General features: G+C 33.4%; 10 protein-coding genes and 1 non-coding gene across 25 annotated transcripts in view; 7 read left to right on the top strand and 4 right to left on the bottom strand.

The window, feature by feature from the left end:
* The first annotated feature begins 4911 nt into the window (after positions 1 to 4911).
* On the top strand, positions 4912 to 10505 carry LOC11408458 (aspartate aminotransferase, mitochondrial). The gene is made up of 10 exons (XM_024782790.2): positions 4912 to 5188; positions 5431 to 5516; positions 7396 to 7602; positions 7744 to 7849; positions 8091 to 8195; positions 8288 to 8460; positions 8845 to 9004; positions 9529 to 9624; positions 9869 to 9963; positions 10079 to 10505. The coding sequence occupies exons 1-10, from the start codon at positions 5015 to 5017 to the stop codon at positions 10149 to 10151; spliced, it is 1275 nt and encodes a 424-aa protein (XP_024638558.1). The 5' UTR covers positions 4912 to 5014; the 3' UTR covers positions 10152 to 10505.
* A 2766-nt stretch (positions 10506 to 13271) lies between these two features.
* LOC11419383 (aspartate aminotransferase, mitochondrial) lies at positions 13272 to 17489 on the top strand. The gene is made up of 10 exons (XM_024781664.2): positions 13272 to 13801; positions 13894 to 13982; positions 14234 to 14440; positions 15368 to 15473; positions 15579 to 15683; positions 15779 to 15951; positions 16083 to 16242; positions 16649 to 16744; positions 16918 to 17012; positions 17134 to 17489. Exons 1-10 carry the CDS (start codon positions 13643 to 13645, stop codon positions 17204 to 17206), a joined length of 1263 nt encoding a protein of 420 aa, XP_024637432.1. The 5' UTR covers positions 13272 to 13642; the 3' UTR covers positions 17207 to 17489.
* Positions 17490 to 18221: 732 nt separating this feature from the next.
* LOC11408457 (50S ribosomal protein L1) lies at positions 18222 to 24566 on the bottom strand. Its single transcript, XM_003607555.4, has 10 exons — positions 23884 to 24566; positions 22554 to 22631; positions 21790 to 21831; positions 21614 to 21716; positions 21108 to 21175; positions 20979 to 21023; positions 20770 to 20877; positions 20589 to 20676; positions 19826 to 19872; positions 18222 to 18601 (listed from the first exon to the last, which is right to left on the bottom strand). The coding sequence occupies exons 1-10, from the start codon at positions 24448 to 24450 to the stop codon at positions 18524 to 18526; spliced, it is 1224 nt and encodes a 407-aa protein (XP_003607603.1). The 5' UTR covers positions 24451 to 24566; the 3' UTR covers positions 18222 to 18523.
* A 928-nt stretch (positions 24567 to 25494) lies between these two features.
* Positions 25495 to 30993, bottom strand: LOC11406911 (sec1 family domain-containing protein MIP3). Of its 3 annotated transcripts, none has more exons than XM_013601250.3 (7): positions 30747 to 30993; positions 30451 to 30594; positions 29703 to 29852; positions 28228 to 28731; positions 26188 to 27726; positions 25968 to 26065; positions 25495 to 25818 (listed from the first exon to the last, which is right to left on the bottom strand). In XM_013601250.3, exons 1-7 carry the CDS (start codon positions 30792 to 30794, stop codon positions 25770 to 25772), a joined length of 2532 nt encoding a protein of 843 aa, XP_013456704.1. In that variant the 5' UTR covers positions 30795 to 30993; the 3' UTR covers positions 25495 to 25769. The 3 variants fall into 3 exon arrangements, with proteins under 3 accessions (XP_013456704.1, XP_003607602.1, XP_024638176.1); XM_003607554.4 differs by having other exon boundaries at positions 25997 to 26065; XM_024782408.2 differs by lacking the exons at positions 30451 to 30594; positions 30747 to 30993 and having other exon boundaries at positions 25997 to 26065; positions 28228 to 28742; positions 29703 to 29842.
* A 4655-nt stretch (positions 30994 to 35648) lies between these two features.
* On the top strand, positions 35649 to 37539 carry LOC11409067 (phospholipase A1-IIdelta). The gene is made up of 2 exons (XM_003607553.4): positions 35649 to 36414; positions 36676 to 37539. Exons 1-2 carry the CDS (start codon positions 35817 to 35819, stop codon positions 37404 to 37406), a joined length of 1329 nt encoding a protein of 442 aa, XP_003607601.1. The 5' UTR covers positions 35649 to 35816; the 3' UTR covers positions 37407 to 37539.
* A 515-nt stretch (positions 37540 to 38054) lies between these two features.
* Positions 38055 to 41139, bottom strand: LOC11437314 (multiprotein-bridging factor 1b). The gene is made up of 4 exons (XM_003607551.4): positions 40891 to 41139; positions 40508 to 40591; positions 38697 to 38779; positions 38055 to 38613 (listed from the first exon to the last, which is right to left on the bottom strand). Exons 1-4 carry the CDS (start codon positions 41030 to 41032, stop codon positions 38494 to 38496), a joined length of 429 nt encoding a protein of 142 aa, XP_003607599.1. The 5' UTR covers positions 41033 to 41139; the 3' UTR covers positions 38055 to 38493.
* Positions 41140 to 43530: 2391 nt separating this feature from the next.
* LOC25492924 (plant cysteine oxidase 4) lies at positions 43531 to 47002 on the top strand. Of its 2 annotated transcripts, none has more exons than XM_039832986.1 (6): positions 43531 to 43671; positions 44574 to 44825; positions 45040 to 45185; positions 45304 to 45451; positions 46406 to 46609; positions 46732 to 47002. In XM_039832986.1, exons 2-6 carry the CDS (start codon positions 44723 to 44725, stop codon positions 46821 to 46823), a joined length of 693 nt encoding a protein of 230 aa, XP_039688920.1. In that variant the 5' UTR covers positions 43531 to 43671; positions 44574 to 44722; the 3' UTR covers positions 46824 to 47002. The 2 variants fall into 2 exon arrangements, with proteins under 2 accessions (XP_039688920.1, XP_013456701.1); XM_013601247.3 differs by having other exon boundaries at positions 46705 to 47002.
* A 2190-nt stretch (positions 47003 to 49192) lies between these two features.
* Positions 49193 to 49573, top strand: LOC25492923 (disease resistance protein RRS1B). Its single transcript, XM_013601246.2, has one exon. It carries the CDS (start codon positions 49193 to 49195, stop codon positions 49571 to 49573), a length of 381 nt encoding a protein of 126 aa, XP_013456700.1.
* Positions 49574 to 50419: 846 nt separating this feature from the next.
* TRNAV-UAC (transfer RNA valine (anticodon UAC)) lies at positions 50420 to 50492 on the bottom strand. The gene has a single exon. It is a non-coding gene; the product is annotated as a tRNA-Val (tRNA).
* A 1903-nt stretch (positions 50493 to 52395) lies between these two features.
* On the top strand, positions 52396 to 60044 carry LOC11411733 (disease resistance protein RUN1). Of its 11 annotated transcripts, none has more exons than XM_024783070.2 (8): positions 52396 to 53039; positions 53320 to 54418; positions 54533 to 54805; positions 55008 to 56515; positions 57275 to 57422; positions 57701 to 57877; positions 58375 to 58556; positions 58653 to 60044. In XM_024783070.2, the coding sequence occupies exons 1-4, from the start codon at positions 52534 to 52536 to the stop codon at positions 56292 to 56294; spliced, it is 3165 nt and encodes a 1054-aa protein (XP_024638838.1). In that variant the 5' UTR covers positions 52396 to 52533; the 3' UTR covers positions 56295 to 56515; positions 57275 to 57422; positions 57701 to 57877; positions 58375 to 58556; positions 58653 to 60044. The 11 variants fall into 11 exon arrangements, with proteins under 11 accessions (XP_024638838.1, XP_024638839.1, XP_024638832.1 ...); XM_024783071.2 differs by having other exon boundaries at positions 57275 to 57439; XM_024783064.2 differs by having other exon boundaries at positions 57334 to 57422; positions 58653 to 60043.
* Positions 60045 to 62328: 2284 nt separating this feature from the next.
* Positions 62329 to 63481, top strand: part of LOC11411732 (disease resistance protein RUN1) — a 4413-nt gene continuing 3260 nt past the window's right edge. Inside the window, exons 1-2 of one of the 2 annotated variants that reach the window (XM_039833811.1) lie at positions 62329 to 62920; positions 63201 to 63481. The exon at positions 63201 to 63481 is cut by the window's right edge and continues 797 nt beyond it. In XM_039833811.1, coding sequence (XP_039689745.1) covers positions 62415 to 62920; positions 63201 to 63481 — 787 coding nt within the window. In that variant the 5' untranslated portion in view covers positions 62329 to 62414. The remainder of the gene's footprint in view (positions 62921 to 63200) is intronic. The other variant, XM_003607548.4, reaches the window with a different exon arrangement.

The raw sequence follows: 63481 nt of genomic DNA, 5'->3' as shown, positions 1-63481 counted from the left end.
AACAATTAAAATCAAATTTTTGAATTAAAATAAATTAACTTATAATAAAATCAAAACTCCATCTGCATCTTTCTTATTTTGTTCTTAAAGCTTCATCTTCTTCATGACCAAGTTCTATCCCCTGGACAACCCATATGCCTACCGCACCCTCTACCTCAACAACCAGAAACACTCAAATCTCTTAATCCCAAATCTCTAAACCCAGACAAACTTCCTCCATAAGTAGATTGTTTGTTGTGTTAACATCATGGTCCCCGTTGTTCAACCGTCCCCCTTCTTTCCTCTACTTCTCTATGTACCTACAAAATTAATTAACACTAGTCCACAATACACATACACCGTCAATCCACGCAATACACAGCCGCCGAAGTTTAAAACAAGCAAAAATCCAATTTTACAGAAACCCATACAATGTTTTTCCAGAAAAATTAATGGAAATAAAAACCCAAACGCATATCCGTTTGATCCATTGGGTTGTGCGTGTATGAATATCCATTTGCAATTTTTGGGTTTCGAATTTCCCCCTCCTTCATTCGAATCTGAGTTTCGAATTGCTTTTGTCCATTTGTTTCTTAACACTTCAGATCTAAATTTTTAAGTTGGGGTTTCATTTGATTTGTGGTGTTAATTGATTTGAGAGTTTCAATTTGATTTAGGGTTTTGCATTGGAGAAGAAGAAGAAGAAAGAGAGTTTGGAATGGGTTGAGTTGAAACAAGAGAAAGAAATAAATGAAGAGGGTTTGTAACGAAAAAATAAGATGAAGAGGGGTTGTTGTTTTGTTTCTGTTTTTTATTTTTCTAATTTAATGATATTTTTAAGTTTTTTAAATAAGTATAAAATAATTATAAATCAAAGAAAAGCCACGTTGAAATAAATTTATTAAAAAAATAAAAGAATTATACGGTTAGCTAGACACGTAGGCAGATTCTGCTGACATGTTTCAATGAGGGGCCAAAAGTGGAAGAATCTCAAATGATAGGGACAGAATCTAAACTTTTTTTTTACAGGGACCAAACCTGGAATTCGCTCATATTATAGGGACGAAAAGGGGTATTTACCCTTTTTCTTTTTCGTTCTCAATATTTATATCTTGGTGCTGAACTGTTGATCGCCTTAATCTGGGTGCTTCAGAGCTTCGTTTTGTTTTCGACATTGTCTTCAATGGAGATGTCACACAAACAATAAAAGGGAGAATATAATAATGTCAATTGATAAATGTGCATAGAAGGATTATACTTTCATACAATGACCTTTCTAAACAAATAAGAGTTTTTGCTAACTTGTGCCTTAAGGCACATGTTAAGTTAAGGATCCCAAAAGAAGTAATTTTATATTGATATGAACATTATTTTGACTTTTAAAACAACGAGTTCATGACTTTTGAAACAACAAGTCTCTTAACATGCATCCTAAGGGTATAGACATGGAAAAAAAATCTAGCCTACTTAAGCAGTTATTCACAGTATTGTCACACATTTTAATGTAGGCTTAAATGCTCTTTTGGTCCCTTAAGTATATTTGGTATTGCTTCGGTCCCTTAACTAAAAAAAAGATTGTTTGAGTACTTTATCTTTATCCCCGTTACCGATTTTGGTCTCTTCTGTTAAATAAATTCAAAAAACCGTTAGGGTTTATATTATTCATCTTTTTCCTTCTCCTTCCATCATTTTCTTCATGATCTTCATCATCAACAACCTTTTTACTCAAAATAAAGTACTCAAACAATCTTTTTACCAAAACGATACCAAATAAATACGTCAAAAGAGCATTTAAGCCTTTGAAAGGGCGGTGATTGTATTACCAAAATAGGTAACGGAGATAAAGATAAAGTACTCAAACGATCTTTTTACCAAAACGATACCAAATATATACATAAAAAATCACTCTTTTTAGAAGAAAAAAAAGAAAAGAGGTGCACCTTATTAGTCTTGTAACTTCGTAAGTACAAAAATTAGATAAAACCGTAGGACATTTGATATATTAAAAGTTCGACAAGAATTTGAATTTTCTATTTCTAACTTCTCCACACATAACGTATAAGAGTTTCATCTCTAAACTCTTTCAAACAAAAAAATAATCAACTCATTCGAATTTTTGATAAATTTATTCTCATTCTTCATTGTTAATTAGCTTAATATAGTCTTTCATTAAATTTGTTTCAATAGCTTAATAATATTTCATTAAATTCAACTTATTTGATGTAATTCAATTGATATACATCCAAATAGGCTTGATTTGGCTTATTTCTGTTCACTGTTTTTAAAAGAAACAAACTTATTTCATTTCATTTAAAATAATGTTTGTAATAAAGGTTGACATAAAATCAAAAACTTGAAAATTAGCATAAATCTTTGACGCCTTAACAAGGGTATGAACAACAAGGTTTGCTTGTCTACCGATAAAACTAACCCTATAGTTTCCAATAATGTTAAAAAAAGTCTTACAATAATGTAAGTAACGTTTACAGATTTACAATTGCTTCCGTTTCTTTTGTAGATAAAAGATGTTGCTTTATACTGTTATACACGATATTTACAATGATAATTTCACCTTTTGTTTAGGAGTGGTAGCATGCATGACCTTATTGTAAACATATATTACTCTTAAGACTGTGGTTTATTTAGTATTTGCATAGTGTGATCATATATTACTCTTGGACTATGGTTTATTAGGCTTTGCTATTTTCTAACTTAGCTCCTAAGATAGATTTGGTGATGCACGTTGCAGAATATGTTCGGCCAGGACCTGCTGATGTGGTATGCAGAATTGGTAGGTTGTTAGAGTCTCCATTATGGAGCCCACTGCCTGTAACTGTATTGCTTATTATTTGGTCATAGTGCAAAGTAATGAAATGAAATAGTCCATCATCTTTATAGATTCCCTTCAAAAAAAAAAAAAGTCCATCATTGTCACAAAACTTATCTTCTTTTGTATGAAAATTCTCTCTCGTATTTATACGTTTGCTCTTAAATACCAAGCTCATTCCATCATTGAGTTTCATGTATTTGATTATGGAATTTCTCGATTAATCCTTAAAAATATATTTTCCTATTCTATTAAGCCAATATTTTTTAAGGCATCATTAAATACAGTCAAAGTAGGTTGACCTCATAATTAAAAGAGTTATTCTTTTATCCTTATCAAAGTTGGACTTACCAAAGATACTTGAAGTTGCGTGTCTCGGTTCGATTGACGGAACTTTCGAAGAAGTAGTTTCTTTTTGGATAAGGTCGAAACAACATATATTTTTTAAGACACATTCGAAATTCAAACTGAATGGATAAGTTCTGTTGGTTACTGCAGTTATAGTTTTTAAATTTAAGCTTAGGCAGTTATTTCTATTTGTATAAATAGTAGTTTCCTCCAAAGGAAAAAGGGGTCACAATTCAATCATACAAAAAACTTACACTCAAATTATCCGCATGGAAGAGAGAAACGAGTCACAAATTGCAATGTGTGAACATGTGTACCAATCTATATTCGATCAATGCAATTTAAGTTCATTTTTTTTAAATGTCTTTAGAGCTTTCTTGTTTCTTTTGAGCATTCATTTACTTTTGTTTATACCGGTTTCGATTGGATTTGACTGGGTTGAATTCGATTGCTTTTTCTTACTTCGTTTTACCAAGTTCTTCAAGAATAATATTAAATTTCCAGAAGATAATAGACACAATATGTCGTCCTTAAGGTTTACTGGTTGATCTTGCAAGTTAATATTTTTAAACCAACGATTGTTTATCAAATTTTAGTGTAAACAAATTGGCACACCCCGGTGGGACCTTTTGTGCTCTTATTTACAATCTTCTTGCTGAAATTTTATTATTAAAATTATCGGTTTGTGTTGTGCATGCGTTTGAGGAATAAGAAACAACTTCATGAAATGAGGAATTCCGCTATTGCGCCAGGAGTAGCAACGAATCCACCAGTACCGCCAGGGGTTACACAATCGAGTCAAACTAGCACTACGGCCACAATAATAGAGCCTGTAATAATCCCAGGATAATATTTTCCAAAAAAAATATAATTTTTTAAGAGGACTTGAATTTAATATGAATTTTTTAGCACGAAAAACCAAAAATTTCATATTTAATTTATGTTTTGTTAAAAATTCTATTTTTTTTTTAGAGATTGTCATAATATTCTTGTCATTTCTGTAAAATTTCATTAAAAAATATGAAAGTTAAACATGCGTTGACTAAAACGTATGGACTAATTTTATGGAAGGAAAAATTTGACGGACCAAAAGCCTAATGAATATTTTAGGGGGACTAAAATTAAAATTGGTATATTTATGAGATGATTTACTTATTTAGAAGCCCCTTTTGCAAAAAAAAAAAAAAAAAAAAACAGTTTGATATTAGAGCAATGCTATATATCAAGAAAGATTTTATCAAGAAAATTTCAAGAATGACATGGCAGAATAATCACCCTTAGATTTTATCAAGAAATAGTCCTGAAATTAATGTTAACCAATAAAATCTCAGCCTGGCCGGAAATCATGGGGTGATGGGTGTTATGTATCTTTTTTTTATGAAAGATTAATAAATGAGATTGAAATCTAAAGATGATTATTGTGCCATGTCATTCTTGAATTTTTTTTATAAAATCATTCTTGATATCTAGCATTTTCCTTGATATTATTCTTTTTAAAATCATGCTCAACTAGCTTTCCTTTTTACTGTAAAAAAACTTTCCTTTTTTCCTTCAAGTACGTAACTTTCTCTGTCTACATATACGTTAATTTTTATTTATTTTTGACAAAGTCTACATATACGTTCATGTAAATCTTAGAAAGAAAATAATAGTAGTAATTTATTTTCTGGATTTAATAGTAATTATGTAAGATAAATTTAACAATAAAATGAGTTTGACAAAGTAAGAATGATGGTCAAAATCTAATATAAATAAAACACGTAACTCGATGATAATAAATTACAGTTCCCAAACATAGATTTGGATCCTAGTGAACACATTCTGTTTTTTCTTCTTTCATTTCCTCTGTTCTCTGTTTCCATGGCGATTCGCAATCTTCTCAACGGACAATTTCTCAACCGGAGCTCCGTCACCGGAGCTAGATTCATGTCTTCATGGTTCAGGAACATCGAACCAGCTCCTAAGGATCCAATCCTCGGAGTTACCGAAGCTTTTCTTGCGGATCAGAGTCCAAACAAAGTTAATGTTGGAGTTGTAAGTTTTTTTCTTTGTCTTTCTCTATCTTTGGTCCATTTTTCTTCTTGTTTTCATCAAACTCAAATCTATTTGAGAAATGAAATGATCCAATGTAATACCATAACATAGCAACACTGTTCTATCGTTTTTTATCATCAGATTTATAATTCGTGCGATATTATTTTGTTTTTGTAAAATTATATTTGCATGCACACAATGATTTTATTAAATTTATTTGTTTGATTTGAAAATTATAACAGGGTGCATATCGGGATGACAATGGAAAGCCTGTGGTTTTGGAATGTGTTAGAGAAGCAGAGAGAAGGATCGCAGGAAACCAATTCATGTGAGTCAAATATTATTATTTTTTTGGTTAATGCTAACATTGATTTTTACATATTTTATTAAAGATTTGAAAATAACTCATAATAATAGTAGCAGTTTATAAAAAAAAAAAAAAAAAGTTGTAGTAATCCATTATTCCCGACTTCTCACTATTTAATTTAATTGAGAATCTATTAAATATTGTATTTTTGTGAAGTACTGGATTTTTTATTTGTAATTTATTTATTTAATTTAATTATAAGATTAATAGTATTGGATTTATTTATTTAATTTTAGATTGGTTCAAATGGTAAGATATTTGAATCTCTTAAACTTAAGCATGTGGTTATTGGATTGATTCTTTTCTCTTTGTTAGTTAGATCAGTCGTTGTTAAACATTGATGGAAGCTTCGTACAATAATTAAAAAATGGAAATTGTTGACAAGTTACTTATGCTACTAGTTAACAATACAAATATACTAGTAAAAATATCTTAAAATTTGTATAGTCAAACTCTTAACAATTTGTTTCTTTAAACCTGTATACGAGGGACACTATAATTGTTAGTATACCAAAAGAAAATACAACATTTAGGTAGCATTTTGTTTTTTCAACTTTATTTAATTTAATGGGACTATAATTGCTTTCATGTGCCATTTTTTGTGGTGATCACGTAACCCATTGCTTTTTTGGTACGTGCCTTGGATGGCATAATAATGTCTTTGGAAATACAACGCTACCTACTTGTTGATGCAGTGTTCTTTGACAGCTACAGATATTCACGATTCCTTGCTTTGTGTGGTGCAATTTGTTTCTTTCTTGAGATGTTTTGGGATGATGTAGGGAATCCTGTTTTACTGCTGCTGCTTTTTCTGGTTTCAAAGATAATATTTGTGGGGTCCGCATACCTTAAATTTTTATTGTTTTGCGTGCCAAACTAGCTAGAAAGGAGTAGAAAGAAGATGCTTAGTAGGTTAGGTATTGGATGACCGAATTTCATAGTAACGGAATAATTGGTTTTGTAGAATGTGGGACTTGTTGGAAATTTACAAAAAAAAAAATTTAGGAGTACTTTCAAAGTTTCAAATGCTAGTTTATGATTTTAACTTTGCCTTTCTGTTAGAAAAAAGTACGGCAGGTTACCAAAATATTTCTAAAAGTGAGAAGAAAACTGGTCTGTTTGGATAAACAACTTATTTACGGTTTATAGCACAAATAGGTGCTTATGTATAAGCTTGCATAAGCTATTTTTAGAGCAAAAGATAAAATAAGTTTAAACTGTTTTTGTATATGCTATAAATTGTTTTTATAAGCTATATTGAAGAAGACAAAACACTGACATATTACAAGTCATCTTTAATATCTACAAGAATGGTATGAGATTGGACGGTTAAGATCAATTACTGCGGCACATCTTTAATATTTCCAGTTTTGACTTCTGCTTGCCTGCCATTTAAACCACGTTTGTTGAATTAGTTTTTATCACCTCTGTTTTAAAATGATGGTATTCAGAAGAGTAGTGTTATTTAAACAACCAATTTGGTGACAACTTATTTGACAACCATAATTTACAAAGAAAAAGTAGTATTGACACGGAAACCATAGTAATAGAGAGATAAAGTAAAAAATGATGTGAGTATGAGAGAGAAAGTTGTCCCAGAAGTTGTTACCAAATGGATGTTCAAATATCATTTCTCTATTCAGAAAGAATGAAACAAATAAATAGTAAAACTTAATTTCCTACGGTGTATTGAACTAAATGAACCATCAGGTTCAGACCTACCTTGGACAACAAGGCTTCTAATACAAGACCTTAGTAACATTCTCCTGAAACAGTTTTTTTCTCTACTGTTTGATTTAGTTTATGCTATTGCTTTATACCGTTTCAAACGTTTGAGCAGGGAGTATCTTCCTATGGGTGGAAGCATACATATGGTTCAAGAATCACTGAAGCTGGCGTATGGAGACGATTCCGAGTTCATCAAGGATAAAAGAATAGCTGCAGTTCAGGCTTTATCTGGGACTGGTGCATGTCGACTTTTCGCCGTATTTCAACAGCGATTTCATCCCAACACCCAAATCTATATACCAGTTCCCACCTGGTCCAAGTCAGTATTCAATCCAAATCTTCCTTTAAATACTGCCATTGATTATGAGTCTACAGAATTTGATATTTTTTTTATATAAATTTTGATATTTGGTAGACATCTGGCCTAGAATTATTGATCTTGTAATGTAATAAATTACAGTCACCATAACATTTGGAGAGATGCTGGCGTGCCTATAAAGACATACCGTTACTATCACCCTGAGTCTAAAGGGTTGGATTTTTCTGGACTGATGGATGACATTAAGGTACATTGCTCTGATTCATAACATTTTTCCGACACACTTTATACATAACTCTTTGCTATGTTACTATCTACTTTTGGTCTATGAGGTGTTAGCTTATCAATAAGAGTTTGACATTGTAAACTCTAGGGATGAAGTTCAAATCCCGTCGAAGCAGTTGTAAAATGACCATTAGTCTCACTTTAATTATTTAAAACATACTATGTACTCTTCTTACCTTTCAAACTGGTTATTTCTTACACAGAATGCTCCAGATGGTTCTTTCTTTCTGCTTCATGCTTGTGCTCACAATCCTACTGGAGTAGATCCTTCAGAAGAACAATGGAGAGAGATCTCTTCCCAATTCAAGGTAAAAGGCAATGATATATTGAATCATTGATTTTGTTCTCGCTGTTTCAATTATTGACACTTTTTGTTGTTCATTTCTATGATTGTTTGCAGGCTAAAGGTCATTTCCCTTTGTTTGACATGGCATACCAAGGTTTTGCTAGTGGAAATCCAGAGAGAGATGTAAAAGCCATCAGGATTTTTGTTGATGATGGTCATTTATTAGGACTTGCTCAATCATATGCAAAAAATATGGGACTGTATGGCCAGAGAGTTGGATGCCTTAGGTAAGTAGCCTGTTATTATTGATTAGTATTAGGCCAAAGAGTTAGTTGGTACTAGGGGTGTTCATGGTTCTAAATTGCATTGGAACTGAACCACATTAATGGATACAATTCAGTTAACCACATTTTTGCACACCCCAACTTGATACTACTCACTAACAAGTACTAAAACATGTGTGTAACTTTACAAAAAAATTCTGTCCATAACTCTATCTTTTAACATGACTAAAAGAAGGGTGATTAGTTGAAAAGTGTACAATGATATGTATGCAAACATTGGAAATTCTTTAGTTTGAAGCCTTAAGTTGGTTTACAGAACTTTAGCTTGACTGTGAAATGTAAATTACTTTCCGCAACGTAACACTTATGACTTTGTGTTCCTTGCAGCTTGCTTTGCGAAGATCAGAAACAAGCCGTGGCTGTTAAAAGTCAATTGCAATTGATTTCCAGACCCATGTACAGTAATCCACCTCTTCATGGAGCACTTGTCGTTTCAACTGTCCTCAGTGATCCAGATTTGAAGAAGTTGTGGCTTAAAGAAGTTAAGGTAAAGTGTTACTATTTCTTAAAGATAAAGAATGTCCTCTATAAAAGTTTTACTCCCACCTCTCAGCCTTTGCTTTTTCCATAAAAAATTTGATGGTATAAATTCCATATATAATGCTGCAGTATGCTATTTTTCTAAGGTAGAATGGTTGAACATATCATATTCATATATCTGATTATCATTAGTGACTGAGGCTATGCTCAGTCACTGATATGCTGCATTGCTAGATGCTACACCATAATATGTGAAATTCATCCAATCCTAGGCTTACTTTTTGACCTCAGACTTTTTCCTATATATTGTAATTTGTAAATAACAATGCTCAATTAACATAATTGGTTGAACAACAACTTATGCTTAGTTTTGCAAATAACCATGTTATTCTATATTAATATATTCCAAATGATAATTTAAGAAGACACCATTTTTAAATTTAGTAAATCATCAAAACAAAATTATAAACAAGCATAAATAAGTTGTGGCAATGGATAGAAAATGAACTTACATAGATGGCGTCTTTACAGGTTATGGCAGACCGCATCATTGGAATGAGAACTACACTACGAGAGAATTTGGAAAATCTGGGGTCTCCGTTGCCATGGAATCACATAACCAATCAGGTTCAGTTGAATGCACAATTTCTCAACCACTTTTTCTTCTTTTCTTTGCTTATTGTAGTTGCTTGAGGAGTTTTCATCCCCTTCTCTCTTATTTTTATGGTTACTTGGAGATCAAGTATCTTGGTAGGGGAGAGGGATACATCTTTTATTGAAGGATAGAACTTCTAACATCATTGTCACATCAAAGTGTTAAAAACTTGGTTGGTTGAGTTTTCAAACAAGTATCTGTTACTATTTTGTGCAGATTGGCATGTTCTGCTACAGTGGGATGACACCAGAACAGGTTGATCGTTTGACAAGCGAGTTTCATATTTACATGACTCGTAATGGTCGTATAAGGTGACACACTTTATATTAATTTTCTTTTTTTTCTATTGCCATTTCTCTTATATTATGAGTTCTTGGAGACTGGAGCTTCGATTTTACTTACATTACATACATGTAATCACGACAGTATGGCTGGTCTTAATACGGGCAACGTTGGATATGTGGCTAATGCTATCAACGAGGTTACAAAATCAGCCTAAATTATTCATTTATGCAACATTCCAAATTTTTGTCCTTTGGAACGACAAATACCTCAGAAGTAGAATTATTGGAGGGAGCAGAATAAAAGTTGGGCACTAGTGACAATCTTATGCCTTTTCACCTTGTTTCATTTGCGATTCGACATATTGAATAATTTGAAAAGTAGATTGAATAAGAGGTTTCATTGATGATTATTCTTACAGTTTTACTATACTGTGATAAGGATTGTTCTTGGCTGTTAATCTTTACGATTTTGTTTTTGCTAGAATGGATATATAAAAGCTTAGATTGTTTGAGACTCCTTATAAGTTGATTGAGACTAATGACTAATGAGTGCGACTAATTTGATGCCATGCTAATATTTCAGCTTTTGTCGGAAATGGAAAAACAGCTTTGTTAAGGCAAATGGCCTTTTAATTGCCAGACAGACATATAGGTGTGTTTGGATTGACTTAGTTGGGTTTATCTATTGGCATAAGTTTTCGGGTCTTGTTAACGAGTGCCCCCGGGCCACTCTTTAAGGATCATAAATTTAGAAAATATTCTTTGAAAAAGTCAAATGTTACAAATTCCTATGCATTGATTACACAGTTTTTTATAAAAAAGTTAATATTAATGATTCTTAAAGAGTGCCCCGGAGGCACTCGTTAACATTTCCATTTTCAGGTAAAGATAACTTGTTGCTCAAGTAAGGTTAGCACAACTTTATCAAAATAGAGAGTTAAAAAACAAACGGCTGCGTGTTGGTAACAACGACTAAAGTACAGTTCAACAGTTGCATTTGCATGCAAGTGTACTCTTTGGATGATTTGTGTTTGAGTTTGTCTTCGATAACATTGTAGAAATCATTAAATTGTGCTCTTGGTGGTGGTTCACACTTCACAATCCATGTTAAAGACTTGAGTTTAAATTTCATCAATGATGAATTCATGTGATTTTGTGCTTGTGATCTTTGACCTGAGTGTTTTCTTTTTTTGTATTTTTTTGGGAGTTTATTTTGTCTTAGGTAGTTGTTTGTTTTTGTTGAGGATTGTCTTTGGTTTTATGCTTCGTGACTTGTATTTAATTTTTTTATTTTTTTATTTTTTTTATTTTTTATCTTTAAGACACCTTGTATTGGATTACATCCGTCTTTAATATAAGACTCTTTTGTCAAAATCATATTTGTATTAAATTGTTTGTAATCACTGTTACTTTTATAATTTTATCCTTTGAGAGATAATTAGTTTTTGTTTTCAGCATGTTATTTATTGTTGATTGAAGAAAAAGATGTATAATAAATAAGGATATGTATGTAAAAAAATAATTAATGTAGCTGAAAATAGCAATGGGGTCTTATGAAAATGGATAAAATATTTTTAAAATGGTCATATATCTAGAAACGAAGGTAATATATATTAATAAAAATTATCCAAATACAAGGTGTACTAAAGATAAAATAAAATAATCAAATACAATACAAGGTGTACTAAAGATAAAAAAAAATAAAATTAAATACAAGGCAGTAGTTTTCTGTCTTTACAAAAAAGTGTGTCCTTAGACCTTCAGTTGAATAACTTCACACTCATCTATAAAATAAATCGCAATTTCATTTTCCACCCTCTTTCTTTTCAAGTGGTGTGTACCAAATTCTTGGATCCGGATCCTCTCCAGTTTACTCTCATGCTATCTCTCCTCCGCTGTTTTCCATCGTTCGATCAATCCAATGGTTAAAAAGAGAACAATAAAAAACAATACAGAAACAGAACCGCCAATGATCAAGCACACAACTTTCATCACCGGTGAAAAGCAACGACGAGTTGGTCTTCAAATGAACACAACGTTTTCACGACGGCGGAGGGTTCGTTTACTCGGCGGCGGTGACTAGTTGTTCTTCGAATATGCACCATGTTAGCACAGCGGCCGAGGGTTAGTTTGCATAAAAACGCAACAAAAACAAGAGCAGTTTGTGATTCAGGAAAATAAAAACCCAACAAAATCGTTGAGACGACTGGTCGATTAAGCCATTTACTCTTTCAAGTTTCAATACACTCTCAACTACTCTTTCTTTGTTCACTCTTTCTGACTATAATAACAGCCGCTTTCGTTTTCCTTTTCCCTCTGTTCAATTCAATTTCACAATGTTTCTACCATTTTTTAGTTTTTTTTTTATTTAATTTTTAATTTTGTACATAATCAAATGAATGAACTAGATGTGTTTGCTACATGGATGATTGATGAGAACATTGAGAAGTTCTGGCAAATGGAAAGCAGCGTGTAGAAATAATGAAGTTCATTTCTCTCTCATTCTTTTGTATTTTATTTATTTACTTTATTTGGCAGCCATTGGATTAGGGGCATGATGATGGCAGAACAAATATGACGCAGGAGATGATCCGGATCCCAAATTCTCTCAGTATTCTTCGAATTATATAATTCAAAAACAAAAAAAAAACTTACCCTATTTTTTTGGAAGAAAAATAAGTTTTTCACCAATTCAAATATATAAAATTTGAACAAATAAGTACTTAGGATTTTATAATCCATACAAGCTCATATGCACAATACTTTGAAGCATGCATAAGGGACGTTCGAATTATAAAATCCGAATATCCACATGCACCCCCTTGTGTTAAGAATTTATTGAAAAAATATATCGGATTATATAATTTGAGTTGTATCACCATAAAGGCTGAGCTGGTTTGTGACAGAAATAATCCAATATTTTTGAGGTTGCCAATTTTGTCCTCCATACATTTTCAATATTACCACACTATATATGTGTCGGCAATTGGGTTGTCAGTTTATGTTAAAGTGTTTTCGCACCGTTTAGCAGTGCTCTATGTGTTTACATCTCGGTTTTTTCTAGATTACCTTTGAAGAATGGTGGGTAATTTATCCACCAACCAATGAAAATGAGCAATTTGCTGGTGGAGTCAAGATAGTTCATGATACCACTTAAAAATGTGCTCATGTGACTAATGTGTATTGGTTGAGGTAAATTACCCACCATTCTTCCATGGGTACCCTAGTTGTCACCTTATATCTCTCTAATTTTTTTCAAAAACACAACATTTACAAATTATGTGGGACCCGCCATCATTTGTTTGTGGGTCCTAGGCACATAGCACTGCCACACCCTTTCCTCATCCCGGAGACAATTGAATTTCTGCGCCTTAAAAGAGAGTTTGGTTAGTTATAGTGTTCCAACTCCGATGTAGGAACTGATCACCATAGGGAAAACTGAACGGTGAGATTCAACATTTTGCAAATCAAGTTTTGTATCAAATGTAGCATGTGGTTTATTATCATTACAAGGAAAAATGAGCTTGAAAACCGTGGTTTGGATCATTCAAATGAACACCAATACGATTTTCAAACAAGAACGTGACATGCATTAATTAACATATTAAAAGAACGTACGGTAGGATATAAAAACACATTAAAATACGCAAAATAAATTCAGTGGGAATTATTTTATCAAAAAAATACATATAAGTTCCCACGAGTTATGGCGATTCGTAATCTACTCAACCGGAGCTTCGTTGCCGGAGCTAGATTCATGTCTTCGTGGTTCAGGAATATCGAGCCAGCTCCTAAGGATCCAATCCTTGGAGTTGCGGAAGCTTTTCTCGCTGATCAGAGTCCATACAAAGTCAATGTTGGAGTTGTGAGTTCTTCAAGTACTTTTTGCTATATCTGTTTCGGATATTTTTTTTCTGCTTATTTTGAATTTTATTATGTTTTATTTGCAAAATATAGAAGTGTGCGTATCACAATGATAAAGGAAAGCCAGTGGTTTTGGAATGTGTTAGAGAAGCTGAGAGGAGAATTGCAGGAAACCAATTCATGTGAGTCAAACGTATGCTTTTAGTTTATTTTTCAGTCTCCTCTAAAAAAATATATTAGTTTTTAGACATAAATTTTTATTTACTTTTTTTGGCTAATGATAACATTGATTTTGAGATATCTGTTATAGATTTGAAAATACTAATTAATTTAATAGTAATACGGGAATATAAAAGTATGAGACCCTATTTTATGCTGTATTTTTGTTAAATAATACTGTTTAATTTAGTTTATGCCATTCCTATTTGAGCAGGGAGTATCTTCCTATTGGTGGGAGCATCCATATGATTGAAGAATCACTGAAGCTGGCATATGGAGATGATTCTGAGTTCATCAAGGATAAACGAATAGCTGCAGTTCAGGCTTTATCTGGGACTGGTGCATGTCGACTTTTTGCCGCATTTCAACAGCGTTTTCATCCCAAAACCCAAATCTATATGCCAGTTCTCACCTGGGCCAAGTGACTATTTTTTGAGTCTTCCAAGTTTGATATAAATTGGATTAATAGTGTTTTTCACCCTGTAATATAGGCTATTTCTGGTTTTCGCCCCTATAAAATTTTCGGTTTGAATTGCATCCTTGTAAAACTTTTTTTTTTTCTTCCGGAAAACACCCCTCCCCCATCCAACTCAACAAATTCGCTTACGTGGCGCTGATTTTGCATTTTTTTTAATTGGCCATGTGTAAAAAATATATCCACATCAGATTTTATTTTTAAAATATTTAAAAACAAATTTTAAAAAATAACAAAAATATTCAGTTTTTTTTTCAAAAATTTAAAAAATCGAAAAATAATTTTTAAAAAATTCAGAAAAAATATTAAGATTTTTTCCGAAATATAAAAAAAAACAGAAAAATAGTCTTTTTTTTTAGAAAAATCGAAAAAAAAATTAAAAACTATTAAGATTTTTTTCGATTAAAAAGATTTTAAAAAATTCTGAAATTAAATTTTCAAAATACAAAAAAATTAAATTTTCAAAATTAAAAAAAAGGTCAGATTTTTTAAAAACATTCTGAAAAAAAATATAATTTTTAAAAATCTGAATACAAATTTAGAGGGTTTTAAAAAAGTCGTGGAAATTTCATTTTTCCTAGAATTAAGCTTTTCCCTAGAGGAGGTAGAAATCATAAATCTTATATTTGTGGAATGAAATGATTTTTTTTCCAATATTTTATTAAAATTGCGGAATAAAATTTTCGAATAAAAAATCTGAATTTTTTCTATATTCGTTTACAAGGATGCAATTCAAACCGAAAATTTTATAGGAGCGAAAACCGGAAATGACCTATATTACAGGGGTGAAAAACACTATTAACCCATATAAATTTAGATATTTGTTCGATATCTTACCTATAATTATTAATCTTCTTAAGTAATAAATTACGGCCACCATAACATTTGGAGAGATGCAGGAGTGCCTATCAAGACATTCCGTTACTATCATCCTGAGTCTAAAGGATTGGATTTTCCTGGACTGATGGTTGACATTAAGGTAACATTATTTAGAGACGCTTTAGATGTCAATTTTTATAGCTGAATCTATGATATTACTCTCACTCTCCTTACCTCTTAAAATGGTTATTTCTTTCTCACTCAGAATGCTCCAGATGGTTCTTTCTTTCTGCTTCATGCTTGTGCTCACAATCCTACTGGAGTAGATCCTTCAGAAGAACAATGGAGAGAGATCTCTTCCCAATTCAAGGTAAAAGAGAGGAATGATATATTGAGTCATGGAATTTTGTTCTTGTTTCAGTTATAGACTCTGCTTTTTGTTGATTGTTATATGATTGTTTTCAGGCTAAAGGTCATTTCCCTTTGTTTGACATGGCATACCAAGGTTTTGCTAGTGGCGATCCAGAGAGAGATGCAAAAGCGATCAGGATTTTTCTTAATGATAGTCATTTAATAGGAGTTGCTCAATCATATGCAAAAAATATGGGACTGTATGGCCAGAGAGTTGGATGCCTTAGGTAATTTTATATTTATCTTTTGAATTCAGAGATATATCTTTTTGGCAAGTAAACTGTTAAAGTATTACTTAAGCATAAAATGTAAATTACATTATGCAAATATTACGCTTATAATTTTGAGTTCCTCGCAGCTTGCTTTGCGAAAATGAAAAACAAGCTGTGGCAGTAAAAAGTCAATTGCAGTTGATTGCCAGACCCATGTACAGTAATCCACCTCTTCATGGAGCACTTGTTATTTCAACTGTCCTTGGTGATCCAGAACTGAAGAAGCTATGGCTTAAAGAAGTTAAGGTAAAGTGTTATTATTTCTTAGCCTCCTTTACTCCACATCTCTCTCAGCCTTTTCTTTTTCCTCAAGAACTTTATGCTAAAAACACAGGTGATACACCATACGTAAAATTCGTCTAAATCTAGGCTTACTGTTTGACCTCAGACTTATTTCTATATATCAAAAATGACAATGCTCAACCAAGTGAGTTGTTAATTGTTGAGATGAGTTGTGAATTGTTATGTTAGTATTTTTTTTTCCCTTGTCAGAAATCGAACATTGGACTTTTTAACTTATTAACTTCTTTGATCCCTTAGCTTAACCAAGTGAGCTACTCATCCCCCGTTCATCAGTAGGAGATTACAGATATACATATATAGGTTGTGGCAATGGATAGAAAATGAACTTACAAAGATGACTTCTTTACAGGTAATGGCAGACCGCATCATTGGAATGAGGACTGCACTACGAGAGAACTTGGAAAACCTTGGATCTCCTTTGCCATGGAATCACATAACCAATCAGGTATTTTTCTTTGCTTATTTTAGTTGCTTGAGGAGTTTTCATCCCTTTCCCCTTATATTTATGGTTACTTGGAGACCAAGCATCTTGGTATGGGAGAGGGATATATGTTTGGATTGAACTTCTTTTCATCATTTTCACAACAAAGTGTTAAAAAAAGGATTGAACTTGTGCAGATTGGAATGTTCTGCTACAGCGGGATGACACCAGAACAAGTTGATCGTTTGACAAACGAGTTTCATATTTACATGACTCGTAGTGGTCGTATAAGGTTACACACCTAATCTTAAGTCTCTTTCTATTGGAATTATCTTTACATTATGACTTATGAGTTCCTTGAAGATTGACACATACTATGTTTACTTACATTACATATATGTGATTTTTGACAGTATGGCTGGTCTTAATACAAGCAACGTTGGATATGTGGCTAACGCTATCAACGAAGTTACAAAATCAGCCTAAATTATTCATTTATGCTACACACCAAATTTTGTCCTTGGAAATGACAAAAGCTCAGAAGTAGAATCAAGGGAGGGAGTACAATAAAATTTGGGCACATGTAGCCATCTTATATAATTTCATCTTGTTTCATTTGTGATTCAAGATTAAACAATTTGAGAAGTAGATTAAGAGGTTTCATTAATGAGTATTCTTACAGTTTTACTCTTCTGTGAAAAGGATTTTCTTGGCTGTGTATCTTTACGCTTTTGTTGATGCTAGAAAGGATATTTAAAAGCTTGGATTATTTTACAGTCCTTGTAAGTTGGATTGAGACTAGTGAGTGCGGCTAATTTGATGCCATGCCATCATTTCTGCCTATGTTGGAAATGGAAAAAACAACTTTGCGAAGGCAATGGCATTTAATTGTAAGAGGTTGAATGAAAATAAAAAAATACATAATTCTCTAATCTATACATATAGGAACAGTGACTTGAGGAGGTCAAAGTTCTTGATCATTCTTTGTGTTATTAAAAATTCAATTAGTATTTACATATGATAAGTTTAACAACTCAAAGTTCGTGATCATGAAAATATCAATTGTAGGCAAATATGAAAATGACAACTTTTCTTAAAAATTCTTGTAAAGATCAATTGCCTCTTAAAAACTCAATTGAGATGTCGTGATTTCCTCCTGATACCTGGCCTTTTCATGAAAATATGATCATTGAAGGGAAAAATGAAAAGCTGTCATTTTTTACACATGATGCCGAGAATTGGCATTTACAAATCAGGCGTGTCATCATTTTGCATATCAAACTTAGCACTAAATGTAACATGCGGTTTTCCTAAAAAAAAAAAAAATGTAACATGCGGTTTATTAACATTACAAGAAAACCCAAGCTTGAAAATCGTGGCTTGGGTCGTTCAAATTAGCGCCAAAAAAACATCGGATAAAATTTCAAATGATGTTGATAATTCCCTTCTAAGATTTAAAAAAACCATGGTTAAGAATAGAATAATTGTCATATGAAATATGTTTCCACCGCATCAGTAAAGCATGGTTTTTTCATTACTAAGAATCAAGGGGTTAGCTCAACATTACTAAGAATAAATTTAGTAAGCTATATATTCAGTGTTACAATGAGCAACATGAACCAAGAGAACACGACCAAAAAGTTCATCTAGCTACTACAAAAAATGTAATATTTGATTTACTTATTGCCACCTATATCACACAACAAACCTTACAAAATCAATGGTAATGAACAAAAAACTACAGCAACATATGATTCATCAAAATTCACTTTCACGTCGAAAGCCTGCCTGTATCCACGTGATTTATACCATATGCGCTTTCTTATAGTTATCTGCTGCTTTGGATAACGACTGTATTGATACAGGTATACCTGGGCCAATCTGCATCAATACGATTTTCAATGAATAACTTAAAAGAAAGAAAATGCATACAAGAATACGACAATGTTCCCCATCACTACAGATAATGACACTAGCAAATTATGCCTTTTCTTCGCTTCTTCCCTTATTTAATACCCTCTGTTTTCTCGTGCAATCACAAATTTTTATGAAACCCGTGTATTAAGAAATATAATTTTTCCGTGCAAATGGTTATCACCTCTCTCCTCCCTTTATGCTATCACAGTAAATTGCCAGGTCGCACATTTTTATGGATATCTATCATGTATGCGCTCTAGACAAAGGTAATATAAAGTTTCATATAAATCTGATTAGATTGCAAATCTACAGTGTGTGATCTCACTACAAATGAAAATCGGAAACCTTCCACTATATCATGTAACCCCACCCTTTATCCTATGTGCATTTTGATATATCCAATTGTAAATGATACCACAAAAAAGTGCATAATTTATATTCATCTGCAGACATACAAAAGGCCAAAACATACTGGAATATAGAATCCCAATTATTATCCTCCACAGAAAGACATTAACAATGGTATCTTCCTTTTTATCTTTCATAGTTGATTATATCGTTGGCTAAACCTCGTTTCCCACTCCACGAAACTCTCCCCGTGAATAAAAAAAATCCCAATTTCACATTAATTATTTCAGCAAAATGTTTAGTAGATGTTCCATCATTTCGAATTCAAATTCCGTTACTGTATTCCTTTTTCAGAAGGGAATAGGGATGGGAGAGGGGAATTTCACACACATTCAATGTCTAACTCAGCAACAACAGAATGACAGATCCCCTAAAAAAAACTCAGTAACAAACAACAGGTAATATGAAGAGCTAGAATGAAGTACTCCCTCCGTTTCATATTTTATGTCATTCTAGGAATTTCACATATATTAAGAAATGCAATTAATTTTGGATAGAAAAAAGCAATTATGAGTTATTTTACAAAAATATCCTTCACTAATGGTATGGAAAACATAAATTAAAAGAACTGGAAAAAAATAAAGCAATAAATAGTAAAGGGCATAATGGGAAAATAAGCATTACTTATTTATTGATATTGTAAAATGACATAATTTGGAACAATTTTTTTTTTTTTGCTAGAATGACATGTAATTTGGAACAGAGGGAGTAGTAACTTTTCAGCCTTAAATATGTAAAATAAGCATTAGAAAAAAACAGAATGGGGATGTAAGAGTTTACCGTGCTGCATATATGGACAGACAGCACGTACCCGGCATATTTAGAAGCTGGACAACAAAAAAGCAAGTGTAAGATAATAGAAATATCCTCAGCATACAAAACTTGTGATCATGTTACACCAGGATTAAAAAGGCATAAGATCAAAGATAATAGAAATATCCTCAGCATACCAAGTCATCATTTTGGTAGTAGTTATTTAACTTTGAGGAAGGTTTTATTATTCCATTACCTCAATAAATCAGTATTCTTATATTCACTGGTAATTTTAAGCTGTTACTTTATTCAACTTTTATTTTTCAAACATAGTGCAACGTTACCGATATTTGTATTTCATAGCAGTATAGTAGTATTGGTTTGTATATAAACCTGGGTTTATGATACCTAGGAGTTATGGGCCTTGTTTTTGTGTCTTGAAGATTTAGCAGCGTATGTTTTAGTTTTAACCCATATAGCATTAGGCTTCTATACCTAATCATAGTAGAAGTTAAAGGAATGCATTCTCTGAGAGATTATCCGACTTATGATGACAGCATATTCTGTTTTCTTGTGTGTGAGGTAATCAATCTTAGCAGACTCTTTTCCTTTTTTTTACTCTGCTAAAAGTTCTTTAATGTTGTAAAGTGAGAAAACCTAAGAAAATTATGGAAAGTGGAGAGAAAGAACAACCATAACATCAATTTTCACAGTTCTGATCTGACATTTCATCCTTTTCTCCAACGATTATTGGGGAGGGGGACAGCATAAGAGAGTGTATACTACTTACTCTTCTTTAAGCCAGCAGGCTTTGCTTGCAATACAGCATTCATAAATGCACCAATATTCTCCCGTAAATTCTCTTCTTTGTAGCTTACCTGTGGATATCACTGTAAGCACATGAAAATATCTTGTGCAACACACCTATTGTAGTGAAATCTAGAAGTAGTTAGAAGTAAATACAACAGTACCTTTCCAACTCCCACATGCAAAATTGATTTACTTTCCATTTTAAACTCAATGCGACCCTGTCTTAGCTCTTTCAACTGCCCAGCAATATCACTAGTCAGAGTACCTAGCTGCAAACCATATTAATACAGCCAAAACTAGAGTTAAATACAGTCCACATGCCCTACACTTTAAAAAAATATAAAATGTCAACCAACATTGAGAAACTAACTTTCTTGTCTGGCATCAGTCTCCGCTTTCTGAGATATTGTGCTATCTGCATACCAATTCATATAAGCTTTAGAAGAAGCCGTTAATTTAGATGATTGTAAAAGAACAAGACGATTCAGATTAAAGATACCTTTCCAAGATGTGGTGCCATTCCAGGAGTGGAGAAGCACTTGTCAACTTTGAGCTTATTATTACCACCTATAAGAGTATAAGTTCTATTAGATATGAATAACATACTTTATAGATTTTACATTCTCAGCCTAAAGAGAGAAAGTTCTAATTACCAAGGCAATTTAACATGCAAGTTAAACCTCGCTGCACTGTTGAGTAAAATTTAAAATGTCTCTAAACATGAACACGTGATGGAAAAAAATTAGTGTCACACATGTAACTAAAAGAGTGCATACTAAAATATTTTAGGCATAAGCACAAACAGAGAAAAACAGAAGAAAAAAATATATACACAGATAAGCTAGCATATATACACAGAGGGAGAAGAACATGCGACTAAGAAAAGCAAGCACAGAACCAACAAGAGACGATATGCATCTGCACATTCTCTCCATAAATTTAGTATGGGAAAAATCTATCAGCATGATCAACAAAATTGTTTGGAGAAAGAGATCAGTTCATTACTAGCAATCTCCTCAATAAGCTCTTTACCACCAACTATATCAGCTCCGGCAGCTTTTGCTTCCTCTGCCTCTGCCCCTTCTGCAAAAACAGCCACAGTAACAGCCTGGAAGATATGGATAGTTAGATGATAAACCGATCTTTATATCAATATCAATTGCTTAATGTACATAAGTTACCTTAGGGGCACCATGAGGCAGAATCACAGTACCACGAACTGCCTGCCAGAGTTGAAACCATTAACTTCTAAAATAAAGGATTGAGAAAACAGCATATAAGAATTTTTATCCAAAAACAGAATATAGTAGTGATATGAGATGTATAAGCACAAAAAAGTTTAAACTGAAAAATAATGAGAATTTTTTAGATCCAACTAGTTTGCAGTCTTGGAAGAAATTTCTTCAATAAATAATTCATTTGACATAAATAATAATAGATCTCACAGTATGCAGTACTTAAAACATTTGAAAAAGCTATATAACTCAAAGATATTAATCAAAAACATGTCGTGAGCAAGGGTAATGATATCAAGAAGTTTCTGAATATAACATAGAGATGTTCCATGTTTGCTGAATATATCAAAAAATAAGACCCCTTTCTCTAACTATCAATTCAAAGTATACTTGCAAATACAGGGTAGGTGATTCGAGATGGGATAATTTGAAGTACTCGTAGATATTTCTAGCACATGAAAGTTATATAGATGAGAGCCTATTTATTTATCCATTGACAACAAATAACTAGTAGATGTTAATTAAAAGGGCATGTCTCCCAAGTTTTGAGAGTATCAATGATAGTATGTAACTTGTTGAACAGGCCAAACCTACAGAACTTCAGTTAACATGTCAAATTTAAAGCATACATGGCATTCAAAGAATCACTGAAGCACACAAAATATACACAAACAGATGCAGAACAGGAAAAAGAAATATATTGAATATACCAGTTCTGTTCGCTTTGAATCAATGCCCAATCTTACATGTGCTTCAACAGTTTCATCAAACTTTGCCTTGGCATTGGCCTGAACAATATGTAATTATATTAACTGAGAGTAAGCAATGGAACATTACAGGTAAAATAGGATGGAGGTAATTGTTACAGATGTGCAGTATCCATAATCCAGCCAATGGCACCAAAACTTAGACATAAGTGAATGAAAAATATATAAATGACGAAAACATTTGGAAAAGACAAATTTCTCTTTCTCAGCCAATCAAGAATAGAGATATCTTTGCCATGTTACTTAATTTATGGCTTTTAGTTATCCTAATCCTAATTCCTACTACTGCATTAATTTGGCATCATTTGTCATTAGAAAATGTAAAGAGTGCAAGAGAGTACGGAAACAACCAATAGAATTGTTATAAACAATGAATATTTGAAATTCAAACTTCAAAGTGCAACAGGGGGAAACTGTCTCAGAGTACACCCATTACACTAGCACATAACATATATAATATATAGTATACCTATGATTACATGCATAAACATTCACATGTATGTACACATTCACATCTACAAGTTGTGGCCCTTCTAGAACTTCATTGCAATTGATATTTCTTTCCAGGAAGATTTGTGGGATTCATCTTCAATTTCTCACTAAAATATATAAAGTGCCATTTGATGTATCTTATCGACAGTATATACGAACAACTAAGGTTCAACCACATTAACACGATTTATCACACAGGTGCTTTTCCAAAATTTCTAAATAACAGCAACGTACAAATTGTTTTACAATAGCAATACCATAGGGTTTAGTTTGAATAAACTTCTAACTTTTAGGAACTTTCGAACTGAGATAGGCTCTTGTAAATTTATAAATGTTTATGAAGAAGTTAGTAGAAGGAGTAAATAGATTAAGCTGCATGACTATTTAAAAAATACAGCACTGGGTTTGTTAGAATAAGCTCATTTGAGCTTGTCTACCGGCATAAGCACTTGTGAGCCAATTTGGGAGAGATTATGAAAACAGCTTATAGTAACCTATCAAAACAATATGACTTTATTTTTTCTATTGTTATAGAAACAACTTATGCATAGGTACTTACATGATAAGCATTTATACTAAAAGCACTTAATTAAGTTATTTATCCAATAACTACTTATTGAAAGTTTCACAAACAATTTCCCATTTGCAAAACCTAATGTTAAATTTAAACCAACAGCTTAATTCTACTTAAATGGGTTAAAAATTAAGTAACACAGGCCAATCACGAATGAATTATTACAAAATGAATGATAGAATGAAGGGTAATAATCTCTTTCCGTACCTTAACTTGGCGAATGGCTTCAGACAAATCAAAAAGAGGAGGTTTCTCCTTTTGCTTAGGCTTAATGAACAAAGGAAAAGGAACCTTCATTTTTTCATCTTCCACAGATTTCATCATTTTCTTCCTCAGCTGATCCTCCGCCTCAATTTTCCTCCTCTCAGTCTCCATTGCATCGACATCCACTGGTGCCTTATCGTCGGGAAGTGGCGCCACTCTCACAGGATAAGAAACCGGAGTTATTGACGGCGCGTCTTTTACATAGCGAATATCCTCGCGCGTCCAGGCGCGTGGTTGTTCGGGGATGGGGGTGTTAGAAGCTTGAGGAGGCGGTGGAGGAGGTTGAGTGTCGGAGGAAGGTTGGGATTCGGGTTCAGGTGGAGGCGGGTCTTGAGGTTTGACGGGGTAGGAGACGGGTTGGATTGGAATGGGTTGTTGGAAGAGAGGGTTTGATTCGGAGGAAGAAGAGAAGGATCTGAAGGGATGAGAAAGGGGAGAGTGGAAATGGGAAGGGTGGTTGGTGAAACAGTGGCGGCGAGCTTGAGAGAGAAGAAGCTTCAGCGACGCCATTGCAGTCACAGTGAGTGTGTAGTGAGAGAGAGAGAGAGAGAGAGAGAGGGTTTTTGGGGGTTTGGACAACCGGGTCAAGGTGATGGAGAAGAGAAAGCACTTGGTTGGTTCGGGTTTTTTTAAGAACCGGACTAAGAAGCACATTCAAATATGTGAGAGAGAGATAATCATTTAGTAGTTTTTCTTGTAAAAAAAAAAAATAGTTTTTAAAATATATAAAAATTCATCAATATAATTTGTTATGACTAAATTGATATATTTCATATACTTAAGGATCAAGAATATTTTTTTAGAAGTTCATATACTTTAAAAATTGAATTGTGTATCTTTATACGTGGGCTTCTGGTAATTCGATGTCTGATTTTAAAGTAAATTTAGTGTGATTGAGCATTTCTTCACAATTGTTTAATCTATTTTGAAGTAAATTGAACTCGGTTCTTTCAAATGTTTTGTCCTTTGATGGGAGCTCCATTAACTATATGAATACAATTGTTTAAAGATATTTTTGACCAAAGAAAAACTCCAATAAATAAGAAAAGGGTTCAAAATGGTTATTTAAAAGCAAAATAATTAAAGAAAAAATTGCATTAAACCCCAATATGTGATGAAGGTTCCAAAACGATCCTCAATTATCAAGAGAGTGAAAATAATACATTCTCTCTGCTAATATTTAAAGGGCTCTGCTAATTTATTTAAGAAGTTCAAATTCTTTACCACTTAGAACAATTATCAATTGTAGAAGAGAGTGTATTTGTTTTGATTCGGAATTAGTATGATTTTTTAATTGGGTACACAAATCTTGTAACCAAAAAAAAATTTGGGTACACAAATCATTTTAAATGACTTCCATCATCATTAATTACTATTATTGTATATTTTATTCAATCTTCTTTGTATTATCTTTTCAAATGGAATAAATGGTGAGAATCCTTAATAGAGATGAGATGACCATAACTCGTTAGTACTGGTTTTGAAACTCTATCTGACACGAATATCACCCTTGTACAATATCCAATGCCCATGATTTATAATTTGGGAAACCAATTTTGACTGTAAATGAATTTTTTTTTTTCTTCTTATATCTCTCATTTTTACATTTGTAACGAAAGAAAATAAAAGTGTACCAAAAAAATTAAAAATGTAAACTGCCTATAAAAGTTAAAAATTACAACTCACAGAATTAAAGAAAGCCAAATTCATTTTAATTTCTAACTCCTAATTTACTTGTTGATGAAAGAATTAAAAGTAACTTGAGTCCCCTAGTAGTAAATCGAGCATGTCATCAGGAGTAAGAAGAGTTGTTCCGCCAACAAGCAACTCTATATCAGGTCTTCCGCTGTCAACCAATGCCTGCCTTGCTTGACGGACCTAGGTAAAGAAAGGTAATACAAAATCGTCTTATGTTACCGCTTTATGCGAATAAAGGATCAAGTTTTATTCTAAACAAATTTGAATATATAGAGAAAACACACAATCAATGTCATCTTTTAGAAAATATTAGCCAAGTTGGAAGATACCAAGAGACCAAGGCATTCGAGAATTTCACCTCTAGTCCATTAATGCCCCCGATGACAAACACCAAAATGACATTTTGATCAGCAAGACTTGGTTTAGCCTGCAACATTTGTATAGACAGTAAGGATGGAAAAGGAAGAGGGAAAAAAAAAGTGATTAGCATATTTGAAAAAATGGATGACTAAATCAAAAGTCCTGCATAGGTTAAGGAACCACAATCACCTGACTATGGCCAAGAAGTCTTCCAAATCCACGATTAATAATGCGCCCCACAGTGGAAGAATGATATTCTAACCCAGGCACATCGTACTTGCCCAGCACCCTTGCTAATACCTTATAAACCAATCCCTTTCCGGCATAGGCATCTTCATCAAAACTGCCTTCCACGGTCAATGAACCATCCCTCAATGGTAGATTCTTTCTTTTCAAATTAGACAACTTATGAAGAAATTTGAAAAAGTTATCCACCCTATCACGCAACTCCAACTTTAGTTGCATGTCACCATATACTTGTTCATTTTTATTATCATCCTCACCATCTTCATCACCCCATTTGCCCCACTGATCATCGTCAAAATCATCAATCTCCGGCTCTTTGGTAGCTTCCTCTGATTTTGACTTGCTTATATTAGCTTCAAGCTCTTTCTTTAGTCCATCTAGAAACTTTAGATTTACTACAGATGAGTTTTCAAGAAGAGCATCAACAACGGCTTCTTTTAACAGACGTTCCTCTTGCCAAGAAAATGGCCCATCAGAACCAGCTGTTGGAAAATTCTGACCTGCCAAAATATATCCGATGATCATTAACAGCAAAGCATCTTGCAAAGAAATCAAACCCTTCGAGATATCCTTTTTCCCTTTATTTATGTGTGATCCCAACAGAGCACTCTGATTTATGAGATCGCCAATTTGAGCGGCAAGACTTTGACTGGTTTCTCCAGAGCTTACACTCAGAGTTTTCACTGCACTGCTAAATGCATCCCATTTGGTGCAATTTGATTCCTCAAGGGCTGATAATGTGGCTGACGCTAATAGGATAATTCCTTTGTTCCTTAGCAAAGATGATTGGCTCTTGGACAATGCTTTGATCATAGCTTGCAACTCAGGAGTTGTAACAACAGAAGAACGAGATTTCACATTCACGGTAACAATTTCCCTGCGCATAGCTTCTTGTAGCCATTTCTTTACCAGTACGGCCCCACGTTTTGTTTCTTCATCTAGTATAGCTTCCAAGAATGGCACACCGCGAAAATTATCAGAGGAGACAAAAGATCCGGTGAGTATATCTACACCAGAGTGACTTGGCTTGTCATAAATTTTCTGACTAAGATTAATCAAGTCTGCAACCTGAGAATCAGAGTCACCAGAGTTCCAGCCGCATAAAAAAGCTTCAACACTTTCTAAAAGCCGAAAATTGTCTAGTTTCCAATCTTCTTCATTAAGGATCTTCGCAAGTGGTATCTGAACATCTAAAGAAGCACGTTGAAGGCAAGAAGAACCAAGTTTGAGTTGGCTTCCTGAACCTTTGCCTAGAATATGGGAAGTTGTTCTTTCTCTACGGGGCAAAGCAGAAAATATACGGTCAATAAGTGAGTCCCCGTGGCAACAAGGAGTGAGAAGATCGAGTGTGCGATCAATGAGTAAAAGCCCCACGGACCGTTTACGGCGACCAATGTCATAAAGACTTGACATGTCTGTCAAAATTTTGCCAACAGTTTTTGACATATCACCGAGGGAGAAAATTTCCATTTTCAAGTCCATCTACACCATAAACAAAAGAAGAAATGGTCGAGGTATCAAATTAGTAATTAGAGGAGAAACAAACAACAAACAAAAAGGTACTCTAACTGATGGAAAAATAGCAATATTTTATATACAGCAACAAAATCCTTTTCCCCATTAAGTGAGGTTAGCTACATGGATTCAATGACACCGTCATGTTCTATTAAATACTTCGAATAGGAAATGTAGATCAAGGACTATTTCAATCGGCAACAATCTTAATAAATAAGTTTTATTCAAGTATTATTATTTTTTTTTTCCAAAAAAAGGCTTAAGTGTACCCCAGTAAGCTTGTGATGCTGGCAAATACTAGTTCTATGACAGTTCTTTTACGATGTACAGAGTTAAAACAGGTCTTTTGTATGCAGTAAATAATACAAAAATTCTTAGAAATTATTATGAAGAATAAAAAATTCGTGAAGTCAAGTCACCAGAAGTTGTTGCACACATTTCAGCAAAATAATGCATGTCATTTGTTACCTTGGCTGCCAAATGGTAGAGGAAGTGGGCTGTAAGAGTTGCCCCAGGAGGCACATCATCAGTATCAGAGATCAAGCCAGTACTGAAGGGAGGCAAACCAGGAGTAATGGAATCTTCATGTTTTGCTGATAAGTACGATTCAGCCACCAATCCTTCTGAAGGAAGAACAAATGCTTTTGGTGAAATGGGACATAAAATCATGGGAAAATGGTGAACAGAAATAACCAATTCCTGCACTGTATCTGCAATAAGGTCTAATGGATTGTGATCATAAAAATCTCTTCCGCTTGAACTAGCTTCAAGATGGGGAACATCCTCTCCACTGGAAGGAAACTGAAAGCGACCTCCATCTACAAAGTTAAGTTTTTCCTGTAACATGCTACCAATCTGCCTAGGTTTTTTCCCAGATTTATTTAGTTCTTCATAATCTTGTACTAGTAACGACCCATAGTCACTATATGCCCCTGGTCCCAGAGGTGAATCAGGAAACACTGAGTGAGCCATCTGCATTTTAACTAGAATTAGAAAATCCAATTAAAAAAAGATAAATACGAAGGAAAGCTGATAGGAAAAAAGTGTTGGAAAAAATAAATGTAAATTAATACTACAAATATTTACAGATAAATATTTTTACCCTTATAATTTTCTTTGACAAACTTTTTATCCTTGTGTTGATCATTGCTTATGACCAATATAATTTTAGGAGAACAGAAACTAATATTGTTGATTAAATAAGCTACCTCAACTGATGATATGACCTGTGTTAACTTGTTCCTAAGACATTTATGTACAAAGTACTAGAGACAGCCCAAACTATTCCACATCAGCTAGCCAATTCGACCACTACCATAAAACCATTTTTTTAAAATAACTATAGAAATCAACTTTACTTCTAGTTAATACTATTAGTTCATTACTGGCAGTGCAACTTGCCAACCAGTCGCATATTACTAAGATCTGAATGATAATGAACAAACCATGGACAATAGTGCAAGATAATTCATTCCTCAGAGACTAGCAGCTGATTTTACCATTGCAACAGACAGACAAAGAAGTCCCTATCGTATATGCCAAGTTAATAGTCCTACACTCTAAAATTATCTCTGATTTTATGTTAAAGGTTTGATACTAGAGTTGCATTGGGATATCATACTCCAATACTAAATTGATTATAAAAGTAACCTCGTTCTTAGAAAGAAAAAAAGAAGAAAAACATAGATTTCATCCATATCAAATTATTCCAAAAAAAAATATGAAGTAAGGTTCGTAGATAGATAGCTGACAAACTATTATATCATAAATTTAAGAAAATACCATGACACATTAAAATCAAAAGGTAAAGTCGCAATTAAAAAAAATACAGGTAAACCAGCATCAAATATAAATATAACATGAAACAATAATACCCAAAAATATATAGCCAAAAAAAGAGATAAAAAAGAAGAGAGAAACTATCAGGAGTGATAAATAAGCACCTCGGAGATAGATGTGAATATAATGCAATGACGAACAACTTGATGTGTCGTCAGGCAACGCAAAATATACCGATGTGCATCACTTAGTAGACGTGACGTGATAACCACAAGTTTTCTCGCAGGATCAGAACTTGAGTTCCAATCACCCACCTGAACGAGGAACAATTAATAAAGAGTAGATATAGTGTGACTAACTTAAAAGTAGCCATAGTCTAATATGGAACAAAACATACACCTTTGGAAACACAGAAATATGAGCCGTAAAATGTAAAGAATATATACACACAAGCAAATGATGGCAACTACATGTATGATTACATACAACATTGATTATAAAATAACTTTATGTGTCTAATAATGATTTGCAAGCGCTAAAACTTTCCACGGTTTCTTGTTCAAATGGATGTATCATGTATTTAATTAGTATACACTGTCAGAATATAATTATTTTACACATGCATCCAATGATGTGTTGTCGCGTCAATTAATGAATATGAAAACACACGAGTTGTCATATTCATTAATCGATGTAGCAACACAACATTGGATGCATGTGTAAAATATAATTGTACACCCATAAAACATACTAATAAAACTCTTAAAAATAATAGTTGCATTCAACTTAAAAGAGAATATGACCTTCAATATCAGTTGCATTATTATTTTAAACAGCAAAAAACACATATTTGCTCTATTGGCGCAAAGAATGAAAACACATTGTAACTTACTCATTTAAACTACTACTCACCACATCAAGTGCAGTCATGTTTTCCAAACTGCAAACAGCTCGTGCGCCGAGTTCAAGAAGAACTGGAAATGCTTCAATAAATTGAAAACTCTCTGTAACTCCGGCATCTAAATAAACAATTGCACCTTCAATGTCTTCTGATATCTGAACAGAACGACGGATGAGTAAAATTCATAGAATAATTAATCAAATACAAAGGATCATAATTGATAACAGTAATGCAATATAGGTTAATATTCTTCCCTAAAACAAAATAGAAGATTATTGAGTTATAAGGGTTTGTAGGAATTGGATACCTGTGTAATGGAGTCGATGCAAGATTTGATAAGATTGACGGAAGCCATTCCTTTGAACGCAAACGCAGAGATGCGAGTGAGAGTTGAATCGAGTAATGCTTTTGAATTAAGAGTAGAGTGGAAAGGGATTGAGATTCCGAAGAAATACGATTGAATCGGAGAGAAGCGGATCCTCCGTCTTTTCTCTCCGGTCAGACCACAGTCCGTTTTCGTATTGGGAAAAAAATGAGTTGCAACTTTTTTCGTAATAATTTTGTTTTCTACTAAATTATTTATTTATTTTAATTTGTCATTAAGTTTTTTTTTGGTTAATTTTGGTCATTTAACTTATAGTTTCTCTCTCTGTCCCTTTTTATACAAAAATCATGGGTACAAATAAATATAGTTGAAGTAAAAAATTACGTGTAACTATTATTAAATTATCATTGATGTATTAACGTATTTAATTTAATATTGATTTTTCATAATTTTAAAAAGTAATAAATGCATCTAAAAAATTGTAAAGTGTTTTATATATAGAGACAAAAAAAATTCTTAAATAATTTTGTAATTAGAGATGAAGTATTATATAGTTTGATCAACTCTCTAGAAAATTCTTTGACCTCTCTCTAGAAGTAACCCGCCTCCTCCTTTCTCAAATCCAAAGTTCCTCTTTTCGATGTAGACTACATGAGTGGTGGTGCGACGAGATTCACTATCCGCACCACCGGTGAGCCTCTTTCCCCTTCGAATTGACACCATTACAGATCATTGTTTCGATCCGTCGTAGATGTTTTGCTGCGATTTAGGGCTGTTCAGGAAGGTGGTGCTGCCGTATCACTGTGGGTGTTGGATCTGCGTTTTGTCGCAGTTGTAGGTGTCTAGATCTGTGTTTTATGGCTTTTCACGGCAACTGGTTTTGGGATGCTAGATCTGCGATTTATGCCATACATGATATTGGAGGCTTTGCTGTTTATTTGGTGATTTTTTTTTCTATCTTGTGTTGGTGTTGTTAATTATGTGGGTATTGGTTTTTTTGTGTGTTTTAACTTCTCTTTTTTTTCCCAAGTGAGTCTCGTATGTCATTGTCATGGTTGCATCCTTGTTAGACTTTTGTTCTGATAGTGGTGGTGGTTGGTATCAGTGTTGGAACCACTTTGCACTTAACAGTGATATCAGACGACTTCTCCTTGTTATCGGTGGCCGCCTTTTTACGATTTGGGTTGTGTGTCCGCTTCAGACCGGCGTCGCTGCCCGTGTTTTGTTGTTGGGTTACATCTTCCTTTAGATTTGTGTTGGTGTTGCTACCTGTTTTTGTGATGAGGTGGTTTGGCGGTATTTGGTGGTGGTGATGCGCGGTGGTGAGGCAATGGTAGTGGTGGGGATGCGTGGTGGTGGTGAAGCAGGGTGGTGGTAATGGGGGGTGTTAATGTGTGGTGTAGAGGAGGGTGTTTGTTTGGGTGTTTTCCTTTGGAGGCAGCCTCTGGTACACGGGTCCACGTTCGTCGTCACTAGCTCTTGTTGGTCTTTTTGGGTTGTTTAAGGTGTTTAGGGAGTTTTGGAGGGTGCGTTCCCGTTGTGATGAGTCTCTTCCTTTTGATGTGTTCGTCGTTTGCACCACCGCTTATCATGTCGTCTGTCTTGCTTATTATGTGTTGGTTTCCGGTGGGCCGGTTACTTTTGCTTCGAGACCGGGAGTCGGTGACTAGCTGCAATCCTGTTTGACTTGATATGGTGTTCTTTGATGTACCGGGGGCGAGGGGTGCCCTACTGATTTGGTTCTAAAGTCTGGTGGGCCGATCACTTTTGATTCGAGATCGGAAGTTAGGTCTTTGGTTTGAGTTGGTTTTTGGGCTTTTGTTTTTGTGCTCTTTCAGTGGATCGGAGGTCGAGAGGTTGTGGAAGCTGCATGTTCATTCGGTTAGGAGCTTTTCGATTGTGGCTAAGCTTGGGTGTTGAAGTCTGGCTGTTTTATTTTGAGGGGTGTTCCTTGGGGGTGAGTAGTGACGATGGATGATGGTGGATGTTGTGTTTACAGTGTTTGCTTCTGTTGAGGTGTTCGTCTTAGGTGGTGATGTGTTTTGATGAGTTATCTTCAGGTGCTTGTATGGTGGTTATGGTGTACCGTCTATATGCGACATCATTTGTATCTTGTTTCGTCCATACATCGCATCTTGCGGGGACGACGTTTAATAATATTTGCTAATTTAAAATAAAAAGTTTGATCAAATCGTCTTAATAACTTAAGGGATTAAATTCATTCTCATTTATTTTTCTCCAAGAGTGTATTCATAAATTTTTTATTTGTATTTGTTCCGTGATAAAATTGGCTCTAACATTAAATTCCACATAACATGTTGAAAGTGTAAGGGTTAAATATGTTTTTAATCCCTGCAAAATCACATGTTTTTAAGTTTAGCCCCTATAAAATTATAATTGTAAATTTAGTTCTCGATAATATTGTAGCTTGTAAAGATAGTCATTATTTTGAAAACCTTTTACAAAAAAATGGACATTTTTAGTTCTCCAAAATAGTCTCTATGAAATGTAAATATGGACCGAAGTGAATAATTTTTTTATAGAGACTAAACTTGAAAGTTTGTAATTTTGTAAGGACTAAAAACATATTTAACTCAAAATACAATGATGGAATTTGATCGCCCACAATCTGATAGCAGCATGAAGCAAATTACAAAGATCTCAGCTAGAAGAACATAGTTCTGTGTAAAACATTCAACATGCAAGATCAACAACATCGGAGCAAAAAATGGTTTGGTACCAACACAAAGTCAAAAGTGATTGATCAACAATAGAGAGAGTGTATGAACAATAGCTACAAGCACAATCATCAAGGCCAGTGTCCAAGTACAACTTTGAAAAGTATAGTAACAACCTTATAGTAACATGATACAATTTACTTACACTCTATAGTCTACTGTAATCTCAACGGCTCCTTGTACAATCACAACAACTCTTTATACCACAACTTTTTTCTCAACCATTGTATCTTCGGTACTGTATAAGAAACTTGATTTCAAGTAATAAAGTTGACTATGTCGAACTGAAGATTCAAATGTAAGTTTCAAATGGCTCATGAAATGTGACTATATGCTCATATGAACTAGTTACAAATGGCTCCTGAAATGTGACTATATGCTCATATGAACTAGTTACAACAAAAAAGGAAAAGAAGAAAAGAAAGAAAATGCATGTTCAATACTAAAAAAATGTATATTTTGAAAAAGTCTTGAACAAGATAGGTTTAATTGCAAACCATCCAAGTATTTCAACGCAGTTGACTTTGTGAAGAGCAATAGAAACTTGAATTGATATATGATCGAAATTGCTATATCCTCTAATGAGGGCTCGAAGCCTAAAATGACTTTATGTCAAGTCAGACAGAAACTCAAATCCTTGTACGTATCGTAGTTCTGTAGTGGCAACAACCTTTATTTTAAGAGCAATGATATTTGTACATCCATTTAATGACAACTTTGTTTTTCTCTCTTTTGATTGATCAAAAACAATGGAGAGAGAAAAAGAAAGAGAGAGGATAATAATATCATGTGAGTATGAGAGAGAAAGTTGTCAAAAAGTTGCAGCAAAATGATTGTGCAAATATCATTTCTCTTATTTTAAAGGGATGTCTCGTGAAACGACAATATTTAGATTCTCAACAAGGGAGTAATGGGAAGTGTTGAGAAGACTTGAAGATGTTTAATGAAAAGGTCTGCATAGGCATGGTAAAGAACACTTGTAAAGTATGATGAGATAGAGTAAAACATATTTGGAAATTCTAAAGCGGAAGAGTAAAGAAAATACTTGAGAAACCTTGGAGATGCGGAGTAAAGAACATTCTAAAAGTCTAAAGATGACAAAGTAAAGAACACTTAAAAAGTCTAAAGATGCAAAGTAAAAAATACTTGAAAATCATAAAGTGGCAGAGTAAAAAATACTTGAGAAACCTGGAGATGCAGAGTAAAGAATACTCGAAAAGTTTGAAGATGCAAAGTAAAAAAATACTTGAAAAGCATGAAGTGGCGGAGTAAATAATACTTGAAAAGCATGAAAGACGGGGTAAATAATACATGAGAAACCTAAAGAGGTGGAATAAAAATACTTGAAAATTCCAAAGAGATAGAATAAAGTATTCTTGAAAAGATCGAAGAGTTAAATTAAAAAGTATTTGAGAAGTCGAGTAACGAACACGTTTGACAATTGATATGGTGGATTAAGTCGTGTGAGTGAAGCAGACAAATTATCTTTGTAAGAAGAGAACTAGATGTAACATAACATTTCTTGTGAACTAGCATAAAATATATTTGCATTCTTATATCCCTTTCTCTTTATCATTTTGTCCTTTTCTCTAATATCATTCAAAAATGATTTTCACTCTGTATTAAGAAACTTGAAAGAGTGGTGTGAGATAAAGAGAATCAGCATCGAAATTTCCATGAGTTCTAGCATAATACTTTCATTTTTGTTGGCTCAATAAGCCCAATTTCATTGTTGAATTCCAAGAGAATCCAAAGTTCCCTTAGTTATCCCATTGTAGGGCACACCATCCTTTTCCTTGATGAGCCATAAATAATTGAAGAGTACTGTCCACTAGATAATGATAATTATAGCAATAAAAAAATCGATAAAGATGCTATATATATTTCTATACATCTTCAAAAAAAAAAAAAAAAATCATATACATCTATCTATATGGATAAATTCTTTGAGTATAGTAGAGTGAAGTTCTTTTCTAAGATTTGTCTCTTCTCAAAAATAGTTTTTGACAATAACGAAATTAAACTCCTCAACATAATAAAACTAAAAAAATGAAAATAAATATCTCCAATTTACAGACAGGACATGACCAAATAATGGAGGGTGGGTCAACCAGCACACTACTTTCCTTTTCCATTGACAACAAGAAAAAGATGACAAATTTCACAAACTTGATCATACTCTATCTCATCTCATAATTTCTTTTGGATTCTTTCTCTTCTAGGTTCTCATCAGTTCTCACCACAAACTTCCCTTCCCTCATCAACTCCTCACAATATATATCCACTCCTCAAAAACACACTCAGTACCTTTAACATGGGAATATCACACAAAAAAACTCCCTTAGACATGGCAACAGACACACAAACATCATCATCAACACAACCAACAACAATAAACCAAGAGACATGGAACCAACTCTTAGGCAACAACAACTGGGAAACCTTATTAAACCCACTAGACCTCAATCTCCGCAACCTCATCCTCCGTTGTGGTGACTTCATACAAACAACCTACGACTCTTTCAACAACGACCAAAACTCTATCTACTGCGGTTCAAGCCGTTATGGCAAAACCTCATTCTTTAACAAAGTCATGCTTGAAAACCCTACACACTACACTGTTGTTTCTTTCCTTTATGCTACAGCACGTGTTTCTGTTCCTGAAGCTTTTATTCTTCACTCACTTTCACGTGAGAGTTGGGACCGTGAGTCTAACTGGATTGGTTACATCGCTGTTAGTTCCGATGAACGGAGTAGAGAGTTGGGTCGTCGTGAAATATATGTTGTGTGGCGTGGTACCACGAGGGACCTTGAATGGATTAACGTGTTTGGTGCTGCTCCGGAATCTGCTTCTGGTTTGTTGAGTGCTAAAAGTCTTCGTGAATTCAACCTCCCAAACAACAATAATAAGGGTACTCAATCTTCTACCATATAAGTAGTTTTAATATAATTATCTTTAACTCTATATCCATTTTTAGATCTTACATAAACATAAAATGATTCCGGGTGAGTTTGTATAAGATTTGCGAAGAAATAAATATAATTGAACAGAGTTTACATAAACATATATGAAGTAAGTATGCATAAGATCTAAAAAAAAATGAATTGAGTTTACACATAAATGTATACTTTAACTGAATTAAATTAGAATTTAATTTTTTTTTGTGTAACAGATGACGGTAGCAGCAGCAGTGACGATGAGGATGACAAGAGTGTCCCGAAAATAATGAAGGGCTGGCTGACAATTTACACCTCAGACGACCCAAAATCACCTTTCACAAAAACAAGCGTGAGAACACAGGTTCTAAACATAGTAAAAAGTTTGTTGAACAAATACAAGAATGAAAATCCAAGTGTGGTGCTAGTAGGACATAGTCTAGGTGCAAGTTTGTCAATTGTGAGTGCTTTTGATTTGGTGGAGAACGGTGTAACAGACATTCCCGTTACTGCATTTGTGTTTGGGTCCCCACAAGTTGGGAACAAAGCTTTCAATGATAGGTTCAAAAAGTTTCAAAATTTGAAGGTTTTGCATGTGAGGAATGTGATTGATCTTATACCACATTATCCAGGGAAGTTATTGGGGTATGAGTATACAGGGACAGAGTTGGTGATTGATACAAGAAAGTCGACGAGTTTGAAAGACTCGAAGAATCCGAGTGATTGGCATAATTTGCAAGCTATGTTGCATATTGTGGCTGGTTGGAATGGGAGTGATGGAGAGTTTGAGGTGAAGGTGAAGAGGAGTTTGGCTTTAGTGAATAAGTCGTGTGATTACTTGAAGGAAGAGTGTCACGTGCCGGCGTCATGGTGGGTTGCAACGAATAAAGGTATGGTGCGTAGGGAGGACGAGGAATGGGTTGATGCACCAGAGAAGGAGGACCTGCCTGTGCCTGAAGAGTATTAACTCTGTCTATGCCTATAAGGAATAATCCATGTTACCATGCTGTATAACATTGTATTGTCCTTTGTTTTTGTTTGTTACTCTATTTCAATTCAACAGTTAACGAATGATATTTTACTTCCTTTTCTCTGAATAATTTAATATTGTATTGTCTTTTATGTTTATGAGTATTCCATAAGTTCTTATTTTCACATTGCCTGGTTTTATAGTTTTGAGAGCTTGTAAACAAACTACTGAAGCCACTAAAGGCACATAACCTCTCAAGGGCAAGTAGTGGAAATAATCTGAAATGCTCTATGTGCTTACATGTTCAGTTCAAACTTTTTCGTTATTATCGAACTAAAGCTCTATTTAGATGTAAAATCGGTCAACATCGAATCGTCAAGAAATAAAGGAGTTTCATTTCCATTTATTATTACAGGGGGCAACTATACCCAGAGCACAAGGTCCTCAGCATCAAATGATCATTATCATTATATTTTCAATGGTTCTGCTATCAAGCATTTGTTAATGATTTTGTGATGTTCTTCATTCTTGATATTAGCCTAATTGGCATTTAACTTCAATCTATAAAGATAATAGATGGTTAAGAAAAATTCATTTTTTTTATAGCTTAATTGGTATTTTAGCATAAAAGTTTAAAATGATAAATTCAGAGAACAATATGCTTTCGTCATCTTCACCCCCTTCTAACAGCCACAGTGATGGTGAAGGTGGTTCATGGAGTGTTAAAGCTTAAAGCTGTAGATGACAAGTACTCAGCAAATCAAGTAATAATAAGTTACAAATTTCAAACTTAAGATTCCAAGTCCATTGGTGTTCAACCATTACTTGGGTCCCCTGCAAACCAGGCCAATGAACCAAGATAAACACAGCACTCACTTTCTCTATGAAGCAATCGTACCTTGAAAATCACTTGAAAGGAGGGTTCATACTGTTAATGCAATTTCGCTTATTCGAACAACAGGTGAAAATCACGGCTCAGAGTCATTTATATGTTTTACATATACACACTTAGCGAGCAAAGACAAACATGATAACACCTCAAGAGTGACATGCAAACCCAGCGCACAATCATGAAATTAGGTCTTCATTTCTTGCCACGCAGTTTAGCTCCAAGTGCTCTCTCCAACTTGCTAATTATCTGCTGGTTTGGAATGGCTTTCCCTGACTCATACTCTTGGATCACTTGAGGCTTCTCATTGATGATCTGCAGGTAACCATGTTTGTTATCGATAACATGTAACTACTAATAAAGAACATAAAGAGACTGATGTTGGGGGGAGAGAATACTTGAGCAAGCTGAGACTGAGTAAGCTTTTTGTCCATCCTAGCTTGCATTATAGCCTTCTTGAGTTCAGTTGGTACACGATCATCTGCATACAAAATTCCAGTCATGTGATTGTCAACAGATGTGCAGAAAAAATGCACCAGATGCTTTAATTTTGGTATAAAAAAATATAATGGTGGACATAATTCGTCTATCTATTAAGCAGATATGCTATTACATTACATGAATCCAAATTCCAAAGCATGCTGCGTGCACAATCAGTAAGAGAACAAATAAAGTAACTGAACAATCAGGTTCAACAATGTTTTATGCTAATGAAGCCAAGGGAAATTTTTTTATCTTAACCTAGAAGTAATGATTCTGAGACCCAGACAGTTCAACATCTCATCAAGCATGAGTTAAGGATAATAACCCAACACATAAATTATGGAGAATATCAAGTGACAACAAAGATGTGAAAGGAACTAATGTTAACCATTCAAAATTACAAGGACAATCAAAACTCGATTTAAGTAAAATCAATCTTTACTATCCATAATTACACGCAGGGAGAGAGATCAGATAATGAGGCACAAATGAATTTCAAATTATATAATCTGATGGGGTTTATAATAGAAATTGTATTGAATTCTACACACAGTTCACAATGCATAAATCCGCTAGATGGACTTCCAATACAAAGCCTTAGAGCCAAGTCTTTCCTTTGAGAAAACAATTCTCGAGGTTGCAGAAAAGAGAAATTGGGAGTGCAGATACCATTCAAATCCACCCTACAACTGCCCCACAGACAATTAAGTAAATGCTAAACAGTGGCTACATAACTGTGATAACATATAGCTATTATAATTCTGCCCTGTTATTTTCTTATTTCTCCTTGAGTGTACAAGCCATATATTAGTCCTATTTTCTGCATGATCCGGAACTAGACCGACATTATGATTTCAAAATCTAAAACAATAATTCAACTTAGAAGCTGCATAAGAAGCAGAAATAACTTTGCAGAAAGAAAAAAAAAATGGTTCTTCGTGATTGAGTTTGAACCATATCATAATTCATGAAGTCCGTCGATACTTACTAGAGGACATTGGACCAAGATTACACTCCCACAAGCTATGCAAACATTTTTTGAGTTGTGCTTGGACTAAAAATCAACATGGACTTCTACAACTTAAATTTGAGTGGTAAAATGAAACAACAACAATAACTAAGCTTTATTGCACTAAGTGGGGTCAGCTGCAAGGATCAAATTATGCAATAGTGTTCTATCACAAACCATATTTGGATCCAACTCATTAATCTCTAAATCTTTCCTAATAGTTTCTCTTTTAGTTTATCTGGGTCTTCCTCTTTCTCTAAGTCAACATGGAGTTATACAACATAAATTTGAGCGGTAAAATCAAACAAGAAACGAAAATAGTACCAAAACATCATGAGTTCAAAAAGTATAGCAGCAACACTTCTAGACACATGACTTCAAATACTCCAAAAGTTAGCAGTGCTTAAAGCTCAATACATGTTCTTCAATTCAACCTACACACTCTAGTATACAACTACGACTCAGTTCAGTTGCAAGAGTCGGTAGACAAAAACATAACTACCAAACCACATGTTCCACACAAAATTTTCTATATGAAAATACTTAAGCTGTAGGACAACACTGTCTAGATAACTCCCCTCATCATTCTCCCCATATAACTACTCATTCAAAAATCGACACCGAGGTTCTATTCTATCAATGGTTAAAAAAAAAAAAAAAAACAAATAAACAACAAATTAGTGTATCAATCTATCAATATGTGCAAGCAATACTCACGAGCTAGATTCTCAGTATCCTCGTCCAGCCTCTTAGTGTTCAATGAAGTGCTGCTAGATGCAGCTTTGTTTGTTGCAGCATTATCTGTAAACACAACAATTCAACCAACAATCACCATCCAAAAAAAAAAAAAAAAACACACACACACACACACAACCATAGTCAATATATTGAAATTAAACTATTGTTTTAAGTACCCTAATACTAAATAATCATCAAAACCAATCTTATTTTCATCTAAAAATTTAAAAGATTAATTTTCAAATTAAATAAATCTGCTTCAACAAAACAAAATCATCATAGCCAATATAACAATCACAATACGTTCAGATCCAAGAGTCAAAAAAACATTAATTAATTAGTTTTAGGGATTAGGAGCGAACGTTTCTTGACGGTGTCGATATCGGCGCCGGCACGGCGAGCGGCGTTGACGGCTTTCTCATCTTTCTTGGCGGCGGCGTTGGGTGCTTTCTTGCGGATAACGACTGGTTCCCAATCTTGAGAAATATGGCCTAGACCTGACATGTTTATCTCTTTGGTTATGTGTGTTTTCTGTGTCTGTATAGGGTTTGTAGCTCAATGAAGGTGTAAATGGAAAATGAATGACGAAAAAGATAATCGTATGCGATTCATATTGAAATTTTATTTACATTATTTTTTTTTGTTTTTTTTCTTTTATAGGTATGTATTTATTTACAAATTAAATGAATTGCTAAATTAAAATATGTAAGATATTGTTCCAAAAAAAAAAAAAAAAATCTCTTGACCCTGAACAAATTCTCCATAGAGGTTTTAATGTTGTTGTATGTCCAAAACTCGAATCAAACTCTTAATTTTGATTAAGCTAAAAGAGACTTTATTATTTTTTCTAAGCACTGTGAGCCAAAGCATTTTAGATTGTAAGAGGTTTCTTCTTGTTTAAGCTTTTTTTTTTTTTTTTTTTTTTTTTTTATCCTTGTGAGCATAACTCAATTAGTATGGACAATGTATAATATATGCAATGTCCGGGGTTCGAACTCCGACCACCATAAAAAAAACTATTTTTAGAATGAGTTTTGTCACATATTGTGACTAAAAATTTACTTTTTAAAGGTGAATAAATAAGATGTTAGAGCTCGAACTCATGCATATATTATGCAACGCCTCTACCAACTGAGTTGAGTTTATGGAAACTAGATAAATTACACTTGTAACAAAGATATACATTTACCTTTATCGAAAATCGTTGGCGAAGCTCGAAGTCCACAATTTATCTATTTACTCACTTGATTGAATTAACTATATGCTTAAACAATATAAATTGTCCTCGTGAGCTTAACTCATTTGGTAGAAACAATGTATAATATATGCAAGGTCTGGGGTTTAAACCCTAGCCACCATCAAAAAACGATATAAATTATGTGTCATGTGGACACACATGAAGTGAGTGTTTGTGATCATTGCTGTTTTCTTTTTCCTTTGCTTTTACAATAAAATATTTATCTCATACACACTCTCGTATATCAATTTAAGATGAAAACAATTAAGATGTCTTTATTGTCATAGCGTGTGTTTGACTATACGATGGAGAGAATTTATTTTGATAGAATTTATTATTTATAATTAATTTTAGTTAAAAGTAATTTTAACTAAAGTGATTTGTTTTTAGTTATAATGTAAAAATGAGTTGGAATATAAATATACATGTGAATGCCCTTTAAAGCCGGTACTTGAGTTAAATATAGTAAAATTTTGTAATACTTTGGTCGATAAAACTATATTTACTTAAAAGGATAAAGTTTTAGTGTATTTTCTTCTTGGTTCTTTTACCTATGATTTTTTTTTTAAAAAAAAAACTTACCTATGATTCTTAATTTCACTATTTCTTCAAATATATAATTTTTTTAGTTTGTTATAAATAAATAAAAAATCATTTTTTTTAAAGAAAAAAATAAAATAAAATCTGGAATCATAAATTATGAACTATATTCCTTTTTTATATGACAAAGCTCTTTGGTGTACTAGGCCAATGACAGACTATATAAATAATGTGACCTATAATCACTTTGGAATCATAATAAAACTAAGTAATTTAAAGCGATCATACATATTCAGTAAACTATTTTTTTCATTAACACTCTGATTCTTAGATAAATGAACTATAAAAATCTGGAGTTCAACAAAAAAAATTTAAATTTGACTAAAAATGATTTCATATAGTAATCAAAGTAAGATACTCTTAAATAATTCGTATTTTGAAGAAACTTACTAACCACTTAAATTCATTAACCATTTGAATTATTTGTATATATCTTTTCTAATCTAAACATTTTTAGAGTCATTCCAACTTGTGCCTTAAGAAACTAAAAATGAAATTAAAATATAAATTTTATTTTATAAAGATAAGATTTTAAATTTCTAAAACATTAATATGCATAATTTCCAATAAAATATTTTTATATTTAATTTCTTACTTATATACCTTAAAACACATGTCATTTCTCATATTTTCATAATGAGGTAGACCTTGTAATAATCACACTGTATAACGAAGAGCTATACAAACCGCCATAGCGAGGAGTGAGCAAGAGTGCAGAGACTAGGTAACAAAGTTTCATTCTCCCGTTGGTTCATCTATAATATAATCAAATTTTTCATAAAATTAAAAGTGGACAATAAGATCCAAAACTAATTATAAATAATGTTTGGGAGTTATAAAAAGACAAAATTATCTTTGAACTACCCTTTAGCATTAAAACAAAACAAAATACATTCTCGAATAATAATAATTTGAAGATTACAATATCTCAAGAAAATGAAATTTACCCAATAACATTTGTATTTATCTTCACCAAGTCAAAAAATCAACGATGTCAAATTTTAACAGCGGTGAAAAAGCACCTGTCGGGTAACCTTGTGCTCAAAACGTCCCTATAATCCATAGAAAAGCTGAAAAAACAAAACAAGTTACAATTTTTTTAAATAATTTTTTATTTAAAAAAACAGTGATGACGTGTCTAAGATCTTTTGTTGGACTATTTTGTTTTCAACAATGTTCTTGTTCCTACTTCTTCACTTGCTCTTTATATGCACACTCTTCAGTTTCTTCAACCCATTATTCTTCTTCAACTACACCATCGTGATTTAGATTATTCTCTTCCTTCAATCACGAGTCTCTCTTTCAGGTGCCATGCTATGCATGTTCCACACACTTTTTTTTGCTTCCATTTTTGGTCATTTCTATTTTAATCTCGTTGTCCCATTTGAAGTTTTGATTCAAAAACTAGTATTTGTTAAAGAGTTCCACTGCGGATCGAATGAGAGACGGTTTGACAACTAGTTTATAAGTGGGGGCAATCCTCACAAGTCGGTTTTGTGGAGTTGTGTTAGGCCAACCACAATTTCTAAGAGTTTCCACACTTTTTAGCTTATCCCTTTTGTTGGGTCAGCTTCTATTTTTGTTCATTGTTCTGTGAACACTGAACACTTATCTGGTTTAATTGACAAAGCTTGTGCTATTTTTGAGATAAATGAAAAAAAACGAGTGTGTTTAGCTCATGAAATGTTGCATTATATTCTTGAATGAGTTTGTTTTGTTTAGTGGAAATGATTGAAGAATGAATAGATTTGGAGTCTATTTGAATTGACTCATTTCAATTTATCTATTGACATAAGCATATCATATGATTGAGAGAACTCACTCAAACAACTTATGACATGTTCATACCATATGATTAAGCGTTTATCAGATACATGTTCATGTATACGTTATTTCTACAATAATAGATAAAATAAAGTCAAATTGTTTTCATATAAGTTATAAGCCATTTTTATAAGCTCTAATAGAGAACTTATAGAAATAAGTTGAAAACAACTTATGAACAAGATTATTTTTTTCACTGAGTGCGTATAGTATATAGTGACCATAGAGAAAAATGCAATTGATCATAATGCTGTTTAATGAGTAATTGGCGTCCCAAATGAGTTTATATATCGATAGTTAGTCCTTGCACTTTGCTATTTCTGGTTATGTTATTGATTTTTGTTGTTCCATAGGTCCATGACTAAATTAGATTACAACATGCAGATTCATTACCGTTGGTTGGATTCCGAGGCTAAAATATCAAGTGTCCATTGCAAATTTGTAATCGATAAGCGACTCACAAGGTGTTATCATCTTGTTGACCAAATATAAGGATTTGGTCTGAGTAGACAAGTTAATCCCAAGTTTACAACATGCCATATTGTGTACAGAGGCTTTATAGGCTGTGCAAAGCATCCTTTTCACCTGATGGACCTGTGTCAGAAGAAGTGGTCAAAAAAGTTCGGGAGAAGTTAGGTATGATTCTTATTTACCATTATAAGTTCATATATTTATTGTCAACTTCAACTTCACAGTATGTGTGGTGCACTGGTGCCTAAAGATGAATGAAAATTGTGACTGCATACGAGTTTCATGATTTTCTATGTTAGATGAATTTTGATATCATGACTCAATAGTTTTTATGCCCAACTGATAATTTCTTAATAACCCAATTTAATGTTTTGTATAGATAGAATCAAACCATCGGATGTAGGTCTAGAACAAGAGGCACAAGTGGTTCGAAATATGTCTCGCACAGTGCTTGAACAAAACGGGAGCCATCATTCTTTGCCAGCTATCAAATACTTGCATTTACATGAATGTGACTCCTTCTCTGTAAGTGAAATCTCGAAACTGTAGATCATTTTGAATCTGCAATTTTTAATTAATTGGGCCCTAGATTGGCTTCAAAAGCTGAAGTTTGATTTATAATTTTTTAATTCATTATTTTCAGATAGGGATTTTTTGCATGCCCCCGTCGTCTATCATTCCTCTCCATAATCATCCCAGCATGACAGTGTTGAGCAAGCTCATATATGGTTCGTTATATGTTAGATCCTATGATTGGATTGATGTACCTGGCTTCACCTATTCATCTGGAGGTCTGTTTTCTATGGCTTTTTATATTTTAATGTTGCTAAATCCAATATTTATTGAATTGTTTGAGGAATTCCTCATCATAATCAATTTTATATATACAAGATTTTCCAATTTAGTATTAAAAATAGAAACTACATAAATAAGAGAACTAAGCAAACTAGTGATATGACAACTCTAAAAATGGATTGTATACAACATTAAATAGATTATGACCCGTTTGCTACATATTAAAAAAAAAAAAAGATTTTGACATTCAATAGTTTTTGAGATTAAATAGGAGATACTTTCCAACAATTCCTCAAGTTGGTGCATACAAATCACATGTATGCATCAATCTTCCTACAAATTAACTAAACTATTTGCAAGCTGATCGTTAATCGCCAGAGTTGGCATACTCGATAGTAATTTCCTCAAAGAAAACTTTTTCACTTGTGAAGTGAAAACCAATTTCTATATGCTAGTTACTTCCATGAAAGTTAGGTTTGATACAATGTGAAGAGCGTTTCATGAAGTACAATTTCATCTTATTGATACTGCCAGATTTCAACTTACGAAATAACCATTTAACCTTATAAGTTCACAAGTAACCAATTCCATAGCTCGTTTTTTTGTCCTATACTAGATCGAGAACCATATTTTGCTTCTTACTTTTTCAGGTTACAAGGTTTCCTTACAATACCCAAAGTAGATCACCTATAGATAGGCAAATAAACCTAATCTGCTTCTGATTATTCCACAATATCATTGTTTCCTTTGCATTCATCCAAATACCCTTACGAGATCATTCTCAATAGATCGTAAAATTTGATCCAACGATCAACACAAGGAGATTGCATGAAATTTACTAATCACGCTAGTTTTGAAGGAAATATATGTTTTTGTTGCTAATCGGTAATGAATAATAATTTTAATTCATTCTCATGGAACCACATTTTTCGTTAATCTGTGATTAATAGCTAGACCTGCAAAGCTTGTAAAAGACACAGAGATGACAGCACCAAGTCCAACAACAATTCTTTATCCAACAAATGGCGGAAACATCCATTGTTTACGAGCCATAACACCTTGTGCAGTCTTTGACATATTATCTCCGCCTTACTCTTCAGAGGATGGAAGACACTGCACTTACTTCCGCCAATCACAAAGGAAAGATCTTCCAGGTAATTAATCTCATTTAATTTTCTTGTCGCGTCTTCTTATTGAACGGTGTGGAACATTATTTGTACTATATTGTCCGTGCTTATTTTGCTTGCAGTTAATCTTGAGTTGGATGGAGTTACAGTTTCGGAAGTGACATGGCTGGAAGAGTTTCAACCTCCTGACGACTTTGTGATCCGGAGAGGATTGTACAGGGGTCCGGTAATTAGAACTTGAAAATCTTTATTGTTTGTTGTATTTTACACCATAAAAGAAATTTCCTTCATATCTTTTTGGTTGCAACAAAAGGAACAGTGATATGTGAAGTAATAATACTATTCTTTGTCTAAGTCAGTTTGACATTTGGGTTTGTACATAATAATGTATACAGTAAATGTAACTTGTTTGCAGACACAGCTTAATCTGCTAGAATAGTTGCCTAAGTTTAAAATAAAACTTGTGATTGTGAGTACCTCCATCAAATTGTACATTGAAGAATAAGAAAAAAGGGTATTATTGTGACTTGAAAGCTATCTTAAACTTTTCAATTCTCAAAAACCCTTTGTATTGGAAAGTTTCAAAGTTTGATGTCCCTGTTGCATTCAAAATGATAAAAATCGTACTAAAATATATCAATACAATTTAGGTTGGTTGGGGGTGGCTAGTACCCCAATCTTTATAAAGCTAAGAATAAGATCAATATAAATATATAAATTTGGTTAAGATGATAACATTCAGCTCACTTTCATAAGGATCAGGCCTCAAATTTTGCTGCAGGACTTTGTTGGTGGGTAACATGTAAGTACCAGCACACTATATATGAATCTAGAGACGTTCTCCGATCTTGGCGAGTTCCCGAGATTCAAATCGTATAAACTTTAAGGATCAGGGAACATCTCTGGACTTAGAGAGCACGTTGGCATATGCACATGTTATCCATTACGAAGTCCTCACATCGGGAACAAGATTCAAACACAGATCCGTATGGAATTTGAAGCAAATTCTTATCAACTTGACCAACTTTATATATTGATTTTATTCTTAGCTTTATAAAGATTAGGGATTCAGCCACCTTAAGATTATGTTTGGGAGTTTAGGAGGGGAGGACTTTGTGAAAAGGAGGAGACAGAAATTATAGTCCCGCAAACTTGAATGAGAGTTAATTTTTCAGGTGTCTTTTTAATATGAGAAGTGTTATATAAAGCGAACTTCTCTATCCCTAAAGCCTCGCGAAGCATGTTTTCACTTTTAAATAAAATGACAAAACCGTTTTTTTTATTCTAATATTGGATTGGCTGGAAAAAACGGTGGGCATGGTGTATGTCGTGAAGGCTTCATGAGAATTTTTACTCGCGGATATTTATCATTACTCTTTTAATATTGGTAGATGTATTTAAAAAAGTATAACAATCGATGATTGTATGGGTGGTCTTGATGTTTTTTGGTTTTTCTTTCTTGTGGATGCGAGGGAGTACAAATGAGTGTATATTTGTAAAAAAACAAAAGAGTGGGGTATATAGTTTGTGCGGATATAATACCAGTAAGAGTTTTAATAAATATATAGTTGAGACTTGAGATGCACAACTTAGCTTATAAGTAAGGATTAAGGAATAATATCCCTTGGAAAATTGCACATCCTAAAAATCATACAAAACTACAAGTTTCCATTGGGGAAGCAAACAGAATTATACACCCGACAGCATCAATATCTAGGTTACGTTGTGCCTGTTGTTCTACAGTATCTTTATGCTCATCAAACTATTATAAAACCAATCTAAAGCTTGCTACCCAAATTCCCAATTTTGATAAAAGGTTGAAATATCTCTGGATGGGATATGCGTCATAAGTAAGCAATCTTTCTTGTGAGAGCTTATAGAAAATGTTTATGTCATATCCATAAGTTGTTTTCAGCTTCCAACTTATTTTCGAAAGCTCTCCATGTTAGTTCATCAAAACAACTGTTAACTTATATGAAAACAGTTTAACATTATTTAATCTTTTATTGTTTAAATCACTTTATACATAAGCACTAATATATGAAGCGTCTATGCTTCAAACACTTAATTAAGTTTTTTTTTTTTTTTTTATCCAAACAAGAGCTTATTGACGCTCGTGCTTATGCATATTTCAAGCCAAATAAATTCATTAATTACCAAGACACTCTGCCATATACCACCACATATGTTTGAATCTGCCATATACTGCATATATTTGAATACACTTTTGCCTTTTAAACTAGAGTTGAGACTTGAGAGTACTGTATAATCTCTGGAAGATTTAAGATGCAAATTGGGTTGGAATTTATTTGCCTCAGAACAAAAGTTTTCTGTGAGGAAAAAAGAATGTTATCTTGTCTTACACATGTGCTTTTTGTTTAGGTTTACTTATGTGATGATGGTTTGACATTACCAATAATCTTTTTCAAAATTCCATACACCAATATATAGTGATTGAAAAGATTGTTGAAGAGATAATAAATAGATTGGGTTACCGGTTTTCAAGTCTTCCAAAAGATTTAGTTGGGATTGATTCTCTTATAGAAGAATTAGAAAAAGTGTTTACTTTTGGAATCAACTGATATTATACAGGTTGTAGGAATTTATGGAATGGGAGGAATAGGAAAGACGACTCTAGCTACTGCTCTTTATGACAGAATCTCTCATCAATTTGATGCATGCTGCTTCATCGATGATATAAGCAAAGTTTATAGAAATGAAGGTCGATTGGTGCTCAAAAGCAAGCACTACATCAAACTCTTAGCAAACAGCACCTTCAGATATGCAATCTTTACAACAAAAACTAATTTGATACGACTCAAGCTAGGTCATATAAGAGCCCTTCTAGTTCTTGATAATGTTGATCAAGTTGAACAGCAGGAGAAATTAGCTGTGAGTAGTGAATGTTTAGGTGCTGGGAGTAGAATTGTTATAACTTCTAGAGATGTTCATATCTTGAAAGAGTACGAAGTTGATGAAATCGTCAATTAATTTTGTCAAAAAGCTTTCCAAGGTGGTAAAATTAAAAGTAACTATGAGGAGTTGACATGTCATATTAAATTATGTTGATGGCCTACCACCGGCAATTAAAGTATTGGGCTCATTTTGTGTGGTCGAAATATCTCTGAATGGACAAGTGCATTGGCTAGATTGAGAGAAAATCCAAATAAAGATATTATGGATGTGCTGCGATTAAGTTTTGAAGGACTAGAGGAATCGGAAAATGTGATATTTCTTGATATTGTTTGTTTATTTAACGGGCATCACGAGCAATTTGTTAACAATGTTCTTAATTGTTGTGGACTCCACCCTGTTATTGGATTAAAAGTTCTCATTCAGAAATCACTTGTTAGCATTTCTGACAAAAAAAAGAACGTTGAAGCCATAGTTTTGAAGAAGCAATATCCAAGCGAAATAGAAACATTGGCGACAGAAACATTGTCAAATATGGATCATCTTAGATTACTTATGTTCAACATGTATGTGTATTTTTCAGGAACCTTGAGTCATCTTTGAAATGAATTGAGATATGTTGAGTGGACTGAATATCCTTTCATGTATTTGCCTACAAGTTTTCACCCCAATCAACTATATATTTTTCGTCCTTACAAAATTGGGACCTTATAAGCTTACTTATTTCTTACTTTGTTTTATTTGTCGATGGATGTAGTTTTAATTTTTTATTTTTTTTTAAAACTCAGTATCCGATGCAAGGACTGACTAAAGGAAATTAAATGCTGCTGCCCTAGATCAATCTAAGGGGGCCAATCCCACCGCCCACTTGCGAGGGGGGGGGGGGGGCTATTCTAAGCTCTGTATGGCAAAAAGGAAATTAAATGTTGCTACCCAGGATCGAACTGGAGACCTTCAGTGTGTAAGACTGACGTGATAACCACTACACCACAGCAACTGTTTGCATGTGTAGTTTTAATTTTTATTAAAACTAATTTACTACTCATAAATTAATTTTACGACTCTTAAATTTTTGAATTAGATATAAAAAGTACATTTACTAGTATTTATAATGTTTTTAAATGTTTGTGAAAATCTAATAAGCATACCCAACAACATATTTGGTCTCACCTCTCTTAAATATCTAAATCTTTCCGGGTGTTCCAAAGTGTTTAACAATCCAATGCAATTGAAGAACCTCAATTCAAGTGAAAGTTCATCACATTCTCCATTAACAATTTACTCGATCTTGAAATGGACCGGTTCACATTCCTGGTATCATAAATCACAGAAAGATTTAAGTAGCTTTTCTCAATCAACAATTTACTTCATCTTGAAATAGACCTATCTCCTATTATGGATGACATTAATTTTATTAGTCTTGCTTGCTGTGTAGTATTTTCTGTGACATTTGGTGATTCAACAATGACAACAAGTGATTGGCCTTTCATGGGGCTAAGCTTTGAATGTGGCAATACTTTTACCGATGGGCTTTTACTCTTTGTCCAGTAAATTTTTATAGAAATCTTATTACAGTCGAATCAAACCACATGTGGCTCATCTATATCCCTTGGGAAACATTATTTGATTTTCTGAGCCTTACGAGCACAGCAATCAGCGATGTTGATTATATCACAATGAAAATTGTCCCTGTGGACGGAAAAGGTTTGCATGTGGAGGTGGAGAAATGTGGATATCGTTGTGTATTTAAACAGGATCTACAACAGTTTCACTCAACAATGATGCACCACAGGAATTCGTTTGCTAGGAAGCCACATCCACAATGATTCATCTGATTAAATAGATCATAAGCTGTAGCAACTGCATTTCAGCTGGACTTCCATTCAACTTTGAAACTACAGCAAGGTTTGCATTTGGTGGTACTGGTGGTCAACAATGGTTGGAATCACTAAATAAAACTCATTTGGACACTCACACATAGATGATAAATTTAGGGTTAATATATGTTTACCTCCTGTAATATTAAGAATATTTTGGTTTATCCCTGCCATATCATTGATTTTGTACTATTTTGTACTGTCAAAATTTATGAAGGTCCAACACCAAAGAATATTCAAATTACAGGGTTGGAATCTTTTACTTTTATAAGGTAAATCAGAAACCGCTAGGTAAACATATATTAACCCTAAAATTTAAAAGTGAAGTGATATTAAACGACGTGACTAAATTATTTCTCTTCTAAATTTTACCACTTATGCATGTGTATGTGCCTAAATACTTTTGATTTGGGGTTGTGTCCAACTAAGTATATAGAGTAGACAAAGAAAAGAAATGATAGAAGTTATTTTTGTGTGTTAACTACAACCAATAATATGAGAAAACATAGCTCCAATCAAATGCACAAATAAGGGCAGCACAGGAAAAAAGATGAAATAATATTATAATATAAAGAAGATAAAAATTGGAAGCATCTGGCTCTTCTTATGACGAAAATGAAGCACCGATAATAAGAAGTGAATTAAATAAAAATTAAACATTTAAGTAAACTGTCTTGTAAAAACTTTAAGGGGTAAGAAGATAAGATAATAGCCCCAAGTTATATTACATCATGCTTAAGGGGCGAGTACTCCTTTTACTGTATTCACAGAAAATTTTCATTGTGGTATATTCTTAATCCAACTAAAACAAATTACTATTGTTTAAAAAAAGAATAACTAGAACAAATTACTCAATATTTGTCGTATTAATTAGTGTCTTTTTAGGTAAATGCCAAGAACACAAGTTAGTATATCAAAAATAAAAAAATTATATTAGAAATTATGCATTCTATTTTTCAAAAAGTAAAAAAGGAGAAAGATTTTATCTCTTTTTGTCCAATTTATTTTGCTTTGTAAAATGAGTGGGGTATAAGAATTGCTTTGTCCTTATATGACAATATATAAGAATTTTAATAATATATAGTTGAGACTTGAGACTTGAGAAGCACCACTGATAATTTCATAGGAACTCAGCATTCATAATCAATTTAGCATATTCAGATGGCTAGCAGCAGCAACTCCTCTTCTTCAGCTCTTATGGCATTGCCAAGGAGGAAGAATTATTATGATGTGTTTGTCACCTTTAGAGGCGAAGATACTCGCTTCAACTTCATTGATCATCTTTTTGCTGCCCTTCAAAGAAAAGGCATTTTTGCATTTAGAGACGACACTAATCTTCAAAAAGGTGAATCCATACCACCCGAGCTCATTCGTGCAATTGAAGGGTCTCAGGTTTTCATTGCGGTCCTCTCCAAAAACTATGCTTCCTCAACTTGGTGCTTGCGAGAATTGGTACACATCCTTGACTGCAGTCAAGTTTCTGGAAGACGTGTTCTTCCTGTTTTTTATGATGTTGATCCTTCTGAGGTGAGACATCAAAAAGGAATTTACGGTGAAGCCTTTTCCAAACATGAACAAACATTCCAACATGAATCTCATGTGGTACAAAGTTGGAGGGAAGCTCTGACACAAGTGGGGAATATCTCTGGCTGGGATCTTCGTGATAAGTAAGCAATATTCTATTAATTGATTGTTTTACTTTTACATAAGCAGATTTTAAGGCTTTGACAATTAAATTTAACCATGTATAGTTAAGCAGATTTCACTTTCCCTCTTTAAACTATGGTTAAGCAAGACAGTTCTCTACAAGGATGAACAAAATTATGTTATCTTCGCAATTTTTTTGAAGAAAAATTAGATGTTATCTTTGTATGTTCACATGCTTTTTGTTTTAATTTTCTTAAGTAATGATTCAGTGTTATTGGTTGATTTCTTTTAAACTTTTAGGCCTCAATATGCTGAGATTAAAAAGATTGTTGAAGAGATATTGAATATATTGGGTCACAACTTTTCATCTCTTCCAAAAGAACTAGTTGGTATGAATCCTCATATAGAAAAAGTAGTAAATCTATTACTTTTGGACTCGGTTGATGATGTTCGGGTTGTAGGAATTTGTGGGATGGGTGGAATAGGGAAGACAACTCTGACTACTGCTTTATATGGTCAAATCTCTCATCAATTTGATGCACGTTGTTTTATTGATGATCTAAGCAAAATATATAGACATGATGGTCAAGTTGGTGCACAAAAGCAAATTCTACACCAAACTTTTGGCAAGGAACACTTTCAGATATGCAATCTCTTTGACACGGATGATTTGATACGACGTAGGTTACGTCGGCTACGAGCACTTATCATTCTCGATAATGTTGATAAAGTTGAACAGCTCGATAAGTTAGCTTTAAATCGTGAATATTTAGGTGCAGGGAGTAGAATCATTATAATTTCTAGAGATGAGCATATCTTGAATGAGTATGGAGTTGATGAAGTTTACAAAGTTCCACTCTTGAATGAGACCAACTCTCTTCAATTATTTTGTCAAAAAGCTTTCAAACTTGAGCATGTTATGAGTGGTTATGATAAAATGGCACTTGACACACTATCTTATGCCAATGGCCTACCACTAGCTATTAAAGTATTGGGCTCATTTTTGTTTGGTCGAGATATCTCTGAATGGAGAAGTAAATTGGCTAGATTGAGAGAATGTCCAATCAAAGATATTATGGATGTGTTGCGATTAAGTTTTGAAGGGCTAGAGAATATGGAAAAAGATATATTTCTTGATATTGCTTGTTTTTTCAAAGGGTACAACAAGGAATGTGTTACAAATATTCTAAATTGTCGTGGGTTTCATGCTGATATCGGATTAAGAATTCTCATTGATAAATCCCTTATAAGCATTTCTTACGGAACTAATATTACAATGCATAGTTTGTTGGTAGAGTTGGGCCGGAAAATTGTTCAAGAAAATTCGACCAAAGACTTGAGAAAGTGGAGCAGGTTGTGGTCCCTCGAACATTTCAACAATGTAATGTTGGAGAATATGGTAAAGTAGTTGTTGGAAAACATAAAGCTTATTTCTATTTTTATTTTTATAAAAGTTATATATAATATATATTAAATTAATATATTCTCTTCCTTTTTTTGCTATATATTTCAGGAAAAGAATGTTGAAGCCGTAGTTATTTGTCATCCAAGACAAATAAAAACATTGGTGGCGGAAACATTGTCAAGTATGAGTCATCTTAGATTACTTATATTTGACAGGGGTGTGTATATTTCAGGAAGCCTGAATTATCTTTCAAATGAATTGAGATATTTTAAGTGGACATGCTATCCTTTCATGTGTTTGCCAAAAAGTTTTCAGCCCAACCAGCTTGTTGAACTTTATTTGTGGCGTAGCAGCATCCAACAACTATGGGAAGGCAAGAAGGTACTATAAATTATGTACTTAATTTCTCCCTCACTTAGAAAATAAATCAAATGATTTTCTTCCATTTTTTTGCATCACAGTATCTCACTTAGAAAATAATTACAAGGACTAAAAAGTAAAAAAATGGAATGTTTACAAGGAATAAAAGCATTTAAACAATAGTAAATAACGTTTCCATTTTTGTTGGTATTTTTCATCACAGTATCTGCCCAATTTGAAAACTATGGATCTGATGTACTCCAAACACCTAATCAAGATGCCAAATTTTGGAGAGGTTCCAAATCTTGAGCGGCTGAATCTCGACGGATGTGTAAATCTTGTGCAAATAGATCCATCTATTGGTCTTCTGAGAAAGCTTGTATTCTTGAACTTGAAAAATTGCAAAAATCTAATAAGCATACCTAACAACATATTTGGTCTCACCTCTCTTAAATATCTAAATCTTTCCTGGTGTTCCAAAGTGTTTACCAATACAAGGCATTTGAATAAACTTGATTCGAGTGAAATTGTATTACATTCCCAGTCAACAACTTCCTCCTTGTATCATAATGCAGACAAAGGTTTAGTTAGTCGTTTGTTGTCATCCTTGCTTAGCTTTTCCTTTTTGTGGGAACTTGATATTAGTTTTTGTGGTCTGAGCCAAATGCCAGATGCAATTGGATGTATACCATGGCTAGGAAGATTAATTTTAATGGGAAACAATTTTGTGACTCTGCCTAGTTTCAGGGAGCTTTCTAATCTGGTATATTTAGACTTACAGCACTGCAAGCAATTGAAATTTTTGCCTGAGCTCCCTTTGCCTCACTCTTCACCTTCTGTTATCAAGTGGGATGAATATTGGAAGAAGTGGGGATTGTATATTTTCAACTGTCCTGAATTGGGGGAGAAGGATCAATATAGTAGCATGACTTTATTATGGTTGATACAATTTGTTCAGGCTAACCAAGAATCTCTTGCCTGCTTTCGTGGGACTATTGGTATCGTTATTCCTGGAAGTGAAATACCAAGCTGGTTGAACAACCAGTGCGTAGGTAAATCAACACGCATAGACTTATCTCCTACTTTGCATGACAGTAATTTCATTGGCCTTGCTTGTTGTGTCGTATTTTCTGTGACATTTGATGATCCAACTATGACAACAAAGGAATTCGGACCAGACATATCGCTAGTTTTTGATTGTCATACTGCTACACTTGAATTTATGTGTCCGGTAATTTTTTATGGAGATCTTATTACACTCGAATCAAACCACACATGGCTAATATATGTCCCTAGGGATTCTCTGAGCTATCAGAACAAAGCATTCAAAGATGTTGATCATATCACAATGACAGCTTGCCTTGAGGACGGAAACGGGTTGCATGTGGATGTGAAAACATGTGGGTATCGTTATGTATTCAAACAGGATCTAAAACAGTTTAACTCAACAGTGATGCACCACAGAAATCCGTTTGCACAGAAGCGCAAGTTTTTGGCAATTGAAGATTAGTTTCTACCACAACCATATCCATTATCCGCGATGATTCATCTGATTAAATAGATCATAAGCTGTAGCGATTTCATTTCAGCTGCACTTCCAATCAACTTTGAAATTACAACAAGGTTTGCATTAGGTGGTACTGGTCAACAATGGTTGGAATCAATAGGCAATCGGATCCTCAATTTGGAATCAGTCTGCAATTGTCCGAAATTCCATTTGTCGGTAACAAGGTGAGAAGAAAGAATTACTGTTAATTTTTCAAACAAAAAGAGCTAGCAATTTCGTCCCTAGAATACATACTGAATTGTGATATAATTTTTGTATTTATATTTTTCAATACTACATGGACCTTAAATTTATGAAACTTCTAGGTTACTTAATTACTTTTAACACTAAATTTTAATAACCAAATTGATATAGCTAACCATATTTACTTTCTGAACTAGTCAGCACTGCATAGGCTTGACTTTGAAGTCCTTTTTGGGATAAAATGCGACGATTATTTTGGGGAACTCTGCTAATTTAACCAACTTAATTTTTGCTTTAGCTTTCTTACACCAGCTGCAGCTACTTACACATAACAGCTATTCTCCTTATTTTACATATTCTTAGTTTGTTTAATCATAGATTTCTTATATTGACATATTATGAAGAATGCAATTTCTGATATTGGTCAAAAGATCTACCTTCGCTTACACAAAAATTGAAAATGAAGATAGAACTATGAGCTTGGACAGGTTATGCGTTCTACTTTGGAGAGGTTATATATTTTCAATGAACTATCTATTTTGATAATATCCGTTTTTTCCCACCTGTCCTGAATCCGCTTGTATTATGAACTTGACGGCGAGCTTTGGTCATACACACAGTTCAGTTTTACTAATTCAATACTAATAATCAGCTCAAATTAAATACTTATTATTCATTTTTGTGTAAATATGCTGTGCTTTTCTTCACTTTCCCTTTTGTAACTACTTTTTAATGGACAGAGCATCTTGTAAATCCATATCAGAGAGCTTAAATAAAATTAGTAACGTCCTTGTTTCAGCTCTTGAGTCACATAGGCACCTGTCTGATGCACTTCTTATCTACCGGGGAATCAAGAAAACATGACTGAATATGGGGCCAAAAGACGCTGTAAGTCTCACTGTAAGGTTTGCTATTATTGTTAATCTGTATATTTTTTTACTTTCAGCTTTATAACCTGTTACCGGACATTCTTGTTTCTATTGCTTTACATACTCTCATTCGTGCTCTATTCCTATTTGGTAATATTATAATGATGAGAAAGTATTCATTGAATTTTTTGAGGAATTCCTCATTACAATCAATTTTATATATACAAGACTAGTTATATGACAAAACTAGAAACAAATTGTATATAGCACTAAATTGATTATATTCTCCCTAAATAGGAGAGATACTTTCCAACAGTCGTCCTCAAGTTGGTGCATACAAGTCATATGTATGGATCAATCTTGTTACAAATGAAGTAAATCTGGAGTGCGTGAAGAATTTCATGAGAATATTTGCAAGCTTATCATTAATCACTAGAGTTGGCCTACTCAATAATCTTCTCTGAAGCCAACTAAGTAAGTTATTTCATGAAAAAAATAGGTTTGAGTTTGACACAATGTGAACAGCAATTTTGTTAAATACAATTTCATATATATCAAAATATTGCCAAGTGCAAACTCAAGAAATAAGCTCACAAATAACCATTTCCATATCCCTACGTTTTGTCCTAGATTAGATCGAGAACCATATTTTGCTTTAAATGTTTTCAGGTCACAAGGTTTCCTCACAATACCCCAAAATAGATCACATATATATATCAACAGGCGAACCAACCTAATATGCTTCCACAATTTCTTTATTTCTTTTGCCTTCTTCCAACGACCCTTGACCAGAGCATTCTTAATATTGAATCGTAAAATTTGATCCAGTGATCAACACATGGAGATTGCATGAAATTTACTAATCACATGAAGGAAATATATGGTTTTGATGTAACTAATAGGTAATTTGATTAATAATTCAAATTCATTTTCCTGAAACCAATTTTTTTTTGCTAATCTGTGATTAACAGGCAACAGTTAGACCTGCACAAAGTCCAACAGCAATTCTTTATCCTACAAGTGGAAGAAACATCAATTATCTTCAAGCCATAACACCTTGTGCAGTCTTTGACATTTTATCTCCACACCATAGTCTTCAGAGGATGGAAGAGCTGACTCCACTTCCGGCAATCACAAAGAAAAGAACTTCCAGGTAATTTATTTCATTTAATTTTCTTGTCATGTGTTCTTACCGAACCTTGTGAAATATTGTTCATAGTACTATTGCCCATGTTTGTTTTGCTTGCAGTAAATCTTGAGTTGGATTGAGTTACGGTTTTGGATGTGACTTGGCTAGAAGAATTTTCAACCTCCTGACGAATTTGTGATCCGGAGAGGATTGTACAGGGGTGCAGTTATTAGAACTTGAAAATATTTATTGCTTGTTGTATTTTACACCTATGGATTTGATTTAATCTCAAAAGGATCGATCATAAATAGTAATTTAGCTAATTCCTTTAGGAAGAAACGGGAATACAAAATAAAGATTAAACTACAATGGAGAAAAGTCATCGTGATAGTGAGTTAGAGAGTGAAAACAGTAGAATCTAATCAATTTATATTAGATTAAATATTAAATTTGAAGCACAAACCCGTAGAGTTCTCAGGTCAATTTTTTAATTCTTGTTTTATGTTACATCAGCAACACATTTGGGTTTTCTCAAAAGCTATGTACCTACGCGTTTTAGTGTTCTGTTTGGGGCTTAGCCCCTTTTTTCTACCAAAAGAATATATTACATCAGCAAATTTGAACAATTGAAAGCCCCTTTAGTGTTTATTTATTGTGTTACGTCATGCTATCTGATGGCTAAATTTAATATAGGGACCATTTTGATTGACATGTTAAATTTTCACAAACAAAATTGCTAATTCCGTGAAAGGTAGGTATAAAGTTGATGGGTATGTGGGTAAAATATTAAGGAAGAAATCATTCCACTTGTGTTATTCTTTCGTTACACTATATTAGATGGCCTATAACAATGTCTCCGTAAGCTTAGCTTAGTTGGTAAGGACAATCCATAATATATATAAGATCTGGAGTTCCAACCCCGAACACTACAAAAAAAAAAAAAAAAATGTCCTGCAGCAGTATGAGTATCATCCATAGCAGCACCAACAATATCTCCTCTTCTTCAGCTCTAATGAGATCGACAAGAGGAGGAACTACTATGACGTGTTTGTGAGCTTCAAAGGTAAAGACACTCGCTACAACTTCATTGATCATCTTTTTGCTTCCTTCCGAAGAAAAGGTATCATTGCATTCAAGGACGATGCAATGCTCAAGAAAGGTGAATCCATTGCACCATAGCTCCCTCATGCAATTGAAGCCTCTCAATTTTTATTGTGGTCTTGATGCAGCAAAATTTCTATGAAAAGTCTTAGCTATCTTGCTATGGATTTGTTGCGAAATTGCTATGATAAGTCTTAGTTATACTGCTATGGATTTGTTAGGAAATCACTTAGATAAGTCATACTTTTGTTTGCTACGGTAAATATATTTTGAATTACTTGTTTGCGGAATATTTGCTAGGATTTTTTTCTATAAGCTACGAGTTTACTGAGAATGATACCCCTAGCAAATTTGTATAGGTATTCCGTAGCAAACCTCTAGCTAACTTTGTTTGTTTGAAATTAACTGCGAATTAGCTATGAAACTAGTCTTAGCAAATCACTTATTTTCTTCTAGTGCACTAAGAGAATCTAAGATTTGCTAGCACTATTGTGCTAAGAAATGTAATGGTAGTAAATATTATAATAATTAGCTACCATCCGATAGAAATTAGTTTTATTTTGATTTTTTTATGATGAAATAAATTACTGTCAAAGATCATTTTTGGTTTAAATAATAAAAAATAAAACACACTCTCATCAGAAATACACAGCAAGCAACATACTATCGTGAAACTCGATCTCCATTTTCTCTTTCACGGTCGTCGTCGCTTGCAAAATCTCCTCCGTAGAGACGATCATCAGCGTTGCTTGCACCACCGATCTCCGTCGCTTCTCCGATCTATTACGTTTCATCTCTTTCTTATCGATCCAACCACCAATGATCGAGAACCTAAAAATTCTTGTTGATGCTCAATCCGACAAATTTATACCTTGTTTTCAACCGGTGGAACCTTGCATTTCCTAATTACGTGATTTGTTCTCTCTCTGATACAACCAGTTTTGCCATTGGTGTTTCTACGCTAAGAACCCTAATTTTTGTACCTTTACATATTTATGTGACTTTCTTCGAATCTTTTCACATGTAGCCATGCGTGTAGTCAAACTTATTTGAGATTATGAAAAACAACTTATGCAAATAAATAAGCATTTACCTTAATTCATAAGTTTTCACTGACGAAAATTGTATCTTTATAAGCTGTTTTTTCATAACAACTTTGTGAAGCTTATAAAAAAACATAAAAACTTATTTATTTGCATGAGATGTTTTGCATAAGCTCAAAAATAAGACAATTCAAGGGACCCTAAATTCGGAACTCTTTTTAATATCTTAAGTGTGAGTTTTTGTTAAGTTACAAGCCAATCGAGTGCCTAATTACTTCCTAACAAGGGTGTCTCATTTATTCGTTACTCTCAGTTTTTGATTAAATTGTATTGAAGATGCTATTGCAAATGAAGTTATATGAGTTGTTTTTCATTAAAAAAAAAAAAATTAGTATGCACTTTCGTATAAAAATAAATAAATAAAACAATTTACTCTCGTCGTCTTAGAGGGAGTAGTGTGCACTTTCATGTAAATGTTTTCATTTCGTTAATCAATTTAGTAACTTATGTTAACTAAGTTTGTTAACTATGTCTCTTGCACTTATATGTCACGTTTTCTCCCATCGTATTATATTACGTTTGCTTAAGACAGATGTGACCACTTGGACATGACCTTTCAAGTGGTTATCTCTGTCACAAGAAAACATGACATATAAGTATTTAGGGTGAAATAGAATGTGGTGACATGTAAGTGCAAGAGCCACAGTTAACAAACTTAGATAACTACAATAAAGTTGATCAACAAAATGAAAATTGAAATAAAGAAAAAAAATTAAGGAGAAAATTGAAAAATTTATACATTGTTTCGTAAAAATTAACGACGAAAATGACACCACTTCATCCCTAAAAAAAAATGACACCACTTCAGACTTTTTTTATGGACTATATGGGGTTAGCCATTTTAATTTTAGAAGATTACACAGCAACTTATAAATATAAGAATCTTCACATTAGCGTCCAGAAAGATCATTCGGACAAGTGCTGGTATCATCTCAATACTATCGTTTAAATAAAAAAATAATCTTAATACGATCCTTGTCAATATTATACTATCTTAATATGATCCTTGTCAGTACTGCTTTTGCTATTATACTATGATTTATAATGGCCATTATTGCTTTTGCTATTAATAATAATAAATACAATTTCCTACACATTTTCATTGTCTTCTTCTTTTGTTTGAAATTGGACAGGTATTTTCATTATCATGATATTTGGTTCACTTACCACTTGTCTTATCTTATTGTTATGAATCCTAAATTCCTACTACCACAGCGTGCTGAAATGTTGCTATTTAAATAATTCCAACTAGTTTGATTTGTGAAATTTTACTGTATTCACAGAATTTTCATTGTGGTATATTCTTAATCCAACTAAAACAAATTACTAGTGTCTTTTAAGGTAAATTCCATGGACGCAAGTTAGTGTATCAAAAATAGAAATTTAACATTAGAAATTATTCATTCTATTTTTCAAAAAGTCGAAAAGGAGAAAGATTTATCTCTTTTTCTACAATATATTTTGCTTTGTAAAATGAGTGGGGTATATACTTTGCGGATCGAATAATGAAATTGCTTTGTCCTTTTACGGCAACAATAGTCTTCCATCATTATTATTTAAATTACATATGGCAATATATTAAGAATTTTAATAATATATAGTTGAGACTTGAGACTTGAGAAGCACCACTGATAATTTCATAGGAACTCAGTATTCATAATCAACTTAGCATATTCAGATGGCTAGCAGCAGCAACTCCTCTTCTTCAGCTCTTATGGCATTGCCAAGGAGGAAGAATTATTATGATGTGTTTGTCACCTTTAGAGGCGAAGATACTCGCTTCAACTTCATTGATCATCTTTTTGCTGCCCTTCAAAGAAAAGGCATTTTTGCATTTAGAGACGACGCTAATCTTCAAAAAGGTGAATCCATACCACCCGAGCTCATTCGTGCAATTGAAGGGTCTCAGGTTTTCATTGCGGTCCTCTCCAAAAACTATTCTTCCTCAACTTGGTGCTTGCGAGAATTGGTACACATCCTTGACTGCAGTCAAGTTTCTGGAAGACGTGTTCTTCCTGTTTTTTATGATGTTGATCCTTCTGAGGTGAGACATCAAAAAGGAATTTACGGTGAAGCCTTTTCCAAACATGAACAAACATTCCAACATGACTCTCATGTGGTACAAAGTTGGAGGGAAGCTCTGACACAAGTGGGGAATATCTCTGGCTGGGATCTTCGTGATAAGTAAGCAATATTCTATTAATTGATTGTTTTACTTTTACATAAGCAGATTTTAAGGCTTTGACAATTAAATTTAACCATGTATAGTTAAGCAGATTTCACTTTCCCTCTTTAAACTATGGTTAAGCAAGACAGTTCTCTACAAGGATGAACAAAATTATGTTATCTTCGCAATTTTTTTGAAGAAAAATTAGATGTTATCTTTGTATGTTCACATGCTTTTTGTTTTAATTTTCTTAAGTAATGATTCAGTGTTATTGGTTGATTTCTTTTAAACTTTTAGGCCTCAATATGCTGAGATTAAAAAGATTGTTGAAGAGATATTGAATATATTGGGTCACAACTTTTCATCTCTTCCAAAAGAACTAGTTGGTATGAATCCTCATATAGAAAAAGTAGTAAATCTATTACTTTTGGACTCGGTTGATGATGTTCGGGTTGTAGGAATTTGTGGGATGGGTGGAATAGGGAAGACAACTCTGGCTACTGCTTTATATGGTCAAATCTCTCATCAATTTGATGCACGTTGTTTTATTGATGATCTAAGCAAAATATATAGACATG

This window comes from Medicago truncatula, chromosome 4, assembly GCF_003473485.1.
Source record: "Medicago truncatula cultivar Jemalong A17 chromosome 4, MtrunA17r5.0-ANR, whole genome shotgun sequence".
NCBI lineage: Eukaryota > Viridiplantae > Streptophyta > Magnoliopsida > Fabales > Fabaceae > Medicago > Medicago truncatula.
This window is presented reverse-complemented; position numbering and strand designations above follow the sequence as displayed.

Bases quoted from the DNA above. Each gene is read 5' to 3' on its own strand.
- LOC11411733 (XM_024783070.2), top strand. From the start codon at position 52,534: ATGGCTAGCAGCAGCAACTCCTCTTCTTCAGCTCTTATGGCATTGCCA. The intron at 53,040-53,319 runs GTAAGCAATATT...TTAAACTTTTAG, and splicing joins GGCTGGGATCTTCGTGATAA to GCCTCAATATGCTGAGATTA. The intron at 54,806-55,007 runs GTACTATAAATT...TTTTCATCACAG, and splicing joins AACTATGGGAAGGCAAGAAG to TATCTGCCCAATTTGAAAAC.
- LOC11408458 (XM_024782790.2), top strand. From the start codon at position 5,015: ATGGCGATTCGCAATCTTCTCAACGGACAATTTCTCAACCGGAGCTCC. The intron at 7,850-8,090 runs GTACATTGCTCT...TTTCTTACACAG, and splicing joins GACTGATGGATGACATTAAG to AATGCTCCAGATGGTTCTTT. The intron at 9,964-10,078 runs GTGACACACTTT...TAATCACGACAG, and splicing joins ACTCGTAATGGTCGTATAAG to TATGGCTGGTCTTAATACGG.
- LOC11408457 (XM_003607555.4), bottom strand. From the start codon at position 24,450: ATGGCGTCGCTGAAGCTTCTTCTCTCTCAAGCTCGCCGCCACTGTTTC. The intron at 21,176-21,613 runs GTAATGAACTGA...ATACTCTTATAG, and splicing joins GCTTATTGAGGAGATTGCTA to GTGGTAATAATAAGCTCAAA. The intron at 20,878-20,978 runs GTTAGTTTCTCA...TATGGTTTGCAG, and splicing joins GACTGATGCCAGACAAGAAA to CTAGGTACTCTGACTAGTGA.
- LOC25492924 (XM_013601247.3), top strand. From the start codon at position 44,723: ATGCCATATTGTGTACAGAGGCTTTATAGGCTGTGCAAAGCATCCTTT. The intron at 45,452-46,405 runs GTCTGTTTTCTA...TGTGATTAATAG, and splicing joins CTTCACCTATTCATCTGGAG to CTAGACCTGCAAAGCTTGTA. The intron at 46,610-46,704 runs GTAATTAATCTC...TTTTGCTTGCAG, and splicing joins ACAAAGGAAAGATCTTCCAG to TTAATCTTGAGTTGGATGGA.
- LOC11437314 (XM_003607551.4), bottom strand. From the start codon at position 41,032: ATGTCAGGTCTAGGCCATATTTCTCAAGATTGGGAACCAGTCGTTATC. The intron at 38,780-40,507 runs GTGAGTATTGCT...TTTTGTATGCAG, and splicing joins GGATACTGAGAATCTAGCTC to ATGATCGTGTACCAACTGAA. The intron at 38,614-38,696 runs GTATTCTCTCCC...GGTTACCTGCAG, and splicing joins CTCAGTCTCAGCTTGCTCAA to ATCATCAATGAGAAGCCTCA.
- LOC11419383 (XM_024781664.2), top strand. From the start codon at position 13,643: ATGGCGATTCGTAATCTACTCAACCGGAGCTTCGTTGCCGGAGCTAGA. The intron at 13,802-13,893 runs GTGAGTTCTTCA...TGCAAAATATAG, and splicing joins ACAAAGTCAATGTTGGAGTT to AAGTGTGCGTATCACAATGA. The intron at 16,745-16,917 runs GTATTTTTCTTT...GAACTTGTGCAG, and splicing joins GGAATCACATAACCAATCAG to ATTGGAATGTTCTGCTACAG.
- LOC25492923 (XM_013601246.2), top strand. From the start codon at position 49,193: ATGGGAGGAATAGGAAAGACGACTCTAGCTACTGCTCTTTATGACAGA.
- LOC11406911 (XM_003607554.4), bottom strand. From the start codon at position 30,794: ATGGCTTCCGTCAATCTTATCAAATCTTGCATCGACTCCATTACACAG. The intron at 30,595-30,746 runs GTATCCAATTCC...CGTTCTGTTCAG, and splicing joins GCATCGACTCCATTACACAG to ATATCAGAAGACATTGAAGG. The intron at 25,819-25,996 runs GTGAAATTCTCG...TTCTTTACCTAG, and splicing joins GGGGCATTAATGGACTAGAG to GTCCGTCAAGCAAGGCAGGC.
- LOC11409067 (XM_003607553.4), top strand. From the start codon at position 35,817: ATGGGAATATCACACAAAAAAACTCCCTTAGACATGGCAACAGACACA. The intron at 36,415-36,675 runs GTACTCAATCTT...TTTGTGTAACAG, and splicing joins CCCAAACAACAATAATAAGG to ATGACGGTAGCAGCAGCAGT.